General features: G+C 38.6%; 1 protein-coding gene and 1 pseudogene across 1 annotated transcript; one reads left to right on the top strand and one right to left on the bottom strand.

Annotated features, from left to right (window-relative positions):
- The first annotated feature begins 5,487 nt into the window (after positions 1-5,487).
- On the top strand, positions 5,488-27,173 carry LOC122137235 (annotated as a pseudogene).
- Positions 27,174-39,462: 12,289 nt separating this feature from the next.
- Positions 39,463-56,672, bottom strand: LOC109045985 (gastrula zinc finger protein XlCGF49.1-like). Its single transcript, XM_042722884.1, has 3 exons — positions 56,547-56,672; positions 56,069-56,192; positions 39,463-40,346 (listed from the first exon to the last, which is right to left on the bottom strand). Exons 2-3 carry the CDS (start codon positions 56,151-56,153, stop codon positions 39,706-39,708), a joined length of 726 nt encoding a protein of 241 aa, XP_042578818.1. The 5' UTR covers positions 56,154-56,192; positions 56,547-56,672; the 3' UTR covers positions 39,463-39,705.
- Between the last annotated feature and the right edge of the window lie 8,795 nt (positions 56,673-65,467).

Here is a 65,467-nt window from a genome sequence, read left to right as displayed (position 1 = left end):
CATACCTCTGCATTTCTCTCTCAAATAGAATTTTGTATTTGCAAGTCACTTTGCGTTTTGTGTTTGAAAGTCGATTTTTCTTTGCAAAGCAAATTGTGTTTATTTGCAAAATGCTGGATTTGTTTGATGAATATTGGCACAAAATTCACTCCATACTAATGATCTGTAACCAAACAAACTCATGAAAATTAACTTCATTCTACCCTTCCAGTCAAATTGTACTCCACAAACATTTACATATTTATGTACTTAAAGGGTTAGTTCACCCCAAAATGTACTCACCCTCATGTCGTTCAAACCCATAATATCTTTGTTCATCTTCAAAACATAAATTAAGATATTTCTGATGAAATCCGAGAACTTTCTGATCCCTCTATAGGCAGCAACACAACTTCCACATTTAAGTTCCAGAACAGTAGGAAAGACGTTGTGAAAGTAATCATGTGACTCCAGTGGTTCAACCTCAGTTTTGTCTTCTGTTGCATGAACACAACACTCATGCGTTGTGATGCTCTCATGAATGCACATTACAGATCAATATTTTTGTAAATAAGTGGTAAATAAGGTTTTTTTGTTGTTGTTGTTGTTGTTGTTTTTTTGAACACAAACACTCTTGTTAGTGTTTGTTTTTTTGTTTTTTTTTAATTAAGTTGTGTATTAGTGTTTGTTTTTTTGTTTATTATTTTTGAGATTTAGTTAATATAATTGTGGTAATTTTATTTGCTTTAACGATGTCCTTCCTTTTCTTTAAAAATATCTTTGTGTTCCTAAGAGGAATGAAGGTCTTATGGGTGTGAAACCACACAAAAGTGACTAATTAATGACAAGAATTTTCATTTTTGGTTAAGCTATCTCTTTAAGGGCAACTTTAACTTAACTTTTTAACCTAGCTTTAACAGGTGTATATTACATAATTTTAATCAACTTTAACGGAGTCAACCCGGTTCATGTCGCGTGGTTCTTTTCCTCCACCTCATGCATTAAAATCATGTAATGCACACCTAGCCATGGATTAGCCCTTATGTGTGAAGAGGTTTATAGGTTACACAAAGTATTAAATGAAGGGGGCACAATAACTGTAGAACACATATATTCTATATACTGTATCCTAATAGTATATTCACTTTTCACAAACACTTGGTGACATCACAATTCAAGATTTATTTTATGCATACTAAATATATACTTGTAGTGGAAAGTGTAAATGAAACTTGAGAATTTCTGATAAATTTCTTTTTTGTTTGTTTTTCCAGACTACATCCAAAACAGTGTTTCCACATCTGTGATAAAGGCAGTCATAAGACCCCAGCGGAACAATGAGGATAAGCTCTTCAAAGAATGAAACCTGCCTGAATAATGAGGGAAGAAATGTGCATGATTGTGTGATTTATAAATAAACACTAAGTACATTTAGTGTAACTCTCAGCCTGTTATTTTAAGTTTAAAGAAAAATAAAATCATTTATTGTTGCATTCCTGTTTGATGCATTCACTGTTATTTTGTACCTTAATTCTTTATATTGCAGATGTGTGCAAATAAAACTTGTTATTCTGAATATTCTGGTTGCATTTCAGTGTTACTGTACAGCATTTTATTAGTATTGCACATTACACTTGTATTGAATTGTACTTCAGTTGTGTTATAGATTGCAGTACTACTGCAGATTTATTGCAGTATAAGTGTAGTACTACTTCAGCTGTATTGCAGTAATACTGTGGTTCTATTGCAGTTGTATTTCAATAGTACTTCAGATGTATTGCAGTAAAACGGCAATAATGCAGTTTTTTTGTGTCCAAAAAACTGCATTTTTCTACAAGTAACAAAAACTGCAGTATTACTTTTTAAAAAAGTGCAGTAATTTTTTGTAAACATTGTTTACAAACATTATAAACACATGCTATTTTAATTCCTTCTCTCCACAACAAATCCTCTAAAACTAGCCTGGCACCAATCCAAATGTTTCCATATTCGCGACATATTTGGGTGTCAAAATAATATTTATTACGTATAGGTTTTAGACTTAACTCCCATTTTCGACGTAAATCATCATCCTTCACAAAGGCTATAACATATAGCACAGTGAGTCTCTGGTCACGCTGAACGCAACAATGGACTATTTCAATTGAGCACTGTAACTTTTATATGTTTGTTTAACTGAGTTATAACTGTCATCGTTCAGAATTAAACAGAGTTGTATTTGTGATGACCCTGACTCAAAAATTAATTGTGGAATGTTTGTGCTTTTTCTTAATATCTAATTTGTAAAACAAAAAAAATATAAAAAAGAAAGATAAAAATCTATGTGATATTAGTAATTTTCAATACTATTTAGGGCAGATAGGGTAGTATGCACATTGGGGCGCAAGCTTGTTCTTGTTACAGAAGGCTGCTGTTGTCACCAGAAAATCTTTTACCTGCAGCGCAAGCGCCAAACCGGAAGCAGAAACACGGAAGTGTGAAACAGGCTAATCGCTCAGGTGTGTTTAACAGCGATCGAAAGTGTTTCAAAGTCGTCTGGATTCTGTTCTTTGTGCACAAGACCTGCTGCAGGTAAGTTTGAATACTCCCATGATACAGTTATTTGGGGGAATGATGGTATTTAATAAATGTAAGCGTGATTCAAATGTTAATTAATTTACTGCAGGCCTATGTCTGTCTGTTCCTGAAGCTCCAGACTCAAATACTGTTTAATGCGGATATTACAACTAAATGCGTTTATTAAAAATCAATAATATTGTTTTTGAAAGTTTTTTTTTTTTGGCTGTCTTAGTTATTTCACATAACTCCGCACATAAAGCAAAATATAGCGAAATCGAAAGTATTTCTTTCCAGCAGGGTGGTGCGCTTTTTTTTTTTTTAAGTCTGGCCTGCCGTGGCATGATTAAACAGTATTTGAATTTAAATAATTGTGACCGAAGTACTTGTATAGGCCTGTTTACACTTTAATGCCTTTACTGATCAGATACTTGTTAAATTTGTTCCATTTACAATTGACCACATAAATGTGTCTCAGCAAAAAGAATATAAACACATTTTCACTTCCTGATCTGTTTGCAAACTCAACAGAGTTCATGTCACTGAAAGCAGCAGATTGACTGTGAGCTGTATTTTATTGATCATCAGATAATTTCAACATCAGAGACACAACAGGAGAGAAAGTGTCTTCAGCACTGAGAGAGAATTCAGTCTCGTTTCTTTCAGTGAAGATGACTGTCCTTGTGTTTGGAAAGGCACCATCATTTCAGAAGTGAGGGGGACAGAAATTATATATATTATATATATATATATATATATATATATATATATATATATATATATATATATATATATATTAGGGCTGGTAAGCAATTAAGATTTATTAATTACATGATATGGTGATTAATTAATCTAATTAATTGCACATAAAATTTGGAGAAATTACTCTGAAAAGATAATTTAAAGTCATTGTTGTGCAAAGCATCAAACAGAGATTACAAAAAGTATGTTCAGCAAGAAATATTTTGTTTGATCAAATTTATTACATATACTCTTTTGGACCATGTGAGTAAATGATGACAGAATTGTCATTTTGGTTGGGTGAACTATAATTTTATTTTCTTAATTTTATTATTATTACTATGCAAATATTAAATTATTTCTTTAATGAAATGATACTCTAAATAATACACTAAAACTGCCAGTAGGTGGTGGTAATGTCTTAGTAATTAAGTAAACGAGTCATTTATTCATTCGATTCGTTCAAATGGCTGATTCATTGAGGAGTGAAGTAAAGGGTTCTTTATGAATGGTTCATTGAATCATTGGCTTGTCCGACTTGAAGCGGATCGTCACCATCAGAACGATCTGTGTGTGACGTCGGCTTGTTCGACTTGAAGCGGATCGTCACCACAAAGCTAATGCATGCGTCAATGGTTCAACCATCAGTCTATGGGTTCAATGCGTCAAACGTTTCACCAAATTCATTCAAAACGTGGATTAAGAAATGAAATGCCGCTGTGGGTTGCTCGGGGATGAACAGTTCTGATTTGTCTTTATCTTCTGGTTGGCAAAATTTAGTAAAACATTCAACACTGTGTCTAAAATAACACGATATTAACTTCTTAATGAACTTTTGTATTAGATGAGGATCACATTTGCACTCGTGTGATATTTCTTAACTATGTGATGTAAATATGAGACACAATCTTAAACGGGCGTTTTGCCCCATTTCTTGAGTTTTAGGGACATTCTCTAGGCTCCGTCACACAGTAAGTTGTTGCCCTGCCTCATATTAGTCATCAATCAACTGTATGAAATGACAGATGATACACATAGGCCTGGGGAGGGGCAAGTGCGTTAAATGCATTAATAATTTTAACACGTTATTTTTCTCCATAATTAATTAATCTAATTAACATGTTAAATTACCAGCCCTAATATATATATATATAATATATATATATATGTGTGTGTGTGTGTATATTCATACCAAATACTTATACACTCTCTCTGTCTATATTATGAAAACTTGTAGAATAAAATGAAAAATATTATACAAGTTAAATTCCTATTAGTAAGTCAACGTTACCATGTTTCTCTATTCACACAACAGCGAGTGAGTGCATTTATACAGCGACCACAATCATAAACAATACAGTCGAGATCTCAAGATGTAAGAGTGGAGCAGAAAGTATCAGTAGCACTGTTAGCATCAAAAGAAGCGAAGATGAAAACATTGCAGATAGCCGGGAGGGTGAGGGAAAGATGACATGTGGAGGGGTCAGTGATGTGTCAGGGACCATGTTGAGGTTAAGAGTGAGGAGGAAGTGATCTGAGGTGTGCAGTGGAGTAACCAGTACATGATCAGAGGAGCAGTGTCGTGTGTAAATAAGGGCCAGTTGGTTGCCTGATTTGTGAGTAGCAGTAGTAGAAGTACTGTTACTACGAGATCTACTTGTTGAGATAGTGAATTGGTGGAATATTTAAAAATGTTTAAAAAGAACTGACAAGAATACCATTAAAGTATCAGGTCGATAAGGAAGATCAAGAGTAGTGGAAAAAAACAACAACTCATCCATCTTTTCTTGTACATGATTTGTCTGTTATTATTAAAATAAAATGTAAAAATCACAAATGTAGCAGAAGGAGGTGAATGGAGAAGATTGAGAGGAGAATATGAAAGAAACAGCAGGTGGCGCTAGTGCACTGTTTTTAGTTTGGGATCTGCTGTTAGAAGGAAGAAGAAGGAGAAAGCAGGTGTGTTTGTGCTTCACATTCCTGTCCAGTTGGTGGCGCTGCTGCACGAGATCTGTTGTTACCTGGACTTTGATTTTCTCCAAGATGAAGTCGTGTCAGGTGACAAACATCAATCGTGAAGATCGCACAGGTGTTGTTAAAACAGCGATCACAAACCGAAAGTTTTTTAAAGACTTCTGGATTCTGTTCCTGCAGCACAAGATCGTCTGAACTACTGCAAGTAAGTCTGAATACTTTCACCATTACACTTATTTAGGAGAATGATGAACGCATTTCAGAGCTGTATGAAGCGTGATTTGTTAAGTTATAACTTATACCTGTCTGTCGCAGAAGTAACAAACCACCGAGAAGCAGAAACATTTCTTCCTCTGAACTCTCATGATCTTGATCTCATTGTCATGTCCAGGTCATGATGAGCATCTGATCGTCTTTAGAGACACAAAGATCTCAGTGTTGAGCTGTTCATCTGCAGTATGTCAGAGAAGAGAGGAAAGATGAGTCTCTCACAGAAACAGAGGTAACACTGAGTCTGTTTTCAGAGAATCATTTTAAACACTGCTGCAGTTTCAGAGCTTTGCTGGAAAAAACAAAACCTTTACAAACTTTGTTTTATATTTACAAATGATTTGCACAACTTCAGAGCTTCATAACTTCTACTTAAAAATAGCATTTATATTTTAAAAGTAGCCAATTGATGATAAATATCTCAGAATTGAAAAACCAAAATCATCATTACAGTCAAATTACAGTCGCTCTTCAGCACTGGGTATGTACTAAAGTAAATTATTCCACATCAGTGATTTTGGTTTTTAGGTCATACATTTATTGTCAGACATTAAAAATGACTCCACACTTAATTTAAAGGGTCATATGATGCTTTTGAATGTTTTCATTTTTCTTTAGTGTGTAATGTATCTGTTTGTGTAAGATCTTCAAAGTTACAAAGGTCACAGTCTCCTGTAAAGTGATTTATTCTATCTAACAGAGAACACTGATCCAGAAATGATTAAAATGCCTTGACTGAAGTCCAGATTTCACAAATGTCTGCATCACAATGTGAAATATTAGCGTAATGCTGTTCAAAGGTTTACACAAAGAGAAGACGAGGCTTCAGTGAGTTGTAGTGTTGTCCTCATGTTGTGGAGACGCTGTGTGTTTGGATGTGAAAGCAAACCCGCTTTGTTTGGATTCAGTTTTCATGATTTATTAATAACTCTGTTCCTGAGCCGTACGACCCAAAGGTTATCTTGTGTACAGCACGCTTTATGAAGCTGCAGTGCATTTTCTCCCGGCTTCCTGTGTACAACATCAGCTACACACACCTAAATACACTGTACATAAAATACAATAAACCACACCTAAATTACTGTATTTGATGTTGGCACTTCAGGACATAAAGTTGTTACAGTGAAGAAGAAATTATAACTTTGAGATTGTATCTGAAATGTAAGTGAGTTACAAATCTCTTTAATTAGATCAGTTAAATATTTGTACAAATATATTTAGTCTCACATTTTAAGTACTTTACAGAAATTGTTAAACAAAAGTGAGTCTGTAAACAAGAATGACTGCTATCTTTAAAACTCTGCAATGTTTCTGTGAAGGACTAGAGAGAATGTGTGTCAATATAAAACACAGATGAAGCTCCTGTAGAAAAGTTTCTCTTCTCTCTTTGTGTCATTAGTGTAAGATCAGGATCACATGTGTCTGTGAAGAGTGACCGGTCAAAGGATGATGACATGCCAAACTTCAGTGAGAAAAAAACATCTATCAAAAGGTATTTATTATCTTTGACATTATAATGTTGTGTTGGCTTATGTCTCCACTAAGATGCTTGTGATAGAAATAAATAAATCACTAATCACTGATTTTCTCTCTATTTAACTTCATTACCATCCTCAACAGTGAAGCTCTTTAAATGAGACTGAAGGAGCTCCTGTAGTAAAGTGTTTTGTTCTTTGTGTCATTAGTGTAAGATCAGGCTCACATGTGTCCAGCTCTGTGTCTGTGAAGAGTGACTGCTCAAAGGATGCAGGACCAGACTTCAGTGAAGAAACACCATCACAAACCAAACGGTATGTTTCTTATTTTTGTTTACACAGACTGTGTCAGAAAGTGTGTCAGTGAATAATTATCATAAAACTTATAGTGCATAAATGTATCATTTATTTATTGTTTTTCTCTTTGCTTAAATGGTTACAAAATCTGGTCATATTTCTTTTCCTAAAAATGCAATATTTTGATTTATTTCACGAGTTCACACTTACATATAATTAGCTGAAGTATATAATGCATATTTGGCGTGCTGTAGTAAAGGGCTCGGGAATGCCCGAACCTAGAGTACCCCCCCCCCTTGGCCCGAACCTAGAATGAACTCTAAGTGGAGGAGATGGGGTGGAGGGGGGATGCTGGCAGTGGAGAAATATAGATAGAGGCTCCTGCGGTATTTATACCCTAGTGTTGATTATCTAAAAGTGAGCTCCATAAATTTGTCACAGTAATTAGGCTAAGTATCTGACGTTTGTCCTCCGAACCTTGTTTATTTTGATTTATTTTATTTACTATCAGGCTTCAGTATGAAACATTAGATCCAGATTTACAGTCTCACAGGAACCACAAGAACTTTACAGACAGTCTCCTGCAGATCTTCCAGGTAATAAAAAACATTTTCAAGAATATTTCATAATTATAATAAACAAATATGTTATTGAATAAGAGTGTGACAGAACTTTTATTTCTATTTTTTTCTTAAGAACCCATCAAATAAGAATGAAGCCTATTTTTATTAATATTTACTGCTAATTAACGTTTGTCTCACCTTGATTTTTGATGAAAATTTTTAATAACTGAATAAATAATTTTGACCAAATATAGATGAAGTTATTTCTGTCATTCATTCTTGTCTGTCTTTGTAGGATCTTGAGAGCAAAATGATCACTTTTCTAAAGAAAGAATTGGAAAAGTTTAAGAAAATATTACAAAAAGAGAACTTGCAGTACTTTGTGAAGGACTTTAATGAGAACAGATGCAGTATGAAAGAAGCAGCTCTTGATCTCACGCTCTACTTCCTGAGAGAGATGAAGCAAGATGAAGCTGCTGATACTCTAGAAGGTAAGAAACTTGTGATCATCTGTAAACACTGTCACTTATGAATGCAGGAGAGAAAATAAGATTAAACAATATCTGTATTTTTGGTTCTGTTTAGATGAGCTGATCTTCATTCATCAGCTAAAGTGTAGCCTAAAGAAGAAGTATCAATGTGTGTTTGAAGGAATTGCAAAGCAAGGTGACTCTACAGTTCTGAAGAACATCTACACAGATCTCTATATCACTCAGGGTTGTAGTGAACAGGTCAATACTGAACATGAGGTGAGACAGATTGAAGTTACATCCAGACGACATGAATCACAGGAGATACAGGTTGAGTGCAAAAATTTGTTTGAAGCACCTGAACAAAAGAAGCAGATCAGAACTGTACTGACAAAAGGAGTTGCTGGCATTGGAAAATCAGTCTCTGTGCAGAAGTTTGTTCTGGATTGGGCCGAAGGAAAAGAAAATCAAGATATCAGCTTCATATTTCCTCTTCCATTTAGAGAGATGAACTTAAAGGAGCAAGAAAAAGTAAGTTTGATGGACCTTATAGCTCAGTTTTTCCCAGAGACAGAAGGACTGAAGCTTACAAGAAGAAATCAGTTCAAAGTCTTGTTCATTCTTGATGGATTGGATGAATGTCGACTTCCTGTAAACTTTAAGGATAATGAGACGTGGTCTGATGTTTCATCACCAGCCTCTCTGGATGTTCTCCTGACGAACCTCATCAAGGGAAATCTGCTTCCTTCTGCTCTCATCTGGATCACCAGCAGACCAGCAGCTGCCAGTAAGATTCCTCCTGACTGTATCGACCGGCTGACAGAGATACGAGGATTCACTGATGCACAAAAGGAGGAGTACTTCAGAAAAAGATTCACGGATGAGAATCAGGCCAAAGAAATGATTGATCATGTTAAACAATCAAAGAGTCTCTTTATCATGTGCCACATCCCAGTCTTCTGCTGGATTTCAGCCACTGTTCTCCAGGAACATTTTAGAGGAGAAAAGAAATAATGTTGTGAAAAACAATCAGGCTGATGATGCCTCCCAAAACACTGCAGGAGTCAAATAGTGAAGACACTCCTAAGACTCTGACACAAATGTACACACACTTCCTCAGATTTCAGATCCAGCAGAGCAGACGAAAGTATGATGGAGAACATACACCAGATGTTTCCTGGGATAAAGATGCCATCTTTTCACTGGGGAAACTGGCATTTGATCAGCTGGAAAGAGACAATGTGATCTTCTATGACACAGATCTGGAAGCCTGTGGTATTGATGTCTATAAGGCATCAGTGTACTCAGGCATGTGTACCCAGATCTTTAAGGAGGAAACAGGGATCGTTCTTGGTACCATGTACTGCTTCGTTCACTTGAGCATTCAAGAGTTTATTGCAGCTCTTTATGCACATCTGTTTCTAGACATCAACAAGAAAAGTATATTTGTTCAGACTGTACAGAACAGGAAAATAAAAGTAAAAACATGATTGATTTGCTCAAGACTGCAGTGACCAAGGCACTAGAGAGTGATAATGGACACCTGGATCTTTTTCTACGATTCCTCCTTGGTTTGTCACTCCAGTCCAATCAGAGACTCTTACGGGGTCTTTTGACACATGAAAAAGAGAAATGACAAGAGCAGAAAGGAAATAGTTCAGTACATCAAGCAGAAAATTAGAATCTAATCTGTCTCCAGAGAGATCCATCAATCTGTTCTACTGTCTGAATGAACTGAATGACCGAACTCTGGTGAAAGATATTCAGACCCACCTTAGCAAAGGAAGTCTCTCATCTGTTGGTCTTTCACCTGCCCAGTGGTCTGCTTTGGTCTTTGTGTTGTTGACATCAGAGGAGGAGCTGGAGGAGTTTGAGCTTCAGAAATTCAAGAAATCAGACGAGTGTCTCATTAGATTATCAGCAGTCATCAAAACCTCCAAAAGAGCTCTGTACGTTATTTAATATATTTTGTCATGTTTTGTTCTCATCTTAAAATTACATTAATCTGCATTGATACATAGCAGGCTTGAACACCCCTAATTTATAGTGATAATTAACCATATACCAGTTATAAGTAGGGGTGGGAATCACCAGAGGCCTAACGATACGATATTATCACAATACTTGTGTCACAATACAATATTATTGCGATTTTAAATATATTGAGATTATATTGCGATATTTCAGTGCTTGAGAGTAAATTACTGTTAAATTTAAATTAAATTAAATAAAACATGTAGTCTTACATCTAGGGATGCACGGAAATGAAAATTCTGGTCCAAAACTGAAACCGAAAATTCTGGATGCACATGGCTGAAAACCAAAAATGCTTTGTAATGATTATTTATTATGTTATTAAATAATATACATTTATTTTGTAAGACTTTTTAAATTTAACTCAATTTTAATGATACTGAATTAAAATTAAAAACACAAGCCAATAAAATAACCACACTTTTCCTGAAAGTAACACAATAAAACTGGACAGAATTTATGTTAATATTGGTAACACTCTATAATAAGGTTCACAAAGTTAACTACTTTAGTTTACAATATAAGAATTTATTAATCTTAGTTCAAATTAATTTTAACATTTACTAATTCATTTTTAAAATAAATAGTTGTGCAAGTTAACAGTTAATGAACTCTTAATTAACATGAACAAACAATGAACAACTGTATTCTCATTAACTAACATTAAGAAAGATTAATAAATACTGATATTTATTTGTGTGAGTTAACAGTTAATGAATTTTTTATTATTAACTAACATTAAGAAAGATTAATAAATACTTACCTTAATATTAAATATCAGTAAAAAAAAAATTATTCACTTCAATGTAACAGAATCAGTTTAAGTTGTTGTTGGATTCATTTATTTATTTAAATCCATTTTTTGGACTAATTATCCAAATAATTATAGTCCTACAAAGGTAGCATTCATTTTCAGATCACAGCGTACAGCTGTACACCATGTTACAGCACAGTAGCGCTACTGCAAACAGGAGCAAGTATACAGCATTTAAATTTTTTGACGGCGCGTTATTTGAGCGGACTTTGCTTTTCCGGTGAGCATGAACGGTAAATCGAGCGGAACACACATTCATAGAGCGGAATATTGAGAGGAGCGTCAAACCGCGCAGTGATGAGGAGAGTGAAACATGTGCTCTGAACACTGTCATATTATTATTATTATTATTATTATTATTATTATTATATTATATTATTATTATTATTATATTATATGTAGTCTATCTTTCTTGCTCGCATTTTTGGCCATTTTTCTCTTCGATAATTTGCAGATGTCGGTGCATACCTACACTGAACAAAAATTATAAACCTAAATACTTTTGTTTTTGCCCCCATTTTTCATGAGCTGAACTCAAAGATCTGAGACTTTTTCTATGTACACAAAAGGCCTATTTCTCTCAAATATTGTTCACAAATCTGTCTTAATCTGTGTTAGTGAGCACTTCTCCTTTGCCGAGATAATCCATCCACCTCACAGGTGTGGCATATCAAGATGCTGATTAGACAGCGTGATTATTGCACAGGTGTGCCTTAAGGCCCTTTCACACTGTGATTCCGGAAAATACACGGGTAATGTGTCCCGGCAATTGTTCCCGGGTCACTAGATTTTGCCCCTTTCACACTGCCAGTGATTACCCGGAATATGTGCGTGCGTTCACACACAACCCATAAAGGTCCCATAAAAACATGTGACATCAGGATGTGACGTGTAATGTATGAGTCTGTAACAATATAAACTCCATAATCACGGGAAGAAGGAGGCGGGAACCGGCGAACATTTAATAAAACTTAATAACCAAATAAACATAAAACAGCGCGACAGCCCCTCACGGTCGACTGCAGCGCACAAACAAAAACCAAACCCAAAATAAAACCCAGGCCTGGTCCTCTCTCGTCCTTCACTGACGTCGCTCCTCTTTTGTATCCTTCCGATCTCCTCCGTGGGACTCGAGACCAGTGAGTGGAGCAGGTGTCGCTCATTTTCCAATCACTCCACCGGCCTCGCTCCGTTCCCACGGCTCTCGGCCCCGCCCCACTCGTCACATACCCCCATCGCCCCTCGCAGGCCGGGGGGTACTCCCGAGACTGCGCTCTACTCCCCCTCCCCTCCCCTCCCTCCCTCCGGGGGGGGGACCGCTCACGGTGCCCTGCGGGAACCTGGGGGTAAGGACAGACAGACGAGGTTGAGAGAAAAGGAGATGGAAGGATGAGGAGAGACAGAGACGAGAGAGGGGAGAGGAGGAAAAAAAAAAAAAAAAAAAAAATTGTTCCGGTTTCCCAGACGCACTGCCGCTCGGCCCTCCACCAGCTGGGTGAACTCCTCCGCGGTGCCTGGCGGTGGCACTGGACGGCCCTCGGTGGACGGCACGACACTCCTCCGCCGCCCGGTGGACGGCGACGGCTCCTCCGGTTTCGGGGCAGCCGGCAGGAGTCCCCCGTTCCGTGCTCCTCCCCATTCTTGGCGGAGGCAGCAGGCTCCGGCCACCTGGCGAACGGCGCAGCGACTCCTCCGCTCCCTCACGGACGGCAGCCGCCCCTCCCACATCGCGGGCGGCCGGCAGCGAGTTCGTCCGTCCCCGGCAACTCACTCCAGTCCACCGCCTCGAGCGTCCACGGCGCCAGACTGCTACGCCCTGCTCGATGGCACCGCGGATTCACCACAGCGGCAAGGGATCTTCGGCAGCGCGTCCCTCCTTCCTCCCGGGTTTCGGCACCAGTGTAACAATATAAACTCCATAATCACGGGGAAGAAGGAGGCGGGAACCGGGCGAACATGCAAATAAAACTTTAATAGCAAAATAAACATAAAACAGCGCGACAGCCCTCACGGACGACTGCCGCGCACAAACAAAAACCAAACCCCAAAATAAAACCCAGGCCTGGTCCTCTCTCGTCCTTCACTGTCGTCGCTCCCTCTTTTGTATCCTTCCGATCTCCTCCGTGGGACTCGAGACCGGTGAGTGGAGCAGGTGTCGCTCATTTCCCAAACACTCCACCGGCCTCGCTCCGTTCCCACGCTCTCGGCCCCGCCCCACTCGTCACAGAGTCGAAAACGCTAGGCACGTTAACTTTCACTTAAGATAGCGAACGATCTCAGCTTCAGCACGGATAGCGAGGATCTAATTGATCTCTGCTTCATTACAGTTTGCACATATTTTTTTTGTCGCGAACGTTGATCTGCCTTCAAAACACCCGGTAAAAGAGTCACGTGATAACGTGCATCATCACGACACACCCTTTACGGAATTAGTTCTGGCTTTTGTTCACACAGCGCTCGTTCCGGGACTGAACCCGGCAATGTTACTAGGTCCCCAACCCGGGATCGATCCCGGGACGTGTTTGCGTTCACACAGAAGGCGACCCGGCAATTTACCGGGTCCAATGTGCAGTGTGAAAGGGGCTTTAGGCTGGCCACAATAAAAGGGCACTCTAAAATGTGCAGTTTTACTGTATTGATGGTCCACAGTGCAACACATCTCCTTCTGATAACTTTCCGCGATCTTGTCCTCTTTATTTTACTAACTTACTGCATGCTGAAGGCGACCCAGCTGACCTCACCAGAAAAAAACTCAACACCACCATCTAGTGGATTGTCAAGAAATTGATTTTATTATTCTACCAAATAGTATACTAAAAGATCGATACTTGCAGTCCATGTATCGATTCAGTATTGCTGCGGAAAACATCGCGATACTATACTGTATCGATCCCCCCCCCACCCCTAGTTATATGTATATATCTCTTTTAGGGTTAAATCAAAACAAAATTTCTTGAACTTTTTTTTCTTTAAAAACTGCAGTCCTTTGGAATTAAAGTGCAATGCTATTTTATTAGATTTACATGGGTTTTATGTAAAAATTTCTATTTTCAGCAAAACAAGCTGTTTAGTTAGCTACAGAAGAAGCACATCATGTTATTATAAAACACATTGTTCCATAGTTATTTCTACTCCAATATGCAGTTTAACTTCTTAAACCTCTGCTATAAAGGAGATATACTCTTGCATAACCTCAATGCATAAATTATTAACCTCCACATCTCCACCTCAAGAAACTCATCAAGATAGAGCAGCACTTTTAAATATATAACTCATTGCCATTAATGATATAAGCCTATTATTCATTTACATATTTTATTCAGGGCTCTAGACGTGCGACCTAATTACCTAATTTCTCAATAGTGCGACTAAAAAAAATCAGAGGTTGCACCGGTGCGACCAGCCATGCGAGGGGGGGAATAAAAGTCTCCGCGACTCTGAAAGTCTGCCTGTGGTTCAACAACAGACACTAGAGCCCTGCATTTCTGCATGGGCCAATTTTCACGTAATAGTTCAGACGTGGGCCGGGCCTCCCGCCTGTTTTAGACTTCTCCTTACTTTTATATTTTAGACATCCATCAGTTAGTGATAAAACAAAATTGCCGCGCTGGTGGAAACAACATGAGACCGTGCTGCCGCGACTGTCAAGAGCGGATCAACGGTGTTTAGTGTCCCGCAGCAATAGCGCAGCTGTAACATGGTTCTTTGAAGTATGACCACTTTGGTGATGGTGATGGGTCGACGGTGTTTAGTGTGTGTAACATGGAGCTTTGAAGTATGACCACTTTGGTAATTATTTACTAATAAACTAGTGTTTTCTGAGTCTGTGTCGCAAGGATGAAGTTGCCGAGCCTGACTCGCCATCTCCTTTAGAGAGAAGTGCATTTTTACGGATTATTATTATAATGAAATAATTTTTGTTTGTGATTTATTTCGTTAAGTAGACATTTAAAGCTTTCTATAGATTTATTTATCATGTCTATAAATATATTTATCATGTATATAGATATATTTATAATTTAGGCATGTTTTCACTGAGTGTCGGTTCATTTTTGTACTCCTGTTAAAGACGACACGTCAGAAAGCGCAACGTTTTGTTGATATTGTGAGTGCACACAAATAAAGTAGACCCTTTGCAGTTAAGAATGATGTATTACTCTTACCTTTATGAGCAAAAATGATGGCGTATCCACTGAAAAAATGCAAGTGATCACGCCGGCGTCTCCATGTCCTGAAGCGTCTCCGCACAAACTATCGGATATACACTACCGGTCAAAAGTTTGGGATCAGAACGATTTGTAATGTTTTTTACAGGAGTTTCTTATGCTCAACAAGGCTGCATTTATTTGTTCAAAAATACAGGAAAAAATAATTATATTGTGAAATATTATTATGATGTAAAATAACGTTTTTCTATTTTAATAAACATTAAAATATATTTTATTCCGGTGATTCAAAGCTGTATTTTCAGCATCATTACTCCAGTCTTCAGTGTCATATAATCCTTCAGAAATCATTCTAATATGCTGATTTATTATCAGTGCTGAAAACTGAGCTGCTTAATATTTTTTTGAAACCTGTGATACTTTTTTCAGTATTCTTTGATGAATAAAAAGTTAAAAAGAAGAGCATTTATTTAAAATGGTAATTTTTTTTATTTATATTATTTATTTTTTTATTGTTTGGGGTCAGTAGATTATCTTTTATTTTTTTTTTTTTAAAGAAATTAAAACTTTTGTTCAAAACTTTTATTATAAAACTTTTTATTCTTTTATTCATCCGAGGGGCATGTGACTGCAATGGAGGTTAGTCCATAAGACATTGAGCCATGAGATGTTCAGTTTGAAGCCCTTTGAAAACATTTAATTTAGATTTTCTTTTTATTTCATTTATCTTGAGATGTTTTAAATTTAATTTTCAGCTCAGTGAAGCACTTTAAGCACCAACACTTTTTCAGTAAGTTACCTTTCTTGTAGAATTGTGCTTCAAATAAAGAACTTTATGTTGACCAGATTGTTAGTTAATCATTTACAAGTCAATATTTCCTATATGGACCGCGATTTAAAAAAATAAAGTTAACTTGTAAAACTGCAGTGTTAAATGTGATGCGGTCGAAAATTTGGTTGCACCTAAGTTTTGTGCTGTGCACCTAAGAAAAAAAGTTAGGCGCACCAGTGCAACCAGTGCAAAAAGTTAGTCTAGAGCCCTGTTATTATGTTTTATTCAAGCATGCTAGTTGTTTTATGTAGGAAATTTGAATCAATACAATTCTAATATATATGCTGTATATTTACTGTTCATGTAAAAATAATTGCCATAAATGTATTTTTTGTATTTAACAAATGTATTACATGTATCTAACTCTGTGATTTGATTTATTTCTCTTGTAGATTAAATGATTGTGGCTTAACAGACAAAAGCTGTCCAGCTCTGGCTACAGTTCTTGGATCAGATACCAGTCTGAAAGAGCTGAACATGAACAATAATAATCTGCAGGATTCAGGAGTGGAGCTCCTCTGCACTGGCCTGAAGAATATTAATTGCAAATTAGAGATACTGAGGTAAGTTTTGTGACAATCATTAGTGTTTTCTGAAAATTTAGATCCATCTGTTAACATGGACCTAGATCATTTGCCACATAATTGAGGACAGAACTGCTTCAGCTCAGTGAAATTTGCAGGCTTTAATTCCAGCATGAACTCTACATTACAGGGCCCTCATTTATCAACAGTGCATACACACAGATGTGTGTGTAATGAGTGCGTAAGAACAGTTTCATGCAAAGTGTGGGATCTACCGTATTGTACTTAAACGTAGGAATGTGTGTAAATAAAAGCACATCTCTGAGCATGCTTAAGTAGAGATTCAGTGCTAGAATGGAAATACTACAAAAAGAAAAGCCGCTGTGTGTTTCCTGTGTCCTTTAATTGCAAATACTAAATTTATAAATTAATAGTTCAAGTTAGATAAGTTATTTAGTCTTGTTTATCCCCACAGGGAAACAAGACTAAATATATTTTTGCTTATATAGTAAATGCATCTTGATTATTTTAACTAAAAACAAGACAAAAATACTAAGTAAGATAAGCCTTTTTTTGTCGTGCTGCTGGGAAGTAATTCTGAGAGCACAGAATGGCTTCTCAGTCAGTACTGCTTTCTTTTTCCATGATTTCGGTGAGGACATTATACATTCACATGATTTATAAAGGGAGGTGTTGTCACCACATATGGTTTATTGGAGGCGTTTCTGAATGCAAATGACCATGAAGCTCGTTTTTTAAGTCTAGATCTAGGCACGATGAGTAGACAGAGATCACTGGATCTCAATGTTCTGCACGAGTGAATCAGATCGCTGCTCTACTGCAGGATAAACACTGTACACTCTACACACTGATGTACATTATTTCAATGTTACAAGGACATTTTTAAATTCTTGCTGCTGTGTGTTTTTTGTGTGTCTTGTATAAGAGACTGCTGACTGAAAAAAACGTGAATTTGGTAATGTGGTTGTCATCATCATCAGCAGTATTTGTCAACTGTCAGCTAAAACATACTGGTAAATATTCAGATTAAAACTGAAGTGTTTTCTCTTTATGCAGTCTGAAGAACAACTGTATCACAGAAGGAGGGTGTCATGTTCTGGCTGCAGCTCTAAATTCAAACCCTTCAAATCTGACAGAGCTGGATCTGAGCAGGAATCAAATAGGAGACTCTGGAGTGACAGAAATCTCCAGTCTGCTGAGAAATTCACAGACACTACAGATACTCAGGTCTGTATTTGGTTAATCTAAACATGAATCAATGTAAAGCTCCAGCTGGTCCGTAAATTGGTGCTGTGTCACAAGAAATGGGTCAGTGATGTGAAATTGGTGTGTTGGTATAGATACATTTATAAAATATTGACAAACAGATTGATTTTTGAGATGATGGGAAATGTTAATATCTTAATGGTGTAATACATGTTTTTATGTATGTATTTTTATTTATTTATTTTTATTTATTTATTTATTCATTCATTCGTTCATTAGTTTGGTCTTTCTGAAGACTTTCAGACTGCAGTATCATAAAGAAGGTTATAATACAGTAGGTTATAATTGTGGAAAATTAAAACTGCAAAAATGTAAAATTGCATTTGTTGTAGTTTACGTTCACCAGTATATAACTTTACACAGCTTTACTGTGAAAAGAGTCCATTCAGGTCAAAATTCCTGTTGTGCATCTTTTTTATTTTCTTGTACTTTTCTTATGTACAATCTGTGTTATAAGGAAGAATAACATCTTTTTCTAATAGACTTTCAGACTGCAGTATCAGTGAAGAAGGTTATAAAGCTCTGTCTTCAGCTCTGAGATCAATCCCTTCACACCTGATAGAGCTGGATCTCACAGGAAATGATCCTGGACCATCAGGAGTGAAGCAGCTCAGTGATTTACTACAGGATCCAAACTGTCAACTCAAGACTCTGAGGTGAGACCTGATGAAATAATGAAAAATAAATGATACGCATGTGAATTATTTATATTATATATAAATATTATTATATTATTTCACTAATTTAGTAAGGTATACAATTTGTTGCATCAAAAATGTTCAAAATGTTCAAAGATGAAAGATGAGATGCTGCAGCTGCTGTTGTTTTGATGATAAATGTCAGCACAGTTTAGTTGTGTTAAAAGTTACAGTTTAAACAGACATTTTGGGTCACTAGATGTGCTGGTGTTCAGTAGTTTGGTGCCTCGATAGTTAACATTTATGATTGTGTTATTGTGGACATTTCTCATGAAAAATATTCAGTGTGATTTATTATCCTGATTGTTTAAATGTTACTGAATGCACTGTACATTAATTTCCATCAAGCTCAGATTCACAACACTGTAGATCACTGATCTAGAATAGAGAACTGGATTGCTCATGACGTCATGAAAGTGAAGCCGCCGCGCCGCCATATTGGTAATCCCCAGTGTGTGTAAACATCATATTGAATTAATAGGAAATTGTATGATTTTAGCGAGACAACATCACATAACAAGTCAGCGTTTTTAAATCTGAAGTATCCCTGTACTGAAACTTGCAAACACTCATGATTTCCCCTACTTATGCTACGTTCATTATAGTAGAACATCATGAACATGATAAACATCAGACGAACACGACCTCAACATATAACAAATGACAAAGTGCTCATTCTGAAATCTGAAGAAAGATTTATGCTTTGTATACACACATCTTTATTCGCCTTGAACAGTTATTTATTTTTTTTTTTATTTTTTTTTTTTTAATTTATGTACAGAAAGCAATATTGACAGAAAAACACACAGAATTGGTTGACATTTTTGCACATTTATTAAAAAAGAAAAACTGAAATATCACATGGTCCTAAGTATTCAGACCCTTTGCTCAGTATTTAGTAGAAGCACCCTTTTGATCTAATACAGCCATGAGTCTTTTTGGGAAAGATGGGGAAAGTTTTTCACACCTGGATTTGGGGATCCTCTGCCATTCTTCCTTGCAGATCCTCTCCAGTTCTGTCAGGTTGGATGGTAAAAACTTGGTGGACAGCCTTTTCAGGTCTCTCCAGAGATGCTCAATTGGGTTTAAATCAGGGCTCTGGCTGGGCCATTCAAAAAACAGTCACGGGTTGTTGTGAGCCACTCCTTCGTTATTTTAGCTGTGTGCTTAGGGTCATTGTCTTGTTGGAAGGTGAACCTTCGGCCCAGTCTGAGGGCCTGAGCACTCTGGAGAAGGGTTTTCGTCCAGGATATCGCTGTACTTGGCCGCATTCATCTTTCCCTCGATTGCAACCAGTCGTCCTGTCCCTGCAGCTGAAAAACACCCCCACAGCATGATGCTGCCACCACCATGCTTCACTGTTTGGGACTGTATTGGACAGGTGATGAGGCAGTGCCTGGTTTTCTCCACACATACCGCTTAGAATTAAGGCCAAAAAGTTCTATCTTGGTCTCATCCATCTTGGAGTCCTTCAGGTGTTTTTAGCAAACTCCATGCGGGCTTTCATGTGTCTGCACTGAAGAGAGGCTTCCGTCGGGCCACTCTGCCATAAAGCCCCGACTGGTGGAGGGCTGCAGTGATGGTTGACTTTTCTACAACTTTCTCCCATCATCTCCCGACTGCATCTCTGGAGCTCAGCCACAGTGATCTTTGGGTTCTTCTTTACCTCTCTCACCAAGGCTCTTCTCCCCCGAAAGCTCAGTTTGGCCGGACGGCCAGCTCTAGGAAGGGTTCTGGTCATCCCAAACGTCTTCCATTTAAGGACTATGGAGGCCACTGTGCTCTTAGGAACCTTAAGTGCAGCAGAATTTTTTTTGTAAACTTGGCCAGATCTGTGCCCTTGCCACAAATTCTGTCTCTGAGCTCTTCAGGCAGTTCCTTTGACCTCATGATTCTCATTTGCTCTTGACTGCACTGTTGAGCTGTACAAGGTCTTATATAGACAGGTGTGTGGCTTTCCTAATCAAGTCCAATCAGTATAATCAAACACAGCTGGACTCAAATGAAGGTCTAGAACCATCTCAAGGATGATCAGAAGAAATGGACAACACCTGAGCTAAATATATGAGTGTCACAGCAAAGGGTCTGAATACTTAGGGTCATGTGATATTTCAGTTTTTCTTTTAATAATAAATGTGCAAAAATGTCAACAATTCTGTGTTTTTTTCTGTCAATATGGGGTGCTGTCTGTACATTAATGAGGAAAAAAAAAATGAACTTAAATGATTTTAGCAAATGGCTGCAATATAACAAAGAGTGAAATATTTTAGGGGGTCTGAATACTTTCCGTACCCACTGTATTTGCACGATCTTGGAGAGTCTGAAATAGATGTTGCTCAATCAGGACATTAAAAATATACACATCATAATTTATTCAGAGAAATAACTCAATAGAGACAGTACGAACATGAAGCTTTATTTCAAGATGGTAAATTAAGCTTTTCATTTCAGTATTGAGCAATATTAACAGAAGATATTGTATTATTCATTGTATATTCAAATCAATTTCTGATACTAATAGGTTCATATTTAATAATTCCTGAATAATTACGTACATAAAGAAATAGGCTATATTTTGTGTTTGATCAGTTACCTGTGTCATCAGTGCGCAGCAGACACACACCTAAACGCTTTAAATACATCCTTATCCTGCCCAAAAAGACCATAAACACTGCAGATAACATGTGAAGTAAAAATTAATTTACATGCACACAACATAAAAAATAATCCTGTTTGACTGATTTGCTTCAAATCGGGTGATTTTAGGTCAGCGGTGTGCATGTGACTCAATGGTGCTCTCTGCTGGTAGGGAATAGTAAGATGGCGGATCAAACACTTGCGTTGGCTTCACTGCCTTTTGGCAGTTTATAATGTGATGAGCGATCCAGTCATATATAGATCAGTGCTGTAGATCTACTACAGCAGATCTATCACAGGCCACAAACATGTGATGTGTGTCAGGAGAGGATCAATGAACAAACACACACACACACACACACACACACACACACACACACACACACACACACACACACACACACACACATGTCTGAACCTCCAGTTCCTCTCATAATGAGCAGAATTACTGTTGCATCAACACAGACATCAGTTAAATAAAACTATCCAGAGATGGTCTGAACCCAGATCATGTTTCTCTGTTAGTGGATCAGCAATCCAGTGTTTGGTGAATTCTGCTACATAATAATAGGAAGAGCCGGCATCAAAAGATCAACTAAATATATCACTATGAATGCTTAGCTGTCACAAGCTAGTTATCTCTTTGCTAACTTTCCTCATCTCCTGCTTAAAAGCCAGAAAGATCTTCAGATTTTTGAGATTCGTGATCTAGTGAGCTTTTGCCCCTGAGTTTCTTTTAAAGAATTTACTTTTATCTTAAAAAAAAAAAAATGTTTTGTTACAAAACAATGTTTGATAATCTTTAAATGTTTTGTGATGCAATGCACACTGAATTGATTCCAGCTTCATCTTCTCTTCTGCAGGTTTTTGGGTCCTGCTGCAGATGAAGGCTGTCAGTATGTGACTGGAATTGTGGGTAAAAACCCGTTACTTCTGAGAGAGCTGAATCTGAGTGAACATGAACTAGGAGACACAGGAGTGAATCAGATCTCTGCTCTACTGCAGGATAAACACTGTACACTCAACACACTGATGTGAGTATATTCATTGTTACAAGGACACTTTTAAATTCTTGCTGCTGGGTGATTTTTTTTTGTGTGTCTGTGTTATTATGAGGTGTTTTTGTTATGTGTGATATAGAATATTGTTGTATATTTTGATTTTAAATGTGGTGTTTTTTCTTTTTGTGTTGTGTGGAGAAAATGTATCACAGAAGGAGGGTGTCATGTTCTGGCTGCAGCTCTAAATTCAAACCCTTCAAATCTGACAGAGCTGGATCTGAGTGAGAATAAACTAGGAAACCCAGGAATGAAGATCATCTTGACTCTGTTTGAAAATGTAGAGTGTAGACTGGAAAAGCTGAAGTAAGTATTTTAAAAGTGTATCCCATTAATTACCCAGACTCTAGTGACCCACCACAGTTTCATAAATTTGAAAATATTCATTTTGGACTGAGATATATTTGGAAATAAAAACTAAATAAATGCTGTTTTATAATTTATGGAGAATTGTTTTATTTGTATCTCCAAACAAAAACTGTCGTAAAACTGAAAGCATTCAATAATTCAGAATCAGATTTAACATGAAATATATTCTAATATAAGATGTGGTTTTAGTAATCTGATTTATTTCTGATATTTTTGTTCTGGCTAGTAGAAAGTTATGATTGTGTGTTGATTTTAAATGTAATATATTTTATTTAAATATGCTGGTGAGTGAGTTATTTTGAGCTCATAACGCGAATATACTTAATTTAACGTTAATGTAATTTCCTACATTTTTGGGCAGATTTTACCAGATTTGTACAACAAAGTGTTTATAAACCTGTTGTGAACTAAACACAGAAACTTAAAGGTCACTGACTTTCCACAAAATAAAGCCTGAGGACTTCATTTAAAATAAAGAAATTAAGACAGCGTTGTAATTATGGTTTAGGTTTAAGTACTGTACTTTAAAATGCAAACATTTTAATAATCAAATTAAATAATAAATTCACAGTGTGATTATCATTCAAATCTTAATATTAGCAGATAAAAGTAGAACTGTAAAGCTGCTATTTGTGTAAATTGTATATAATCTGAAGTTAGTTGTCTTCTCTCTTCTACAGTTAAACTGCATCAGTATTACAGATGAAGGTTGTGCTGCTCTGGAATCAGTTCAAAATTCAAACCTCAGAGAGCTGGATCTGAGCAGGAATCAAATAGGAGACTCTGGAGTGACAGAAATCTCCAGTCTGCTGAGAAATTCACAGACACTACAGATACTCAGGTCTGAATTTGGTTAATCTAAACATGAATCAATGTAAAGCTCCAGCTGGTCTGTAAACTGGCGCTGTGTCACAAGGAATGGGTCAGTGATGTGAAATTGGTGTGTTGGTGTAGATACATTTATAAAATATTGACAAACAGATTGATTTCTGAGATGATGGGAAATGTTAATATCCTAATGGTCTAATAAATGTTTTTATGTATGAATTTATTTATTTATTTATTTATTTAGTCTTTCTGAAGTCTTTCAGACTGCAGTATCACTGAAGAAGAAGGTTATAATACAGTTGCAATCAAAACTATTCAACCCACTTGACCTGCCAAAACATCATTTTGCTGCGGAGAACAAAATTTTATGAAACCAGTTCAACACAGGCATCAGTAAAGTATTAGAGAAAGTTTGTTAATACACTTTTGAGTGATTCTGAGAACGGAACATTGATGAATCATGATGAAATTCTAATTGGAGACTGAACAGGCCACTCAAGAAAATTCTATGACTGATCCCTGAACCAAGCAGAAGTAGATTTGGATGTGTACTTTGGGATGACTGTCCTGCAGGAAAGTCCATTATTCATCAGCTTCAGTCTTTGCACCAAAGGCATCACAATTCTTGTCAAATGGCCTGATACTTCAAAGAATCAATGATGTCCTTCATACAGTCATGATTTCCACTTCCTGCTACAGTAAAGCAACCCCATAACAGTTTATGACTGATCCCACCTCCAGTTTGACGATTGAGAGATGTTCTTCTGCTTATGAGCTTTGTCTCTTTGCAGCAGACATACCACTGATCCATGGGTCCAAAAAGTTCCAGTTTGGTCACATCACTCCAAAAAACATTCTTCCAGAGCTCCACAGGTCTACACAAATGAATTTTAGCAAGTTCAAGTTGGCCTTTTGTTCTTCTTGATCAAGAGTGGTATTTATCAAGATGTCTCAACATGAAAGGCCATATTGTCTAGTGTTCTTCTTACACACTGCATTGAAATGGTTTTCCTTCTTTCATCGGGTCATCTTGTAAGTCTTTGGCTGTACATTGCAGGTTTTTCTCAGTTGCTCTGATTAAACATTTTAATGATATTGTGGTTTTTCTTCAACACCCTCAAAGGTTTTCTGGTAAAACACACTTTAAGCTAAGGAATAAGGCTTGAGGGCTGTGTCTCTAGGAACTTTTAATGTCTTGGAAATCTTCATATAGCCTTAGAGCTTTCTAAAGTAATACAGTTATTTATTATCTATAGCTTCTCTATGGCTTTTGCGAGATCTCTGTTGACTTTGCTATTTTTGCTACTCAACTTCAGCACATGCGTGGACTAACTGTGTGTGTGTGTAACAGCTCAAGCTAATTCTGTTTTTAATAGAGTTTCTAAAGGCTTAATTGTGTTTTGAGACAATTTGTGTTATTCCCCACCATGCAAATAAGTGACTTAAAAACACTAATTTTAAACAGGGGTTGAATAATTATGACATAGCTCTGTTATTAAAAAATCTTATAACTAAAATATATTACATTATATATTGACATTATCACTTTTAATATGCCAGTGAACTGTTATAGATGCAATTTTTTATTTTATCCTGGATCCTCAGAAAAGCTTCTATTTGTAAAGTACTGCAATCTCTGAGGGTTTGAGTAATTTTGATTGCAACTGTAGGTTATAACTGTGGAAAATTAAAATTAAAAATTGCATTTGTTGTAGTTTACGTTCACCAATATATAACTTTACCCAGCTTTACTGTGAAAAAGTCCATTCAGGTCAAAATCCTGTAGTGCATCTTTTTATTTTCTTAATTCTAGAACATGTACTTGTGTGACAATCTGTGTTATAAGGAAGAATAACATCTTTTTTAATAGACTTTCAGACTGCAGTATCACTGAAGAAGGTTATAAAGCTCTGTCTTCAGCTCTGAGATCAAACCCTTCACACCTGATAGAGCTGGATCTCACAGGAAATGATCCTGGACCATCAGGAGTGAAGCAGCTCAGTGATTTACTACAGGATCCAAACTTTCAACTCAAGACTCTGAGGTGAGACCTGATGAAATAATGCCACATAAATGATACGCATGTGAATTACATTATTTGACTTTAATTTAGTAAGGTATACAAATTTGTTGCAATCACAAATGTTTCAAAATGATCAAAAGATGAAAGATGAGATGCTGCAGCTGCTGTTGTTTTGATGATAAATGTCAGCACAGTTTAGTTGTGTTTAAAAGTTACAGCTTAATCAGACATTTTGGGTCACTAGATGTGCTGGTGTTCAGTAGATTGGTGCCTCAATTAACATTTATGATTGTGTTATTGTGGACATTTCTCGTGAAAAACATATTCAGTGTGATTTATTATCCTGATTGTTTAAATGTTACTGAATGCGCTGTACATTACTGTCCATCGAGCTCAGATTCACAACACTGTAGATCTACTACAGCAGATCTATCACAGACCCAGTTGAGGAAGAAGACACGCCACTGCCTTCATCTGTCGAGTCCACCCAGCCCAGCTCTTCAGACTCATTAACCCACAAGAAGGCTAGTCAGGCGCTGGTGGCAGCCGCAGCTTGCTCCCTGGTGGCAGTGCCAGTGCCCTCTTCCGGTCAGCCTGACGCAGGTTTACCCGCCGATCTAACCACAACAGATGAACCACCTTCACAACCCAATCTGAAGGTATTTCCCTGCACTTTCAAGAATGGAAAATCAAGGAGCTTCTCTTCAAAGTGGTATGGACAGTTTTCTTGGTTGGAGTACAGTGTAATTAAGGATGCGATTTTCTGTAAAATGTGCAGACATTTTCCCAGCGGAGCTGACAGCCCATTTGCGAGAGAGGGGCTTGTGGACTGGAAGCACCTGCGGAAGGCATGTGAAAAACACCAGATGAGCAAACCCCACTCTGTTTCACTGGATAAATTTCAAGGCTACAGGGCCAACCAAACTACAGGTCGGGAAAATGTGTTAAATCAAATGAACCGTGATGCCATTGACTATTCATTTATTGAAAGGAATTGGGACCATCTAAAAGTTGTTTTAGACATTGGGCCAAGCAGGACATCCCCCTACGTGGACACAGGGAAAATGAAGATGCTCTCAATAAAGGAAACTATATAGAACTGTTCAAGTTCATGTGCAAATATGATCCACGGATCCGAAATCGTCTAGAGCAGCTGCCCAGAAACGGAACTTTGATGAGCCCAGATATACAAAATTAGTTGCTGGAGTCCGCAGCCTCATTGCTGTTGCGTAAAATTAAAGCAGAAGTCTGTGAAGCACAGGGCACCTATTATGCTCTTATGGCAGATGAATACAAGGATGAGTCAAAACGTGAACTGGTGGCTGTTTGTGTGAGATATGTTCACACAGGGAAAAAAAAAAGAATGGGCAATCGGGTTCATGGACACAAGTGACCTAAGCATAAGTGGTATTTCAGAAAGATACTACAGTGATTGAACCACTGCAACGACCCATCTCTGTGTGTGGCTTCGGTTTCGGCGGAGCCTCTGTTATCAATCGGGAAACAAAGGGAGGTGCATGTGGTTTTAAACGAACTCACTCCAAGCGTTGTATGTCCACTGCAATTCTCACCGATTGAATCTGGTACTCTGTGCAACATCAAAAGGTGTCTGGGGGCGTCAGCACATTTTTGATACACTCAACAATATTCACAGTTTCATATGACGGGCAGCAGCAGACATGCAAGTTTATTGGCAAGCAAAGGAGCTTCATCAGGGCGCCCGGTGCTTGGAACTTGGCGATCACGAATGCGGCTGGGCTCAAATCCGGAGCAGTGAGCAAAGTACTGGTTACTTTCGGCGTAATATTAAAAGTGCTTGCTGAGTATGCGAGGAAAATGCGTAGTCGAAGGTTGAGGCGCAGTCCTGCTGCAACAAATACAAACAAAAAGTTCTTATTTTACTCGTCACATTTGGAAAGTGGCTGTGGCAGACAAGCGATTTTGCCACACAAGGTTTACAAAGCCCAACATTGTCAGTTCCTGAGTGCATCGACCTAATTGAGGGACTAAAAGAGAGCTTTGCTCAGTTTAGAGACAATTCAGTGTGTGATTTTGAGCAAGTTATGAAGCTAACAGAAGAGTTGATGCAGAAAATTGAAATCACTAGCTGGGACATCACACCTCAGACCAGAGTGAGAAAAGTCTCAGCAAGGCTTGCAGGATCAGTGGTTACAACTAGTTTGGGGAAAGCAACAAGTGTGAGAAATGATGATGACCTAAGACATATATGGAACGACATCCTTGACAGATAGCTGACAGAGCTGGACAATCATTTCCAAGAGGATCAGTATGGAATAATGAGGGCAGCAGCAACTTTTCTCCAACAGTCTAAGACTTTTGCAGAGAAGGATTCTCTGCGGGCCCTGTGTGATCACATTCATATATTGGTTGAGGATGCTGAACTAACAGTATTCATTGAGCAGCTGTGTCCGAAAATAGCCAATAGCCTGGAATTTCCGTCCCTCATGGAAGTATTGGACATTTGTGCTCCTGACATATTTCCAAACCTCAACAAACTACTTTCAAGTCGTCATCACCCTTCCCATGACTTCTTGTAGTGTTGAGAGAGTTCTCCACTGCAGGTAGGATAAAACAGACCTCAGAGCATCCGCTGGAGTACTACCGCCTCAATAACCTGTGCCTTTTGTCCTTTGAAAAAGAACTCTGTGACTCTTTGGACTATGATGAGATCATTTCTGTTTCAACACTAAACCCAAGCTTGCGTCTTGTTTTTGTAGAATGTAGAAAACAACAAAGGTAAAGCCCTGTTGTTTTAACGTGAAGTGATTTAACTTAGTGGTGTGTTTGTAGCCCATAGCTTCTTGTACATATAGAAGCATTGGCTTTAGAATTAGTTGCTATTTTTTTTTTGGCACAAAAGCAATTTCCACCAGGCTGATTGCATTGTATATGGTTGATTTAACAGAAATTGCGGGGCGTGTTGTTGTTATTTTAAACTGGCCTCTGCTGAGAGTTTTTCATTATTTTAATTTCTTTTACTTTTAGCCATATTTTCGGGTAGTATCTGCACTGCTGAGTAAGCAGATAAGAATAGACAGGTTATTGTCTATGCTGGTGGTTTGTCAGCCTTTGTGTGAGCTCTGTTGGTTGAACATGATGATTAGACAGTGTTTTGTTATTGCCTTGGCGAATATTGCAAAATAAAAGGTGTAACTGTTTTAGTTTTCCTGTCTTTTCCCTCTCTAAGGTTATTTAAGTCATATTTTTTCTAGGAAAAACTATAGGCCCACCCACTTTTTTAATGGCCTTAAAAAATACAGTAATTTCTGCCCTCGCCACTGTTCTGGATAATAGAGACTCTCATCAAGCCTTAGACCAAGAATGAAACAAACGAAAACAGCATAAACTGATGGTTTATATTCATTTAAGAGATGAGGAAAAACAGTCATTGAGTGGCACTGGGCTTCAGAGAACCCCCAGGGCCAAGAAAAATATATCAATATAGTTAACCTAACAAGACAAATAAATGAAATAAGAGTACTGAGAACCTTACCTACCTACTCTTAACAAAACTGAGAATCAGACAAACACCGGAGCCAGTTCTCTCCTATGTTGATACGTAAGAGTATGAAACAACTGAAACACTGACTGAGAGTCTTTGGTCTGGTGGCTGACTCAGAGTCTGGAGCGGCACGACTGGCCCAAAGTCACACCAGCTCACTTCTGGATAGCAGAAGAGTTGTTATAAGCGGACCGTAGCTGAAAGTCAATAACCACTGACCAGGATAACTCACCGGCAAACAAATAACTCAAAAGACACAAACCTGACAGGAAGAACATAGAAACAATTACAAAATACAACAAAGAAAACACGAGAGAGCACAGACAAGGATTCTACAGTTTTGTAATTCTTTGTTATCCCTCTGGGAATTCGACAATGGCGTGTATCTGGCGATGTTTGAAACATCTTCTCCTGATAACCCAGAAAAGAACTTAAATTACACTTTCAGTTTGATCGATACAGATAAGAGCAATACGTAATCGAGATCTGTAAAGGGTCTACTTTATTTGTAAACACACATAATAACAACAAAACTTTGTGCACTTGCCAAGTAAAGATAACAAACAAGGAGTGCTGTCTGCGAAAGCCTTTGTCTGCGCTGATCTTCAGTTAAAAGCGACATTAAAATGAACTGTAACTCAGTGAATACTCAACACAGAGACATGAGAGAGATATCTATAGAAAGCCTGACATGTCTACTTTTAAACTTAATTAGTGTTGACTGTAACTCAGTGAATATGTGATAAATGTAATCATATGAAAACAACTAGCGATGATATCCGTTTTCCGTCTGCCTTCAATATATCTAATCGCCCCTGCGCCCGAAGCGGCGCTATTGTTATTATAATCTTGAAACTGCGGTGGGTAGCTTACGCCCTCAACAAGAACAAATAAAGCAATGAGACTGTACTTCATGGTTTTGTATGCTGTTCACTTCGCTGAGAGGAATGAACCTTAATTCACCTCAATAAGACCCGCTGAGAGGATTTGGTTACTTCTGAAGAAAGAAGAGCGAGAAACGACTCAGCAGAGATAAACATAGGTAAGTCTTCTTTATTATTAATCTACTTGTATTAGTTTTCATATAACTTGTACACATTTTACTAGTTAGACTTTTTCAGACTATAATTCCTGACTAAATGTATAATGGGTGAAACATTATGAAGTTTCATTTACATCATCTCAATGTTTCACCATGCCAGGATGTTTTTTTTATGTTCTATAACATAGACAGCGTCTGATATAAAAGTAATATGAGTTATAATCTTTGCTAAAAGCTTAATGTCAGTAAGAATGATTAGACTAAACTTTACTGAGATAAAACATTCTCTGTTCACAAATATAGCCATATATGTTTTTATAACTATATATATTGTATGACCTTCATACAAAGCATGCTTGTGTTTATGAATGTAACTAAGCTTCTGTTTAAGTAATATCTACTCTGGTGTAAGTATTTTGGATAATGTTATACCGGGATCCTCACCAGAAGTGTAAATGTATCAAAGTAAGCTGTAAAATATCCGCACAGTAAATAGAAATGCAATTGCTTTAATGTAGTAGAAATTTGATATTTCTGTGGTAATTGTCTTCTTTTTTTCCTGTAAATTACTAATAGTATCAGTGACCATCACAACAATGTTAATAAAGCAGTTTATATGGGTAAACAGTATGCTTACTTTTTTATTTCAGATGCAAGGATAACATTGCAAAAGAACCTTATTCAAAGCGAGCTAATACAAATAAGCAGCCCACTCAGGAACCTGGAACACAGCTAAGACCAAGCGAGGGTCCCACTCCCATGAATCTCTTAAAAAAAATGTATGTCCTCAGCTCTTTTGAGCTAATACAAATAAGCAGCCCACTCAAAGCCGTTTTGAGTAGCGTCGAATATTAAATTTTTCTGAAGAATTGTGTGACTGGGTAATGATGCTAAAATTCAGCTTTGAAGTGTTTGATTGTTCTAATATAAACTGTTTAACTGCACTCTAGAGTGAATCTCAAGGGTATTTTGTGGGATAATTAAACTATATTCTAAATAAACTACAAATATAAAATATATACATTTATTTTGTCACCAAAATTCTTTGTTGTAACTCTTCCCTCTCAGTCACTGACTGAGAAAACAAAATATGCGAAACTCATTGGGTCTGTAGCTACTCGTGTGAATCACACAAATAATCATGATAGTTGATGCCTACTCGCATATGTCTCATGTACATACATGCTATTTACATATTATTGTAGCCCAGTTTGTACTGAATACAGTGTTTTCAGACTTTAGCCATGTATATGTTTATGAGCAACTGAAACACAAAATTCAGGGCATGTCAAAACCTCTCCAGGCTCTAAAGGCCCGATAGACCCAGGTAGGGTTAAAGAGAGTTTTTAGATATTTTTTTTTTGAAATTGTTTTGGATTTAAACATTTTTAAGAGTTAATTTAAAATCTGATGTAGTTTCCAGTCCTTTTTATCGGGCAGTAGGTCAGAAATGGCCAGTAGATAATGCAAGTCTCTTACTGGCAAACAACCATGTTGGTGGTAAGGTCTCTTGTCAATGTGTTACATTTGATGGCTGCATTTGGGGAAAATTAAAGAAAAACACTGTAGTTACTGTAGTAACACCATTAGAACAATTAATGCAAGTCTCTTATTCAGAGAGAAGAGATTATCCGGTTTGCAGAACAGAAATAATCAGATTGATGTGAATCAAAGAGAGATGCAAGCGTTACCATCACATACAAATACATGATAAAGTAGTCATGATCACAGATGACTCACACCTACAGACAAGACAGGCTAGAAATTCCTTTAAGGGGACCTTTTAACCTCTGGTCTCCACCACAAACATCCCTTATGTCAGAGAGAATGGCACAAAAACACAAAAACTTCAAAAGTCTTTTTACAGATGTAGATGCCAAAATGAACTCAAAAGACTACAAAATGGATAATGATCCATTGCTTAACTCCATATCATACATGTAACCCACACATTTGACTATCATGTTTCTAGTCACTTATTGTGTATGTCTTTTAATAACTGCTCCAGATGGCTCCAGTATTCATATTCATGTGTGTTTAGTATGTATTGTTTGGAATCATTCTTGCTAGAAGCGTTCCTGACCATCAGTTATTTGTCAAATATCATATTTCTTATCATAGGAATCTGTCCAAAATTATACCCTGCAAGAAGCCCGGGAAAGGCCGGACCACATGATTGATAAGATAACATATGATTTATGAGATGAGTGGGACAAACAGCATACACCGAGAAAGACAACAATATCTAATTGGTCAAGACAGCATTTGAGTGTGGCCAAAAGGCCAGTTTAAATACTCAGGACGCACCATCAAATTTTGCTTTTAGCTTTATCTTGCGTCCAGCTTTTGCTCTCAGTCATGCCAGCTTTTTGGCTTTTAAGCGCTGGCAGTTTTAGCTTTTAGCCATGCTTTTTTGTCATTAAGTTTATGCTTTAGTAGCGGTTCCAAGCGTGATTAGGCCTGCTGCGCCTGCTGCTACTTATCACTGATGAAGAAACAAGTTTGTAATGCTGTGTCTCAAATTACGGCCTCGAGTGCCAGGTTCCTTAACCAGCCCACAACTCTGCATCTTCAATAGCGCTGCAACCCGCGGGCTTCCCAGAGCGTCACTTCAAGCGACTACTGAACTTCCAGCCAATCAGCAGCCTCCGGAAGCCCCCTTGCTGGCTACAACAAAGGAACCCGTTACACAGGCATCACAAAGTAGCGATACCTCCAGACTCTGGTCTGTACTGAGGTGTTATCTAATATAATTTTTAACCTAATTGATGAACTCAATGGGGTTAATTAAGTGACTGATGGTTGTTCTTGTCTATGCAATTTCGCGTATTGCTGTAAACTTGGGATTTCATTTTTCCATTCTTTAAACCCATTCTTCCCTAACTTTTCCTATCTTCCTGCTTGTGTGAATGTGTGAGTCGTGTGTTCATGTGTTAGATTAGTTTATATGTCTTAGATTTATCTAAGCAAGCCTTATTCATATTATTGAAGAAAGTATCTTGTGTTTTGCACTTACAAGGTAATGTTTTAAACTGCTGATCTTGTTAATGTTTAATTAATAGTGTTTTCACTATACTTTGGATAATTAATATCCATTGCAGAGTTGATAGTATATGAAACAATTCAAATGATTCCCTTTGAGCTAAATTGGCCTGTTTCCTTACATATATATATACACATAATATCTTATTTGCAGTCTATAGCATTTTATAATTCTTTGTACAATAACATTTAACATAACCTGCTTTGTATCTGTATCATTTAATGCAAAATAGATTTATTAAAATAAGTTTATGAGAGTCATACATCCATTTAATCTTGATCAAGAACAACTAATGATTAACGAATTGGAGATTGTTTGATGAATTTTAGATAATTTTTAGATGAATCTTAGTTGATTTTAATTTGTAGGTTATAATTGAATTTGTATGTTTTGTATGCTTTTTGATTTTTGTTTTGGAGCTTCCATGCATAACCTAAAAGAAATGTGCTCTATTTTTATTTTACTTGCGGAAAATTATTAATACAAATGCATACAGGGAGGCGCCCTCGCGATCACTTGAATGTTTTCCTGATAATGAAATAACTTTAATTTTGGGTGGCTCACATACATAAGAAATATATCTACAGAAAGCTTGAAATGTCTACTTTTAAACGATTCAATTCAAAACGAAAGCAAATACTCCTCTGTGAAGGCTGCATTTCTCTCTAAAGGCGCGTCCATTCTGCACCATGAATTTCAACTTGCAGCCGACAAGAAAACATTAATTTGTTAATAAATAAATTAAATGTCTCCTTTTTCACTATTATTAGGCTACTTCTGCCTGTGCTCTGTGGCAAACTTAATATTTTCTGTGCTCAAGCATACGCATTAAGGCTCATATGGATTAGTAGACTATGTTAATTTAATATAAACGTGCAATTAGTTGAATAATTACTTAAATGGACGAATAATAGTAACTAGAAAAATCTTACGTGGGGGCAGCCCTATTAAATACTCTCCAGACATCTCTATTAAAGTTTTTAAAGAATTTTATACGTGTTAACAGTGTCACCATGCAGATAATTCTTGTGTGTTTATTATAGTGTTTAAATGCTGATATAATATAGGCCCAATTTATTTATTTATTTTCATAATGAACAGGGCTGCATTTCCCAATAGCTTCATAAGCCTAAGTTCATAAAAACGATCGTACGACTAATCTTAATATTACGGTCTGTTTCCCAAAAGCATCATAACTTAAGTAGCACTTGACAATCATCGTAGATCTACGAGTGCTCTGGATTAATCGTAAAGCCCTATGTGCATCATAAGAAGACCAATTTATGCGGAAAGTCAGCACATTGCACCTTTAACTTTATTAAAGTGCAATGTGATTATAATAAGGATTTGATTGTACATTTTATTACTTGTTTTTTGTTGTTGTTTTAAATGAATTTATAAATGAAAAATAATTAAAAAGAACAGATTTTGTTCGTCATTTTGTTAAATGACTGAACAAAAAAAAAATTTATAAAAGAAATAATGTAGGAAATATACTTCAAAGACAAGGGGGAGGGGTGGTGGTCAGTGCCTTTGGCTTGGGGCCAGAAAAACCAACTAACATATTGGAAATAGATGTTGTGAATTAGGGTTGTGTTTAATTAAATGACAAAATTCTTAAGTTGTATTGTGTTGTCTAATTCATTTTTTTTTTTTTTTATATTTTAAAGATGAACCCATAGTAGAAGCCAGAATTGTTTTTCCAATTCTATATTTTCTTTATTATTAAAAAAAAAATTCAGATAAATGTTCATTTTATATATTTTGGTTGCATTTGTAAGTTAATAAAAATATATGGTTGTTTAAAATGGTTATATAATATCATAATATCGATATATGTCGAATTTTTTGAGGTGTCGGTAAACATCGTATCGCTGCGTATGAGAATTCATATCGTATCGTGACAAACCATCCAATTTACACACCTAATGTACACAGTATGGCAATTAAATATAAAATATTATATAATATTATGCCCTGGGATGTAAAAATACTTTTATATTCTTTCTTGTTGATCTTTTTTCCCTGGGCATTGCAACATTTTTCTTTTCTTTTTGCATGGCTTATGTTGGTCCAGAACTTGGGTTATAAACACTAGTGTAGAAAAATTTTTTTTTATTTTATTAAAAAATTACTATATGTATTTAATTTTTACCTAAAAAGTTGTAAGACACCTGTTCAATTTCTCATGAATGCAATTATCTAATCAACCAATCACATGGCAGTTGCTTCAATGCATTTAGGGGTGTGGTCTAGTCGAGACAATCTCCTGAACTCCAAACTGAATGTCAGAATGGGAAAGAAAGGTGGTTTAAGCAATTTTTGGTGATGGCATGGTTGTTGGTGCCAAGGCAGACGGTCTGGAAATTTCACAATCTGCTCAGTTACTGGGATTTTCCGCTACAACCATTTCTAGGGTTTACAAGAATGGTGTGAAAGGGAAAAAGCATCCCGGTATCAAGGCAGTCCGCAATGGTGAAAATGCCTTGTTGATGCTAAATTCAGAGGAGAATGGGCCGACTGATTCAAGCTGATGAAGAGCAGCACGGCTGAAATAGCACTTCGTTACAACCCGAGGTATGCAACAAAGCATTTGTGAAGCCACAACCGCGCTGGCAACTTGAGGCGGATGGGCTACAACGGCAGAAGACCCCCACTGGGTACCACTCATCTCCACTACAAATGGAAAAAAGAGGCTACAATTTGCACAAGCTCACACCAAAATTGGGCAGTTGAGACTGGAAAATGTTGCCTGGTCTGTGATGAGTCTAGATTTCTGTTGAGACATTCAGATGGTAGAGAGAGTCAATTTAGGCGTAAAACAGAATGAGAACATGGATCCATCATGCCTTGTTACCACTGTGCAGGCTGGTGGTGGTGGTGTAAATGGTGTGGGGGATTTTCTTGGCACACTTTAGGCCCCTTAGTGCCAATTGGGCATCGTTTAAATGTAGGAGCCTACCTGAGCATTGTTCTGACCATGTCCATCCCTTTATGACCACCATGTACACATCCTCTGATGGCTACTTCCAGCAGGATAATGCCATGTCCTAAAGCTCGAATCATTTCAAATTGGTTTCTTGAACATGACAATGAGTTCACTGTACTAAAATAAGCCCCCACAGTCACCAGATCTCAACCCAATACAGAGCATCTTTGGGATGTGGTGGAGCGAGACTTAAGTGCCCCTGGATGTGCATCCCACAAAATCTCCATCAACTGCAAGATGCTATCCTATCAATATGGGCCAACATTTCTAAAGAATGCTTTCAGCACCTTGTTGAATCAATGCCGTAGAATCAAGGCAGTTCTGGTGAAAGGGGTCAAACACAGTATTAGTATGGTGTTCCTAATAATCCTTTAGGTGAGTGTATATGAGTAATGACATCATAAAGAACACAAAATAGGGTCTCACATTTACACAAATTACCTCCAGCATGAATGTTGGGGCTGATTACAGAAGTTCCTTTTTGTAAACCTTCTGCCCGCAGTTAGTTATCCTCAATATTTCAGGTCTCTTTGATGTATGAAACTATTCCTCTGAAGGCTATGAAATACCTTTCACCATTTATGAATTCTCACGTAAATGATCCGTTTCCTTCCGTTAGCTCTTGGCCATGCGGTCCTTGATGAATGCAAGGCCGTTCATTCCATTTTTAAAACTGAGAAACAACCTTTCCTTGACTGAATCATTGCGATGCGTCATGGGACCATCTAAGCCCCAAATTCTGTGGAAAATTTGCGAGTTTACGAAAATTGGGGAGTTATACAGTGATCGCAAAAATCCACAGTGAAGCGTTTGTGTATGAAAATATCAAATTCACACCTTATTTAAACCTTCATCTCTAATTTAGCTAAAGTTCATGAAAGAGTGCTGTCCAGCGGATGAGTGTGTGACGTAGGTGTGTAGCGTACAGCAAAGGAAAACCCAGTGTCCACTGGTTATATTGAATCCTCCAACATTTACTATATAATCCTTGTTTTGTTACTTACTTAATTCGTGGACTGGTGTTTTGTTTTGTTTTGCTCTCTCCTCTGTGCTTCCACATTCATCACCACGTTTGCCTACTCCTACGTTATCCACTGGACACCACTCTCTCGTGAACATGCATACGACATTTAGCGGAAGTTAGAGATCCAGGTTTAAGTTGTGAATATGGTTGTTTTCTTACACCAACGGATCGCTTCGCTTTGGAAGGCCTTTATTAATCCGCCGGAACCAAAAAAAAAAGATTCACTAGCTCCGTCTTTAATGATATTTTCTTAAGTGTATTCTCAATGATTGAGCTTAAGGACGACCTTGTGGACTGTTCAACTGCAACAACCGCTGACTGCAATGACAGAGATTGAAATAGCCAGAACAATTTTTAATAAAACTCTGAATGGAATTCATCAGAAAGAAAAAAAAAAGTCATATACACTAGGAGATGCACTGTTGGCAGGTAAAAGGCTTCTCTTCATTTTTAAATTCTTGTGTGGTTATAAGATTTCCTTTTCGGTTAAAACTTTTCCACACTATTGACAGTTGAATGGGCTCTCTCCGGTATGAGCTCTCACATGGACTTTAAGGTTTCCATGCTGAATGAAACACTTTCCACACTTAGGGCATGTGTTATGACTTCCCCTCCAGTGTGAGCTCTATGTGCCGTTTTAGGCTTCCTTTTTGAGTGAAACTCTTTCCACACATGAGGGGCATTGTTGAAAGGACTTTCTCCAGTGTGTAACTTCATGTGGTCATTAAGGTTTCCTTTCGGTTTAAAAACTTTTTCCACATTGATGGCAGGTATTAAAGGGCTTTCACCTGTGTGAATTTTCACATGGACTTTAAAGTTTCCTTGATGATGAAAACTCCTTCCACACTGAGGGCATGTGTAAGGCTTCTCTCCAGTGTGGGCTCTCGTGTGACTGTTAAAGTGTGCTTTTTGATTGAAACTTTTTCCACACTGAAGGCAAGTGAAAGGGCTTTCTCTAGTGTGAATTCTCATGTGGTCCTTAAGGTTTCCTTTTCGTTTGAATCTTTTTCCACACTGTTGGCAGATAAAATGGCTTTCTCCTGAATGAATTTTCATATGGACTTCACGGTTTCTATGTTGATGAAAACCCTTTCCACACTGAGGGCATATGTAAGGCTTCTCCACAGTCTTAATTTTCATGTGCCTATTGAGAATACCCATTTTGAGTAAAACGTTACTCCACACTGTGGGCTGGTGGAAGGGTTTTCTCCAGTGTGAATTCTCATGTGTTCTTCAAGCTTTTTCATTTTGATCAAAAACACTTTCCGCACTGAAGGCATGTGTAAGGCTTTTTCCTAGTATGATTTCTCATGTGCCTATTGAGAACCGCTTTTGTGTGATGAAACTTACTCCACACTGAGGGCATGAGTAAGGCTTTTCTCCAGTGTGAATTCTCATGTGGTACTTAAGGTTTCCTTTTCGGTTGAAACTTTTTCCACACTGTTGACAGTTGAAAGGGTTTTCTTCTGTATGTATTTTCATGTGGACGTTAAGGTTTCCCTGTTGAGCAAAACTCTTCCCACACTGCCGGCATGAATAAGGTTTTTCACGATTGTGAATTTTTCATGTGTACTTTATAGGTTTACATGTTGATAAAAAGCTCTTTCCACACTGTTGGCATGTGTAGGACTTCTCTCCAGTGTGAATTCTCATATGTCTGGTAGGTTTGTTTTTTGCTGAAGTGTTTTCCACACTTTCCGCAGGTGAAAGGTCTTTCTCCAGTGTGAATTCTCATGTGTACTTCAAGCTTTTCACTTTGATCAAAACTCTTTCCACACTGAAGGCATGTGTAAGGCTTTTCTCTAGTATGATTTCTCATGTGCCTATTGAGAACCGCTTTTTGTGTGAAACTTACTCCACACTGATGGCAGGTGAAATGGTTTTCTCCAGTGTGTACTCTCATGTGATATTTAAGGTTTACTTTTTGATTGAAGTGTTTTCCACACTGTTGGCAGGTAAAAGGCCTTTCTCCTGAATGAACTTTCATGTGGAGTTTAAGGTTTCTATGTTGATGAAAACCCTTTCCACACTGAGGGCATGTGTAAGGCTTCTCTCCAGTGTGAATTTTCATGTCCATACTGAGAATCCCTTTTTGTGTGAAACTTACTCCACACTGTTGGCTGGTGGAAGGGTTTTCTCCAGTGTGAATTCTCATGTGGTACTTTAGGTTTCCTTTTCGGTTGAAACTTTTCCACACTGTTGACAGGTAAAAAGGGTTTTCTTCTGTATGAATTTCATGTGGGACGTTAAGGTTTCCCTCTTGAGCAAAACTGTTTCCGCACTGCAGGCATGAATAAAGTTTTTCACGATTGTGAATTCTCATGTGTACTTTAAGGTTTACATGTTGATGAAAGCTCCTTCCACACTGAAGGCATGTGTAAGGCTTCTCTCCAGTGTGAATTCTCATATTGCCTGGTAAGGTTTGTTTTTTGATTGAAGGTGTTTTCCACACTGTTGGCAGGTGAAAGGTCTTTCTCCAGTGTGACATCTCATGTGTGCTTCAAGCTTTCATTTTGATCAAAACACTTTCCGCACTGAAGGCATGTGTAAGGCTTTTCCCTAGTATGATTTCTTATGTGCCTATTGAGAACCGCTTTTTGTGTGAAACTTACTCCACACTGAGGGCACGAGTAAGGCTTTTCTCCGGTGTGTATTCTCATGTGCCTGTTAAGGCTTCCTTTTTGAGTGAAACGTTTTCCACACTGCTGGCAAGTGAAAGGCCTTTCTCCAGTGTGTACTCTCATGTGGGATTCAAGGTTTACTTTTTGGTTGAATTGTTTTCCACACTGTTGGCAGGTAAAAGGCCTTTCTCCTGTATGAACTTTCATGTGGACTTCAAAATTTCTATGTTGATCAAAACTTTTTCCACACTGAGTGTAGAGTTTCTCTCCAGTGTGAATTCTCATGTGCCTGTTAAGGCTTCCTTTTTGAGTGAAAAGCTTTCCACACTGAAAGCAGGTAAAACAACTTCTAGCTCCTATCGCTTTTTTAACTCTTTTTCTGGAGGAAGTCTTCTTAATCTGTGAGCAATTGAAAGATTTTTCTTCAGTTGTGAATTCATGGTTTTCATGCTGATCTTTCTCTTCCATTTCATTCAGCACTTCATTCTCCTCTTTAATTGCTGTCAGGTCTAAGGCAAAAAAAGAAAAAGACAAACATTTAAACGTAAAACATCAACAGCCTAGTCCACCCAAAAATGAAAATTAGGCCATAAATTACTCACCCTGAATTCCATCCTAGGTGTAATAGACTTTCTTCTTTCAGACGAATCCAGTCGGCATTATTTGAAAAATTGTCTTTGATGTTTCAAGCTGTCTGATGCCACTCAGCGGGTGTTGCACTGCATCAGTCCAAGAGAAGTTTAATAAAAAGCGCATCCATTAAAAAAAAAAAAAAAAAAAAGTTTCACACGGCTCCGGAGGGGCATAGTTGCCAAGTCTGTGTATTATACGCAACTTTGGGCTTCTTTTTTTGTAAAGTTGCGTGAAAAAATCCTGGGTCGCGGGTTGCATTTTTTTGGGCTTATTTTATAAAATATGGTTGCTTGTTAGGAAAACCTGACAAGCAACTTCGTTTCTTTTCATTTATGTTCACTGTATTCGCCAATGCATTGATTGACACTCTGTCTGCTCACAGTTAATAGCCAATCAGTGCAAAAATATAAGCGCTGAAGCATAATTTGCCAAATATTCTGCCCCCTTCTCAGACGCATTTTTTTAACGTGATTTTTCTTCAATGAGGATTTGGATAAAAAAATAACATTCAAAAAGAATGTGCGTGACGCTGTAATACAAGCAATGATAGTAGTAGATGCAGAGGAGTGGGATGACTATCTTTCCTTTATAAGGCAGCCTAATTAATAATTTTTTTTTTTTTTTTACAATGTTTTGTATCAATGTTTTGTTATCATTGTAATAAAAAACAAGTATGCCTATAGTATATAGTAGGCCTATAGCCTACTAATACTAAGAGTATATTTGTTTTTTTATATTTTATATTTGGCCTTTTCCATCTCTCCAATCCTACTCTGCTCACAGGTGATTGGAGATGAGTTTTGTTCCTGCTTTGTTGCAGTTTGCTGATTTTGCAAAATAACTTATGTTTTTGCTTTTCAGATAGAGGGTTAATTTCAGTTTAATGTGTTGGAGGCTCAGCTATTGGAAATAAATAATTGATAATAAATAATTTTGATGATAAATTATCAAAAAATATTGGGCTTGTTTTTGAAGCTGCGGTTGCTTATTTGTCTCGCGAGAGTTGGCAACTATGCGGAGGGGGTCAACAAAGACCTTCTTTAGTGAATCGATGTGTTTTTGTAAGAAATATATCCATATTTAAACTTAATAAATCACTTGAACCTAGGGCTGGGCGATATAGCTAAAAAAAAAAATATCAACGGTATAATGTTTCCGTAACGTTCGGTATCGATATTTGACATTTTTTTATGACCTTTTGTAAACCAAAGAGAAATATAAAAAAATGTGTACATTTAACCACTGATTTTTTTAATTAACCCAAATTATTGAGACAAACAACAAATATTTTTGTTTTAACAGTCAAACACAATTAAAATTAAACATCTAATTTCTAATGTTTTCTATGCAGATTAAATGGTTCATAAGGAAACTTTTTTCTTGTCTCCCAAGGCCACAGGAGGGCACAATGAGCAAAATAACACAGCACATTAAAATAGTCAACGCAAGGAAATAAATGTCCATAAAAAACCTGCATTACATATAAATGAACTCATATAAATATCAAATATAATTTCGGAAACAGCATCATGTATTTATGCATTGCTTAATACAAAGAGCCAAATCGCCCATTATGCAGATTGCATTTTGCATTTTTAAAAATAAGAGACGCAGTGAAAAGGAATTAACCTCCACAAATTTGCAATGTGTTTTTTCTTAAGGTTTACACAGTTTTAACTTTGCATGGCGACATCTCATGTGAGACACGAGTGCAGCAGTCGTATTTGTCCGTGTAAAATTGCACTGAATATGCACTCTTTGTGTATGGCTTGGTTTTGGTTTTAACCTAATCAAGATCTTCTCTGCATTGAGCTTCTATATTTCTCTAATATTTAAAATGCATAACACAGCAGCGGCACATCTCGTGGGCTAGAGTAGACTAATAAAACATTAAAATGCAACGTCACTTACATTACCGCATCTCGCGCCACCGATGACGCTCCCTGACGCACTCCCAATATTCAAATGCAAATGTTTAAATTAAATTTGACTAATAATCTTTTTATTATTATTATTATTATTCACAATCTCCTCATCACAGGCAGGCACAGCACTCAATTCAGCATGTGTTCGTGTTTGTGTGATCTGTCTGCGTCACTCGTCAAACGTGCACTATATCGAACATTTTTTATATCGTTATCGAAGAAGTTGTACCGTTGATAAATATCAATATAAATTTTTAGCCCAGGCTTACTTGAATCTAGCTTGCGCCAACAGTTGTACACAGAAGCAGCTCCGGGAGCATGACGTATGGAGCTCAGCGCTGCGCATGCACTGGTGAGTCTTGTGAAAACCAACGTTCAACGGATCAAAAGAAGCAAAGTTTCCTTACTTTAGCAAAGGAAAACCAGTCTCCTCTTGGTCTATATCGAAATCCTCCGACATTCTTCTTTACAAATCCTTGTATTGTACTTCTAATTAGTGACCGTTGTTTTGTTTTGGTCGCTCCGCTGCGTTTCTGCATGCATCTCTTCTGAGTGGCGCATGCCCAAAGCTGACTTCATACATCATTCCCCAGAACTGCTTCATTTACAACAGTGAGTGCAAGCTAGATTCTGTCAGGGGTGCGGGCTAGACAGAGGACTCAGATGCAGAGTAGGGAAAAGGAGAATCTTTATTCTCGCCACAAAACACAAAATAACATAAACAATAATTAAATGCTCTGGGCACACACAGAGATCTCCGAGCTGGCCGGCACACTGCGGACCACTCGCGCTGCCTGATCTCCGAACTACGGATCCTTAGACGGGAAAACAGAAGGTGAGAATACAGCTTGGACCCCACACAAACCACGGGCAAAGACAAAACAATCTACTCACGACGACAGACAGAGAGGCAGAGACATATAAGGGAGCTGGGGAACGAGCGACAGGTGGGGAAGACTCAGCTCGTGATCTGCGCACCCCCGCCACGATCAGCGCTGATTGCCCAGACCACGAGCTACCGAACAGACAGGACAACACAGACCGCAGGGGAAGCTGAGATGGCACCCTGCACCGTGACAGTACCCCCCACCTCAGGGACGCCTCCTGGCGTCCCCGGAGGACTCACCATGACGTTGATTAAATTGATCAATGAGAGCGCGATCCAGAATATCGCGAGCCGGAATCCAGCATCTCTCCTCCGGACCATAACCCTCCCAGTCTACCAGATATTGATGACCTCTACCCCTACGCCTCACATCAATGAGCCGCCGTACAGTATAGGCTGGCGACCCCTCGATGAGCCTAGGAGGCGGAGGGGCAGAGGTCAGGGGCTGAAGGGGGGAGCGAAAGGCGGGTTTGATCTTCGAAACATGGAAAACCGGGTGGATCCCTTCTAAACTGAGGGGGCAATTTGAGCCGCACTGACACCGGACTAAGCACTTTGGCAATAATAAACGGTCCAACAAATTTGGGTCCCAGTTTACGTGAGGGCAGTCTGAAGTTAATGTCCTTAGTAGACAACCAGACTCTCTGACCACACACGTAAAGTGATAAACGGTGTAACGGTTTTGGTTCGCCGATGCCTTGTTCCTCTCGCCAGTCCGAGTGAGGGCTTCTCTGGCGATCCTCCAAGTTTGGAGGCATCTCTGAATAAACGCATGCGCGGAGGGGAACAACGGCATCGGATTCTTGAGAGGGGAATAAAGGTGGCTGGTAGCCTAAACAGCACTGAAGGGGAGACAAACCTGTAGATGAGACCGGGAGGGAGTTATGCGCATACTCTACCATGGTCAACCTGGAACTCCAAGATGACGGTTCAGCAGACGCCACACAGCGCAGAACTCTCTCCAAATCCTGGTTGGCACGCTCGGCCTGACCATTGGTCTGCGGGTGATATCCGGAGGAAAGCCTCGCAGTCGCTCCCAGCTGTCGACAGAACTCTGTCCAAAACCTAGACACAAACTGGGGACCCCTGTCAGAAACCACGTTCACTGGGAGGCCATGAATCCGGAAAACGTGATCTAAGACAATAGTCGCTGTCTCCCTCGCTGACGGCAACTTGGGGAGGGGAATAAAATGGACCTCCTTTGAGAACCTGTCCACCACAATGAGAACTACCGTCCTGCCACTAGACGGAGGCAAGCCAGTAACAAAGTCCATCGCTATGTGTGACCAGGGCCGCGAAGGAACGACAACGGCTGGAGTAGCCCTGCTGGGGGTCGATTGGATCCCTTACCCGTAGCACAAATAGGACAGGCCGACACAAACCTTCGAGCATCCTGCGCCACGGACGGCCACCAAAACCGCTGCTTGATTAACCTAAAAGTATGAGTCGCTCCAGGGTGGCAAGCTAGACTAGAAGAGTGGCCCCACTGTAGTACGCTAGTTCGGACTGATTCGGGTACCAAGAGCAGACCCTCTGGGCATCCAGTGGGAACAGAAGCGTCGCGCAGTGCCGTGCGGACCTTGAACTCCACCCCCAGGCGACCGCAGCCACAACCCGTTCGGGATGCAAAAATGGCCACATGGAGGGTGGGTCTAGCCTCAGCCTCAAAAACCCGCGACAGCGCGTCAGGTTTACCATTCTTAGAGCCGGGGCGATAAGAAATGGTAAACCTGAAACGTCCAAAAAATAATGCCCAGCGAGCCTGCCTAGAATTTATTCTCTTGGCGGTGCGAATGTACTCAAGATTTTTATGATCAGTCCAAACGATAAACGGAAATCGCGCTCCCTCTAACCAGTGCCGCCACTCCTCCAGCGCCAGCTTGACAGCTAGTAACTCCCTATTCCCGATGTCATAGTTCCGTTCCGTGGGGGTTAAACGATGAGAAAAGAATGCGCAGGGATGTATTTTCTCGTCCGAAGATGATCTTTGAGACAAAACTGACCCCCAACCCCCACCTCCGACGCATCCACCTCCACAATGAACTGACGTGATGGGTCAGGGGTCGTTAAAATAGGGGCCGAAATAAATAGACTCTTAAGGTTCTGAAACGCAGCTTGGGCCTGCGACGACCAACAGAATCATTTCTTTGTGGAGGTGAGGTCAGTCAGAGGGTTTGCGATCTGGCTTAAGTTCCGAATGAACCGCCTGTAAAAATTGGCAAACCCCAGAAAGTGCTGGACCACTCTACGACTGTCTGGGGTGGGCCAATCAGCAACTGCCTTTACCTTGGCGAGATCCATTCAGATACTTTCAGGCGAGAGAATAAAACCAAGGAACGGAACCGACTGTGCGTGAAACTCACACTTCTCCAACTTAACGAATAAACGATTCTCCAGCAGCCGCTGGAGCACTCGCCTGACATGCTGGACATGATTGCTCGTTCTGGGAGAAGATCAGGATGTCGTCGATGTAAACAAAAAACAAACCGATCGACCATGTCTCGGAGCACGTCGTTGACGAGTGCCTGAAAGACCGCCGGGGAGTTGGAAAGCCCAAACGGCATAACTAAATACTCAAAATGCCCCGTATGGGTGTTAAAGGTGGTCTTCCATTCGTCCCCCTCCCTAATCTGAACCAAGTGATAAGCACTGCAGAGGTCCAACTTCGTAAAGATGGTTGCCCCCTGAAGGAGCTCGAAGGCCGATGACATCAATGGCAAAGGATAACGATTCTTTACCGTGATGTCATTCAACCCCCGATAGTTAATACAGGGGCGCAACGATCCATCCTTCTTCTCCACGAAGAAGAACCCCGCCCCGGCTGGAGAGGAAGAGGGACGGATAATGCCTGCTACCAGAGAATCACGTATATACCTCTCCATGGCCTCCCTCTCCGGACCCGACAGAGAGTAAAGATGCCCCTTAGGTGGAGAAGTGCCTGGCAACAGGTCAATAGCACAGTCGTACGGGCAGTGCGGAGGCAGAGATGAAGCTCGGGACTTACTGAAAACCACTCTCAAATCATGGTAAGCCTCCGGTACATCTGCCAGGTTAACCAGCTCCTCCTGCAACACAGAATGAGACAAGACTGGGGAAAATGCAGCACCCAAACACTGAGCTAAACAGAAAGGGCTCCACGCCAAAATAGAACCACGGGGCCCAATCAATATGAGGGTTATGTTTAACCAGCCAGGTGTGACCCAACACCACTGGAGCGGTGGGCGAGTGAATAAGGTGAAATTTAATCTCCTCCGCATGATTACCAGACAAAGTCAGTGTGACAAACTGGGTGGTGTGGGTAATATTAGTGAGATGGGTGCCACAAAGGGTCCTGGCAGAAATAGGTTCGGCCAGCGCGACGGCCGAACTCCCCAGACTTGTTGCCAATCTGGAATCCATGAAGTCGCCCTCCGGTCCAGAGTCAATCAATGCCGAAACCTGGAAAACAGCTCCCCCAAACTGTACTGAAGCTTGAAACTCTGAACGGCCACCAGGTGGCAGTCGAGTATTAGTGACGCTCACCATGCGCTCTCCCTTGCATGAAAAGCATCGCCCCGCCACAGGGCACGCCGCTACCACATGACCCGCCTCACTGCAGTGCAGACACAGCTGATTATCCAGGCGATGGCGTCGCTCTCCTATGGTCAGCCGTGCTCTCCCGATTTGCATAGGCTCCTCCTCCGGAAGGATGCGGCGTTGAGACATCGTGTCACATGTTGCTCCATACGCGACCCCGGTGAGCTGTTCATGGGGAATCCCCTCTCTTTGGTGCCGAGAACGGAGAGTAATCCGGTCGTCGACCCGAATGGCGAGGTCGATAAGCTCATCCAAGCCAGAAGGCAGCTCCAGAGAATAGATCTCGTCCTTCACATGCTCAGCCAGGCCGTGGAGGAAGTGATCCCAGAGAGCCTTCTCATTCCAGGCGCAGGACGTGGCGAGCGTGCGGAATTGAATGGAGTAACTAGACACCGACTGCTCTCCCTGCTGAAGCAGCAACAATGCTCGTGCTGCTTCAATCCCGCGTGCCGAGCGATCAAATACCTTGCGCAGCTCCTTCGAGAATGCCTCAAACGACACACAACAGTCATGCTTGCTGTCCCACATGGCCGTTCCCCACTCTCTCGCTTGACCCACTAAGAGAGTGATGACGAATGCTACTCTGGATTGCTCCGTGGGAAAACAGGAAGGCTGGAGAGTGAAAGTTAGCGAGCACTGGGACAGAAATGACCGACATGAGTTGGGCTCACCCGAGTATGGAGCGGGCGGATTAAGTCGTGGTTCCGCGTGGCGAGGAGCGGGTGGGACAGCTGGGGCTGCTGAAGGGCTGGCCTGCAGCTGGTCAAGCCGTTCTGCTAGCTGGTTGAGTTGGAGAGAGATCTCCGAGTAGGCGCGCCGAGAAGCCGCGATTTCCTCCTGCTGTTGACCCAGTAGAGAGCCTTGCTGCAGGAGAGCTCGGCGCAGCTCCGTCTCCTCTGCTGAATCCATTCTTTTGGGAGTAGATTCTGTCAGGGGTGCGGGCTAGACAGAGGACTCAGATGCAGAGTAGGGAAAAGGAGAATCTTTATTCTCGCCACAAAACACAAAATAACATAAACAATAATTAAATGCTCTGGCGCACACAGAGATCTCTGAGGTGGCCGGCACACTGCGGACCACTCGCGCTGCCGGATCTCCGAACTACGGATCCTTAGACGGGAAAACAGAAGGTGAGAATGCAGCTTGGACACCCCACACAAACCATGGGCAAAGACAAAACAATCTACTCACGACGACAGACAGAGAGGCAGAGACATATAAGGGAGCTGGGGAACGAGCGACAGGTGGGGAAGACTCAGCTCGTGATCTGCGCACCCCCGCTACGATCAGCGCTGATTGCCCAGACCACGAGCTACCGAACAGACAGCGCAACACAGACCGCAGGGGAAGCTGAGAAGGCACCCTGCACCGTGACAGATTCAAGTGATTATAACATTTTGAATTTCTTACAAAAACGCATCAATTGGCTATAGGAGGCCTTTGTTTACCCCCCGGAGCCGTGTGAGACACTACTCTTGGACTGAAGCAGTGCAACACCCGCTGAGTGACATCAAACAGCTGAAAGATCAAAGACAATTTTTAAAATAACTCCGACTGGATTCGTCTGAAAGAAGAAAGACATATACACCTAGGATGACTTCAGGGTGAGTAATTTCTGGCCTAATTTTCATTTTTGGGTGAACTAACCCTTTAAAACCAACAACATGTTGTACAACCTCATATACACTTAGCTACTGAAACAGGAGTTGCATGTAATCTCAGAACATCTTTTATATTTTGTTTCAGTGAGCCAGTAAGCATGCTTGATATGCCTATATCAAGTGCTGGTGATTGGCTTTGGTGAGGCATAAAGGAAAAGCACTAGGTTACACCCAGAAACGTGGCTCACACCTGAGGCTTTAGTGTGTAAGCATCACAACCCCATAAATGCAAGGCTACGTTTACACTACAGCATTTTCATTTTAAATTGCATTTTTAAATGAAAATGATCCTCATCCATACTGGTGTTTCCACAGCATTTCAGAAAAGAGCCTCCGAGTCGAAACAGTGATCACGGAAGAGAAAACACAGGCAGAAAGCACTGGAAGCAGCTAATGTTCATCAGTAAATAAGTGGAAAATTAATAGAAATGATGATTCATTCTGAGCTATGCATTTAATGCACTAGTGTAACTGTAGCCTAGAAGATGTGGAAAATGAAAACTATTTTAAGTTTAAGTCTTTGAGTTTCAGTGTAAATGTCAACAAGCTGAAAAAAAAAGTTTTTTTGACAATTTTAATCTTAAATTGATTAATAATATTGGTATCGAAAAAAAGTACTGTTCAGGAACCGGTATTGAAATTAATTCTTAAATTCAATTACTATTTATTTTTAACTATAATAACCAACATTCAAATTAAAATTTTGTAGCCTATTCAAAATGTATCAAAAATGTTAATGCCATTTTTAATTAACTTACAGATAATACAATTTATATTTGTTGTTGAAATATAATCATTTACACAGTGGCTGTCATAACTTGTTTCATAGAAGGTTTATTTAAACATTAGATAATTTAGACATCACTAACAGGTAAAGTCAAATATAATTACATATACATATAGTCTAATATCTCTAAAAATGCTCGTCACTAGATGTGTACACTGATGACTTGCCTGAGGTAGTCTAAATTAAATGCTCTGTGACATTTTGTTTACAAGCTGTCGATGTCTTTCCGCAATTAAAACACTGATTTAGGTTTTACGTGAGATGTTCATTCTATCGTCACTATGGCCGTCAGTTGATTAAAATGTTTAATTTAATTACATGTGTCAATTAGTTAAATCTAATTAACTGCAAATTACATTTGACTTTGAAAATACCCACAAAAGATTATTTAAAGCCATTTTTGTTAAATGAGAATGTATTAAAAAGTGACAGTTCACCCAAAAATGAAAATTTGATGTTTATCTGCTGACCCCCAGGGCATCCAACACGTAGGTGACTTTGTTTCTTCAGTAGAACACAAACAGAGATTTTTAACTTCAGCCGTTGCAGTCTACAATGCTTATCAAAAGCCTGTTTCCACTGCTGGAACTCTACCCAGGAACTAGGGACTTTGGGCTGGTACTCGGTGTGTTTCCACCGCAGGAACCAGGATCTAAATAAAGTTCAGGGTAGAAAAATGCCCCTCAGAAAGTCCCTGCTGGCGAGGTAGTACTTTTTCAAAGTTCCGGAACTTTTGGGGGTGGGACTTGGGCGCTAAACATGCTGATTGGTTGAGTTCACACAGCATTGTGATTTCAACCACCATTTATTTGGATCAAAATATTACTGTTATTGTATCATGAAATGTAGTTTTAAAAGTATTTCAGGCGAGAATGTAGTTGTTGAAAACTCAAATCTGTGGATTATCTATAAAGACAGCGCCTATTTAAAAATATGTTTTGGCGATTTCGGAGACGGTCAGCTCCACACGATCAGCGGTAACTCAGTGCTCATGTATCCGCGGAGAGCAGTCTCAACTCGGCTAGTCCTTCTGATATGTGCCGCTGGCTCTGATGTCTCTTTAGTGGTTAAACATAAAATATAATTAGTTTTGTGTAAATCTAACAGGTAATCTTTGGACTTTATTCAATTTATCTATATGTTTAAATGAAGATAAAAATGGAAAATTTATATAATATTTAGTTTTACTGTAATGTAGGCTGTATATATACACATTTCCCATTTCTGCGGCTATTATTATGTTTAAATGAAAACGAAAGGAGGCAGTGGTATTTGATATCATATTTCGTCTTATTGTAAATATACAGTGAGGAAAATCGCAGTAGTCAAGGCGAGCTGACCGATGTTATCAAGTACGCTGCTGTTTGCAGAATTATCAGACTTGCGTCGTTTCGTCCGCGGGAGATCACACTCCCAAGTCGAACTCACAAGGTCCGAACTACCGAGGATGAAAGTCTGACATTTGCGTACTTTGTACTGAGAAACACGCGCAGGCTTACGTCACCAGACTATTTGCCTAATCATCACAGTACTTTAGACCACGGTGGAAACGCTGAAAGCAACAGGTCTGCGGGGGGAAATAGTTCCTGGGGAAAAAAGTTCCTGGTACAATTGTTCCGGGTAATTTCGGTGGAAACGCGGCAAATGATCACAGAATCTATGAGATAGAAAAAAACATGCACAGAAAAATCCAAATTAAACCCTGCGGCTCGTGACGATACATTGATGTGTAAAGACACAAAACAATCAGAACTGAACCGTATTTATTTTACCATTTTTTTTTTTACCTCTGATTCACGCAATGTCCGAGCTGTTAGAACTCTTGTGAACGCGCTTCACAGCAGCCTTCATCTTCTTCTTCTTGTGGCTTTATTGCGGATCGCAGAGTTATTAAGCGCATTAGCGCCACCTATCGCTCAAGTGGACCATTAACACTATCTACAATCTCAATCAGGAGTGTCAATGGTCCACTTTTTGAGATAGGTGGCGGTAATGCACTTATAAGTCAGTGATCCGCCATAAAGCAAGCAAGAAAAAGAAGATGATGCAGGCTGCTGTGAAGTGCGTTCACAAGAGTTCTAACAGTTCGGACATTGCGTGAATCAGGGGTAAAAAAAAATGGTAAAATAAATACGGTTCAGTTTCTTGCGAAAAATTACGAAAAATTGGCTTGTTTTTGTTTGTGCCGGTAGAAGTTTCATTTCTTGCGGCTTCGGTTTTTAAAATTTTAGACATTGAATTATAGGCAATTATAGGTCACTAGCCCATCAACATGCTTCAAATTCACCCAAAACAGGCTCAATCGTTTGCGCTAGTAATATTTTTGTTTGTGCAGCTTCAGTTTTTTAGATATTAAAATATTATTTAGTGATCATTCTGAGGTCACTCAACCCCACACATGCTCCAAATTTACCCCAAATAGTCTTGTTTGTGCTGGTTTGCGGCAGTAGTATTTTCATTTTTGCTACTGTCTTTTTTAACAATAGCCTACATTTGAATAAAGTAAAATTCAAATGGCAAACCAAAGCACATTAAATAGTCCTGATTACTTAATTGCTAATAGCCATATTCGTTCAATTAGGCTAATTAAGAAAAATTACCTAGGCTTATTTTATTATATCTTTACAAAACTGAAACACAAAAGTAAAGACTTGATATTCATAGGCCTATTTTCGTTTCTGTGCACGTTAATAAAACATGCAATACTGTTTCCAAGTCCGTGTAGCCTATACTTTTGCATTTATTCGTTTTTCCTTTTTTAACCATGGTGAAACAAATTTAAAAAAAATAATAGTTGTAGTATTTTTAAATGCTATCATGAAACCCAAAATTGAAAATAGAACTGTTCACAAAAAAAGCTGCCCAAGAAAAGTAAAATACTGAATTATTTGTGACTTTTTGCACCTTTAATAAACATTTGAAAAATGCACAAATTAATGTAGAAAAAAATCCATTTTAACAAGTTTTCTTTGGTCAAATTAGAAGTAATGCTTCTCCCACACGTTCAGTTGAGAACTAGCTGTCTCTGTGCTAGATCATTGATAGGAGAAGCTGGGCAATTAAAAGTAAATATGATCAAAACAGGATATTATTATTAGTTTTTTATATGAATTATTAAACCACTATATATGTGCCTTTCAGGAGTTCAGGAGGAGTGTGGGAGTATTATCACGCTTACTGTATGATAGAGGCGACCGCGCAATCCCTTGCATTTTTTTTTTCATGTGGAAAAAACTTAAAATACTAATTTCTGGATGTGCTTTCTGTCGTCTCATACGGTCTCCGTGAATGGAGCGCATCACAAGAATGAACCGGCTCACAGACATAAGAAATCTATGTAGGGTTTCTGCAGATATGAACAAGCTAAATTTAAGACTTTTTAAGACCTTCTTAATACCAACATATATGAAAATTGAGACCTAATCCTGCAATGGAAATACACATTATATTGCATATATACAGTATATGTAATATTTAATGTGTTTAATGTAAAAATAAAAAAAAACATCATCGCTGTCATAAATTATATTTATTACTATGATACACTGTTTTCACAGAACATTTATATAGAACTTTTCATATTAGCAGACAATATTCCATACAAAATATCCTCACAAAAGAGATTTTGTCTATTTATTCTGAAGCAATATTTTTAGTGTTCGATCAGCTTTTACATACTTAAATCTGCATTTCTTTAATTTACCTTTTTAAATTTATGCATCATCTTTCGTGTCAAATTACTACAATTGATCAATAAATTCAATATGCACTATAAGGCTGCTACCAGTCAGATTAAATTATTTACACTGAAAAATTACAGCTGCAATAAATAATGATTTTTGGATATACAAATAAGAAATGTTGGGGGGAAAATACACTTTTAAACATACTAAACCACCAGTGGGTGGCGGTAAGTCACTTAATGAGTGAGTCATTGTGGCATTCAACCGATTCGTTCAAAACATGGAATCATTCAGTAACGAAACACCACCGAGTGGAGAGAATGTGATACTTCTGCTTTGATCTTTGTTCGGAACTCTTTTCGTTGTAGAAATAGAACAAAAACAGTAAATATTGTGTCTAAAATGTAAGTAACTTAATAATTACCTGTCTACTTTACTTGTTTATTGAAATAAAACCAATGGGACATTTGGAATTATAAAAATATTCAGCAAAATATTATTTTAATGTTTCATGTTATAATAAACTAAACATTTAAAATTTTTACCTAAGTGTGTTTCTTCTGCGCTTCTTTGTGTGTGCTGTTACGCTCGTTTGTTCTGAAGTCTCTCACAAAGAGACAAACAGTGAGCCTCAACAGCGCGACCTTGATTGAATGTAATTAAATCAGTAGAATCATTACTGCGTTTCGGTGCTTCGCTGGTTATTTTTGTGTCACTTAAATTTTAGTCAGGCTATTTGTTTGGTCGGGTAAGTAAATTTAAAAAAAAAATTTTTTTTTTTTAAATTTAAACTAGCTAGAAAGCTGGTCAGCTGTAGCTCAAAGCTCAACCTACGTTATTAAATATTATTATTATTATTGAGAATATAATAAAAAAGAAATTTTAGTGGTAATGTGAGCAAAAATATTTCAGCCCTATAGAATCTGAATTTAAGACATTTTAAGGCCTTTTATTAGGAAAATGTTAAGACATTTGAAGACTTTTTAAGGACCCGCGGACACCCTGCTATAGAAATATTGAAATGTCTATTATTAAACAAACCAATGCAGAAAGAAAAAAAAACATCTCTAAATATGTAGTGCATATGAAAAGGTGCATTTCTCTATTAAAGGCACGTCCATAAGCCTACTGTGGAGATGGCCAGTTAGCGTCTGCATTTAGCAGCCGACTGACTGAGAAAGCACTGGTTTGGTAGACCTAATAAATAATTACAATGTCTTCTTTTTCCCCGACGCATTCATAATCAATACTTTTGCCAGTGTTTTGGTGCAAGCTTTATGTGTGCGCTTGAGCATGCAGGGTGTCCGCGCGTCCTTAAAATGTCTTAAAATGTCTTAAATTCGGATTCGATGGGTCTTAAATATTTTTGGTCACATTACCGCTAAAATATTTTAAGTCTGACGGACCTAATGACTTAAAGTATCTTTTCATTTTTTTAAATAATTTCAAATATCAGTATTCAAACATTTTATGTTTAATATATCAAAATTATTCATGCATTTGTAACTGCAGGTTAAATGCATTCATGTTCTGCTTTAAAGGTGTGTAAATACATCTAAACGCCACTTCAGGTGCAGTTTATGTCTGGATTGCAAAGATAAATTTAGTTGATACTGATTTCATTTGCTTATTGTCAAATTAATTATTATTACTGTCTTATTATTCTAATTAACTCAAAAGATAGTGCACACTTATAAAAAATGGCTTTATAAAGGTAAAATGCCCATAAAAGGTAAAAGGTATCTTACCACAACACAGTATATGAAGAACATGAAAAACTTTAGGAGTCAGCTGTCCACTAAAGTCCTTAAGATACCAGCATGATAACACACTCGATAAGTTGAATGAATGACTCAGACTTACCGCCTGCACTTACTGGTCGTTTAGTTCAGAAGTATGTTGGAAAGTATGCATTTTCCCCTTAACATTTCTTATTTGTATATTCATAAATGCATTTAAAATATTAATCTCATAACATGATTTATTGCAGTTGTAATTGTTATTTTCAGTGTAAATAATTTAAACTGACTGGTGGCAGCCCTGTAGTATATATTGAATTTATTGATAAATTGTAATAATTTGACATGAAAGATGATGCATACATCTGAAAAGTTTAAAAATACACCTTTATAAAGGTAAATAAAAATATGCAGATTTAAGTATGTAAAAGCTGATAGAACACTGAAAATATTGTTTAATCCACCCAAAATCTCAGTGACGCAGTTATTTTGCAGGGATATTTTGTATGGAATATTGTCTGCTGACATTAAAAGTTCACTGTATATCGTAGTAATAAATATATATTTATTACAGCAATGATATTTTGTTTTCTTTTTAATTGAGACACATTAAATATTACATATATGTATGTAATATAATGTGTATTTACATTACAGGTTTAGGTCTTAAATTTCAAATGCGGTGGTATCAAAAAGGTCTTTTAAAGTCTTAAATTTAGCTTGTTCATGTCTGTAGAAACCCTGGCATGGAATAGGCTACGCCTAAATATTAAAGTAATGTTTAGTAGGTTGTTATATTAATCGATCTATAAAAGAGACAGTAGCAAAAATGACAAACAACTGAGACTATCTGGTGTAAATCTAGAGCGTGTGGGGGGCTGGCGACGTCATCGTCTATAATTCAGTGTCTAATGTTTTAAAAACGGAAGCGGCACAAACGAAAATATTACAGGCACAAAGTATTGAGACTGTTTTGCCTTGAGTGGGGGGTCAACTTCACAGAGGTGTTAGAACTGAGGCGTTTATACAGCCATCGGTCTCGCCACATCAGCATTTATTGTCTGGAGTTCCTGGAAAAACTTAATGATTTGTTAGTTACACATGTGTACTGAACCAAAGACTGAATACATGTACCATTACACCCCTACACTCCAGTGATACATCTACCGTTATTTGATGGGTATTTTACATTAAGATATGTTGACAGAAGAAACAGCTGGACTGCAGACGAGTCGCTTCAGACTGAGCAGCATACACTACTGGACTTTCTGTCAATCCAGTCACAACAAACTCATGATGACGGTTTAATAAGAATCAGATGCTTTGAGATTGAAAACCAACCTGTTAGTTCCTCGAAATCCTCTTGTTTGAGACAGAAGACTTCTTCAATCCTTATGTCTACAGTCTCCTCTTTAATAAATGCCATGGTTCTGTGTGTTTGGACAGTCCATCAGCTCCTCGAGCACTAGACAAACAAACCAAAGTTTATCATCTACTTCTGCTTTATATTTCTCATTGTATGACCGTTTGAAACAGAATCATTTTGCTACAAATTGGGTTCAGTTTAGTTTTAAAGAGCTCCGTTTCTCCATCACTACTTGCTAGGGAGCGAATTCGTGTTTACAATCTAGTGATTCAGGACTCAGGGAGAGAAATGAGACACAGCTGTCCTGTTACTCATGCAGATAAGCTTAACTTACACGAAGAAATGTTTTTTTAGTGTTAGGTAACGTGTTACGAAGGTAAATTAAACAATAGTTATCTGTACAATAAATTGGTTGTAATTATTTAAACACTTCAGATGATTAAAAACACAAACCTCTCCTCAGCCGAATCACAGACGCGGGGAGCAGACTTATGACGTCACGGCGTCAAACCAAAATAAAAGTCTTCTTTTTCTTCTTCTTCTAGCGTTTTGGCAAACCAGCGAAAAGGTGCATTACTGCCACCTACTGATCTGGAGTGTGGCGTGGAAGAAAGAAACGACCCAATAAATAAATAAATAAATAAATGATTAACGAGGAGAGAGAGAACCTAGATTCTACCTATTGTTCCTGTGTTTTTCTGGTATTTAAACAATATTTCATGCAGTCTTGATTGCCTTGACCCATTTCCTAACAATACAGGTGCTGGTCATATAATTAGAATATCATCAAAAAGTTGATTTATTTCACTAATTCCATTCAAAAAGTGAAACTTGTATATTAACTAAGTATATACTACTTGTATATTCCAACTAAGTATTGAGTGCTGTACATGCTCATACTTTTTCATGTTCATAGATTCAACCCTTAAATTCCTAATACCAACTGCAAAGCATTTGTGATATAGTCTGCATTGTCTTCAGTTATGGCCAAATGGAAAACATCTTAATGTTGCAGAAGTGTGCATAAATGTTGTGTTATTAGTGAAGTTGAAAATGTTTTGAGAGTAAAACACCTAGACTATCCAGTGACAGCTGTGGGAGACCCAGAAGTATCTTCAGCAGAGTCTTGATGGAGATCAAACTGTGGCACTGCAGTCATGAAGTCTGACTAAAGCAGTGAAACACCGTGGTTTGATTTAGATTTCAGTCCTTACAGGTGAAGACCAAGCACTGAAAGGATGTGATCAGTTGTAGAACTCATTATCATAGAGATCAGCTGCTGCATTCAGGAATAATCACACCATTTACACCAATGAGACACAAACATCAACTGATGATAGTCTCATTGAGTGTTAAGGTTTTAACAATCATATTGCTAAAACAGTACAATATTGCAGGATCGCACTACACAAGATCAGGAAGATCAGACCCTTCCTAACAGAGCATGCAACACAACCTCTCGTCCAGGCCCTCGTCGTTTCTAAACTGGACTACTGCAATCAGTGTTTTAAATTAACTTTCTCCCTCACCAAAAAAGTTACTGCCAGTCAGAACAAAAAAGAAAGAAAGAAAATCACCAGATTACCTGTCAAATCTTTATTTATAAACATTTACTGTGTATTTTATTATTATTTATTATAAAGTCTGAATTTCAAATTATTCAAACAAAAGAAGTGCAACAAAAATAACACTGTCTTATATCTGAACGAAATGCTCAGATGTCCTCAGAGATGTCATCTTCAATGGCGTTTGTGGGATCAAAGTGTGTGATATCAGGAGAGTTCAGCTGGACAGTAAGAAGATCACAGAGGGTGGGTTGCACCAATAAGGATTAAGCTTAAATCTAGATTAAATCAAGTTTTATCTAATAATTCTGTTGCACCAAACTTTAAACCTAGTTTAAAAATAAGCAGGTTTACATTTAAAACGTCATCTTGATCCTTGATTTATTTTATATATAAAATAGATTAACTTTAATCCTGTTGCTCCATAACTTTAAACTCAGATTTAAATCTCAATTAAGGATTAACTTCAAATTTACAGGTGAGGAGGTTAAAAGGTGCTGTATGTAAGTGTTTGACTCTTCTAAAGCCAAAAAATAACATATGTTTGTAGATATTTAGGATAGCTGTTTCTATGACAAATAATGCTATAGCCAGTAATTCTACTCTGAAAGTGAATTTCGGGCAGATTCTGGAATTTGAAGAAACATTTCTACTTGAAATATTAAATGTGTTCCATTCAAGGCAGGGTTTTTTCCTGCATAAAGAATTTCATTAAAATTGTAAGACTTAAAATGTTGCTGTTGTATTTTTTGTTGGCAGGAGATAGACTTGTTTATGAAACAGAATGTATCAAATGTAACTAAATGCAGTAGGTAGGCCTTTAGAAGCAGCAGTAGTGTTTCAAATGTTTTATATGTTTTATGTTTTATATTTTTATATATATTTTAATCACTGCAAATTAAAGACAGTGCTCCCCAAATTTCACCAGCATGTTTCCTGCCACACCAGAGGAGACAAAACTTTGGATCATGTTTACACAAACATTGATGGAGCTTACACCGCGACCCCCCTCCCCCACCTCAGACAGTCTGATCACCTTTCTTTGTTTCTCAGCCCTGAGTATTCACCCCTCATCAGCTGTGTGAAGCCATCAGTGAGGACCATCATAGTGTGGCCAGCTGGAGCTGACTCTTTACTTCAGTACAGGTTTCAACACACTGACTGGAGTATGTTTGCTTCTCAGGCTGCCTGTGGCTCTCACACGGACATTGATATCTATACCTCCTCTGTAATGAATTACATCAAAACCACCATTGACAGTGTTACAACTGAAAAACAGATAACAACGTACCCTAATCAGAAGCCACTGATGAACAAGGAGGTGCGACTTCTGCTGAAAGCCTGCAACACTGCCTTCAGGTCAGATGACGCTTAGGCCTACAGCAAATCCAGGGCTAACCTGAGGAGGGGCATCAAAACTTTTCAAACTCTTACCCCCGACGCATGTGGCAGGGCATCCAGGTCATCAGTGACTACAAGTCAAGTAACTCCACTCCAACGGTCACGGACGTCTCCTTCCTTAACGAGCTAAATGACTTTTATGCTCGCTTCAACAGTGACAGCAAGGAGACGGCCACCAAAATCACACACTCAGCAGACCACCAACCCCTCAAACTCACCTCCACAGATGTCCACACTGCATTGAGCCGGATCAACGCACGCAAGGCTGCTGGCCCAGACGTGTGCTTAGAGCATGTGCAGAGCAGCTTGCAGGGGTCTTCACAGACAACCTGTCCCTCACCCAAGCAACTGTGCCAACATGTTTTAAGTCCACATCCATTGTGCCAATACCAAAACACTCCTCCCCGATTTGCCTGAATGACTATCGCCCCGTAGCACTCACACCCATCATTATGAAGTGCTTTGAGTGATTGGTCCTAGCACACCTCAAAGACTGCCTCCCACCCACACTGGACCCACATCAATTTGCCTACCACAGAAATAGGAGCATAGAGGATGCAGTATGCACAGTGCTGCACTCTGTACTGACACACTTGGACAATAGCAAAACATATGTTCGGATGTTGTTTGTTGATTTCATCTCAGCATTTAACACCGTCATTCCCTCCAAGCTGACCACAAAACTTGGAGACCTGGACATTAACACCTCCCTCTGCAACTGGATTATGGAATTTCTGACCAACAGACCTCAGCATGTTAGGTCAGGCCACACTTGCTCCACCACTATCACACTCAACACCGGCGTACGACAGGGCTGTGTGCTGAGCCCATTCCTCTACTCCCTCTACACCCACGACTGCAAGCCTGTTCATGGATCAAACTCCATCATTAAGTTTGCAGATGACACCACGGTGATTGGCCTCATCGGTGACAACGATGAGACTGCCTACAGGGAGGAGGTACAGCACCTGGCCACATGGTGCGCTGACAATAACCTGCTCCTTAACACCAGTAAGACAAAGGAGCTCATTGTGGACTTCAGGAAGAAGAATGGAGGCACGCATGACCCTATCCACATTAACGGGATGGTTGTTGAACATGTTTCCAGCTTCAAGTTCCTGGGAACCACCATCACGGAGGACCTGTCCTGGACCACAAACACCTCCAGCCTGGTCAAGAAAGCTCACCAGCACCTCTTCTTTCTCAGAACACTGAAGAAGAACCAGCTGTCTTCAGCCATCCTGGTGAACTTCAACTGGTGTGTGATCGAGAGCATCCTGACCAGTTGTATCACAGTCTGGTATGGGAACTGCTCAGCTGCTGACCGCAAAGCACTGCAGAGGGTGGTGAAAACCGCCCAGCGCGTCACAGGGACACCACTTCCTGCTATTGAGGACATCCAGAGGAAACGCTGTCTGCGTCAAGCTCGCAGCATTCTTAAGGACTCCTCTCACCCTGACCACAGACTGTTTAACCTCCTGCTCTCCGTGAGGCACTTCAGGACCCTCCGGATAAGGACCAGCAGATCCAGGAACAGCTTTTTCCCTACAGCTGTCTCCTTGCTGAACTCTGCCCTCTGACACCCCCCACACCATACACACAGACTCCTCCCCCACTTCATCACTACATCTGACTGATTTATTTACAACAAGCAAAAACAGTAAACTCGCTATTACTTGCACTACTGTCTGTTCATCCAGGAACACTGAATAACCCATTTGCACACTGAAATATTTTCTATGCACTTTACTGTCCACTGCAATAGTGTAAATTATGTTCATATGTTCATAGTTCTGCCTATAGTGTACATTACGCTTATTACATAATCTATCTGTATAGTATGTTCATAGTACACCTATCTGTATATCATGCTGATAGTATTTAAATCTGTAAATTATGTCCATAATACTTATCTGTATAGTTATTGTACATATTGTAGATCTTGTATATTCTGTACTTACTGCTTATTACACTTCTGGTTAGATGCTAACTGCATTTCGTTGCCTTGTACCTTACATGTGCAGTGACAATAAAGTTGAATCTAATCTAATCTAATCTTATAGGTATGTAGAGGTAAAGCTGAGCGGGGCGTGTACTCATAGTAGCAGTAAAGCATTAACAAACACTGCGTCAGATAAACTCAGTAGTGTTCAGCTGATGTTGGGAGTATTTGCTTTATGTTGCATTACTCAACATGAAGATGATGCTGTGCCTGAGGTGTGTTGCAGGGGTCATACTTCTCAACATAGCAGGTGAGATCTGATAAACCTGCAGCAAAAGTAATAGACCTCAAATTTGCTTGTTGCTTCTAGATAATTGGTTAGATGATAGTGTTTTCCTTGAATCACATACAAATAAAGGATATTTATGAAGTTAAGGTTATTATTTTTCTTTGATTGTTCAATGACTATCAATGTCAAAACATATTTTCTAGACTGCCAGATTTTAAAATGAACATTTATCTGTTTATTTGACCTCATGTTGTTTCAAATCTATATGCCCTTCTTCCATGGAACACAAAAGGTCAAGTGAGAATTATTCTGGCTTTACCCTAACTCTCTTTGGCATGATTTTTTTTTTTAACCATGCAGATGATTTTGCTAATAAAACTAGTGTGAATGATTTATAAAACACCAACAACTTTTTTTCCTTTTTACACAAATTATGATTACAGGAGGCAGATTATAAATTAATGAAGATTTATTTTCTTTGCAATTTTCTTAACATCAAAACACTTTAATCATAAAGCATGGTTTGTAAACCAATGCATTTTGACGTTCATATCAAGGCGAATAAATTATGACAGAATTTTAATTTTGGGGTGCCTTTTTGCATTGATTATGGTTTGTTTTTTTTCATTTATCTTCTTTTTTTTTTCGCCTAATTTTCTTTTATTGATGTTTTATTTTATTAATGTTTTAATTACAGCTTAAAGAGTCATAAAACAAGGGAGTTATCATTAATTATCATTAATTAATGCACCTATATTTGTTTCTTGTATCAAAAAACAACTAGTGTATTTTAGTGAGTAGTCTGAGAGTTATGAAGGAATGGTCCCGGTCTCCTCTACGCAAAAAAGTGCATACTGTAGTTGGTCTAAATCGGTGGGGAAAAAAAGACATTTAAAAGGGTCATGAACTGCCTTTGTTTTTTATTTTGTACTGTTCTCTGAGGTCCACTTATAACGTTATCAAGATTTTTACATCAAAAAAATTATAATTTATATGTAATAGGCTATTATCTGTCCTGTTTTTAACCCCCCTCATCAAAACGCTCTGTTTGAATAGAGGTGGAGGATTGTAGACTCTGAACTAACACCCACTGCTATGATTGGCTAATAGTTGTGTTCACAGTTGGAAGCTGCAGTGATTTAGATTAAAAATGCATAAATACTCATATCAAACACTCTGTGATAACAGACAAAGCAATAGTGGCAATGTAATAAAAAAAAAGGTACTTGTGTGTTGCAACATCACTGAGAGATCCAATCTAGTTGGCACAGCATCGTCTTTTAGTTTCATTTTTTCTGAAAATCCTGCATCGAATTGTGCCTATTTTGTAAACGAATCTGCGGTAAAAAGAAGTGAACAAAGGACGAGGACTGACACAGTCTGGAACTTCATTAAAAAGTAAAGTTCATCCACTCTTTCCTAACGTAGGGATCAGAGGGAAGGCAATGCAAAGTTTTTTTTCCACAACTTGCCACAGCGTCTTGTTGTCTTTGGAGCATCTTTATGTTTGGTTTCTGTGTAGACCTGCATTCACCTCTTTTGTTATTCACACTATGGGCCCTATTTTACTGATCTAAGCGTATGGTCTAAAGCAGTGTTTCTCAACCAGGTGACCCCTAGTAGTCCTTGATGTAATGCCAGGGGGTCCATATAAAGTATGGATTTTTGTATATATCTTGTATATTTTGACATGACATGTTCCCATGAAAGAAAAATGAGGTCCTCACGGAGACATAAATGATACTAAATTAGTCAGTTTTGTTCTGGGGTCCGGTACTCCAAAAGGTTGAGATTCACTGGTCTAAAGCACACGGCACAGTTGTGTTTAGGGCGTGTCCGAATCCTCTTTTGTTAGTTTAAGGATGGGAAAAATGGTCTGCGCGCCCGGTGCATGGTCTAAAAGAGTTGTCCCTATACTCTTAATGAGTAATGGGTGTGTTTTGGCGATAATGTGCAATAAACCAATCAGCGTCTCATCTCCCATTCTCTTTAAAAGCCAGTTGCGCTCGCACCATGGCAGGTTCAGTATTTACACGGTGGAATTTGCAAGTGGAAAAACTGAACGCTTCTCAAGTGAGGGAACAGATCTGGTCATGCGTGTAATTCTGATACATGCAAAGACTATCCATTATGACATGTAGGCGTTTTTATATTTATGTACACAATAACAATCTTTTACATTTTAATCCTTTAATTTTTAAAAATGTTAGTATGCTGCTGCGCATCCCTGTGTGTGTAAAAAGCAAAGTGTACATGCGTTGTGCACCCGCCTATAGGTGCACATTACCAACGCGCTCTTTAAATAACAAAAAAATAAATAAATAAATTTGTGCAAGACTTTAGACCAGGTTTCAGTTGGTCAAAGGCGCAGTCTATTTCAGTTGCCTCAAAATAGCAATGCGTCAACAATGCGCCTGAACAAACCTCATTTTCAGACCAGCACGCCCATGGGCGCACAAATGGGCGCAAATGCATTTGCTATTTAAACAATGTGGCGGAGGACGTGAAAATGACAACTGCGTCGAGCTCAAACTACCAAAAGACACTTGCGTTGTGCCGGGTGTATGATAGGGCCCTACATGTGTGAATCTGTGGGCGGGGCTAAGCAGGCAGTAATGTAGAAGCAGGAGCTGATCTTCTTCTGCGGAGGCAGTGTTTAACCACACTATTACCTCATAGAGTAGAACACTACACAAGCTGTTGTTTTGGCAGACTGTCTTCAATACAAGCTGTTTTTAAAGTAATGAAAAAGTTTTGAGTCCTGAAACTTACAAGGTGTTTTTATAGTACAATGACCTCTTATATGTCAAAAGATCAAGGGAATATTGGTTTCTGAGGTTGTGACCCCTTTAACATGGCTATACATACACACATACATATAATTTATATATAGTTAGGATAAAAAGTACTGTATATTTCATCCTTGATATATTTAATCGTATAAAGTGAAAGAAAGCTGTGATAGCCTTTAGCTCAAGTTAAATGAATACCATTTATGAGAGCTGGGTCTGTATAAAAGGTGTTTTATTGTGTTTGAACTGGTTTTGAGGACTGCGCATTTGGCATTGCTCAAGGATCTGGCAAGCGTGAGCCGGTAGAAAGCGGCAAATGGGGTTGTATGGAGATGAGTGCGGAAAGTCCTTATATGGAGATGGTTTGGCTGTGTTTTATGCAAATGACTAACCTCGCACATGGCCACTCATTTAGAACACTGTTCACCATTCATTAACATTAAGACGAGGTTAAGAATAAATTCATGTGCATATACATGTTGTGAATTACATGGAAAGTTTTTGTGAGAAGTTAAAATGTGCGTATAAATACTAGTCTGTAAAAAAAAAAAAAAAAAGGATGACATGTCTCCACTTCCTTCCACTATAGAAAAGTGAAGTATGGCCTCAGTATGGCCACTGTCATCTTCTTAAAATTAAGTAATTTGGAAGCATAGTCTAAGTCCCACCCAAACTCCTGCAGACCCAATCACAAGATCACAATCATGACAATCTCTAATTCATTTAGTAACTCTAATTAAATCTTATTCTGTTTTTCTTTATATAGGGTTACTCTGTCAGTTGACTGGTAAGTTTTTACATTTTAATTTAAATTCTGATTTTGACTGTTGTGCAATAAATTTTCACATCTTCTTTTCTCTCATCAGTGCCCCCCTGAACAACAAAAAGATTGTTGGAGGGCAAAATGCACGTGAGGGGGCTTGGCCTTGGCAAGCCAGCATTCATTCAATTATACCTAGAAAATATATCTGTGGTGGGAGTTTAATAAATACACAATGGGTTTTGTCCGCAGCTCACTGCTTCAAAAGGTATGAAGTGCTATAACATTGCATATATGTTAAAGAGGGGGATTCATTTTCTTTCTACTTACAGCTACTCTGGAGGTAACATCAGAATATACCTGGGACGTCATAGGCAATCAGGCTTAAACCTAAATGAAGTATCTAGAACAGTGATGCGACTCATCATCCATCATGATTATGATAAAGATAGCAAAAACAATGACATAGCACTGCTCCAGCTCTCTTCTACTATAACGTTCTCTGATTATATTAAGCCAGTCTGTCTGGCATCTGCGAGTAGTGAATTTGGTGCTGGTACTAAGAGCTGGGTCACTGGTTGGGGCTTGCTTAATTTTGGAGGTGAGTGCAACTCGAAAATGAATC

This window comes from Cyprinus carpio, chromosome B4 (assembly GCF_018340385.1).
Source record: "Cyprinus carpio isolate SPL01 chromosome B4, ASM1834038v1, whole genome shotgun sequence".
Lineage (NCBI taxonomy): Eukaryota > Metazoa > Chordata > Actinopteri > Cypriniformes > Cyprinidae > Cyprinus > Cyprinus carpio.
This window is presented reverse-complemented; position numbering and strand designations above follow the sequence as displayed.

Coding starts and splice junctions, on each gene's coding strand:
- LOC109045985 (XM_042722884.1), bottom strand. CDS start 56,153: ATGGCATTTATTAAAGAGGAGACTGTAGACATAAGGATTGAAGAAGTC. Junction 40,347..56,068: donor GGATTTCGAGGAACTAACAG/GTTGGTTTTCAA, acceptor TTTTTGCCTTAG/ACCTGACAGCAATTAAAGAG.